The 63,005-nt window shown below is 38.6% G+C and overlaps 1 protein-coding gene across 1 annotated transcript; it reads left to right on the forward strand.

The window, feature by feature from the left end:
* Window positions 1–3,759: 3,759 nt before the first annotated feature.
* Window positions 3,760–59,314, forward strand: LOC133298922 (DExH-box ATP-dependent RNA helicase DExH3). The gene is made up of 19 exons (XM_061498315.1): window positions 3,760–4,066; window positions 4,711–4,865; window positions 5,306–5,393; window positions 5,493–5,729; window positions 6,830–6,925; window positions 7,739–7,927; window positions 8,124–8,283; window positions 8,381–8,511; window positions 10,381–10,551; window positions 22,079–22,351; window positions 23,428–23,622; window positions 34,791–34,994; window positions 35,798–35,867; window positions 35,988–36,136; window positions 50,432–50,740; window positions 50,841–50,900; window positions 57,848–58,000; window positions 58,110–58,220; window positions 58,406–59,314. Exons 1-19 carry the CDS (start codon window positions 3,821–3,823, stop codon window positions 58,874–58,876), a joined length of 3,468 nt encoding a protein of 1,155 aa, XP_061354299.1. The 5' UTR covers window positions 3,760–3,820; the 3' UTR covers window positions 58,877–59,314.
* The last annotated feature ends 3,691 nt before the right edge of the window (window positions 59,315–63,005 follow it).

Genomic DNA, 63,005 nt, shown 5'->3' on the forward strand with positions numbered 1-63,005 from the left:
CATCAACAATTTTGGGCCTTTTAATAGTTTATTCCATAATTTAAGATTTTTTCAATAACTGTTAATTAATTTCCTTTTTGTTATTCTTAGATTATTTTAGAGTGTGTGTTAATTGTACGTTATCTCCTTTGATTGAATGTGATTATAGTTATTTATAATTTTTGTTATTTTGTTTTACCTATTTAAGGTTTGGAGAACCTATTGTTATTCGGTTGGTTTTTGGTTAATAAAAATTCAGAAAAAAGAAATAGTGTTTTCTCGCAATTCTTGTGTTCATTATTCTTCTGTTTAATCAATGAGGTACTGCTTCGACATTATTTGGTAATCAGAGCTCTGGTTGCCACATAAATGGCTGAACAGAACAATAGCTGAGACGATGACGTTGCCCTAACACAATTGGACTAGTGAGATGAAGGAAGAGAGTCTGAAAGATCATCTCATGTAGAGGAAAGGAGCGAAAACTCATTATGGATCCAGGAGCAACAAGGACGAAGTCAACCTGGCGATAAATCTCTTTTTGCTAATATTAGGGTAAAGATTGAGATTCTGAATTTCGAAGGCACTACTCATCGACATAAAAGAAAAATAATAAGTATCCATTCTATGATGAGATTTATTCCACTTTTTTCTTTATTTTTTTCATTTCGATTCATTGACCACTTATCCTAATTATTATTATTATTTTAAAATTTTCCAGGGGTGTTCTCACCTATTCGGCTGAGATTAATCCCTTGCATGGCATAGAACATGAATGTTTTTACTACTAACCCTAGGGCGTTTGGTACAGGAGATAAATTTTATTATCAGGTAAATATAATTAGTGGGGAAATGGTTGAAAAGTTAAATTAGTGAGGAAATTTAAAAAAAGTTATTTGGTAGACCAGAATATTACTAGGAAAATTAACAAAATTTTACTAAAATTATATTTGGTTGAAAGTAAAAGATTGATGGGGAAAAATGTCAAAAAATCGATAATACCCCTTACATTTTTCGACTTTCTTTATTCAATATATCCGATGCAGTATCGTTCGATCAAAAGGGCAACCAACGTTCGTCTTCCACACCATTTCTCTGTTTCTCTTTGTCGCTCCTCTAGAAGGAAGGACCACATTTGCATGGAGTACACTATAACAGTTCCTCAAAAATTGCCATATGATAACAGTTCTGGCATGATTTAAACAACATCAGAATATCTTTTAAAAAATGGTAATACATGAATGAAGTTCAATTGTCATTGCTTCATAATAATACAGTAATGCAATTCTAGACCATAAAGGTGAGTCTACCATGCTCCACTCATGCAACAAGCACGTTGAGATCTTTCTCAAGTAAGATAATATCTGCCAAGTCTTTGGCAATGGCTACCCATAATCATTCCACTGAAATGCAACAGCATCCAGAGACAGTGAATCATTTACTCTATCTCCCAAAAACCCAACAATGTGGATTACTCCTTTTGTCCCCAACGATTGCACCACTGGCAGTTTATGAGTTGGGGTGAGACCGTTGGAAATCGACAACACACAAATCGAAAACGGAAAAGAAAAAGAGAGAGAATAGACACATCGATTTACCCTGGTTAACCCAATTTAGGCTACGTCCAGCTTGTCTGTATTATATTCACCTCACCGCCACTCGTTACAAGTTTCTCGGTTTACAAGGCAAATATATAAGATTACAAAACCCTAACAACAGCTATTCATGGGTCCAAACCCAAACTGCTAAGAAAATTACAATAAAACAGAAGCCCACAACAGTATTGCCTTTCTGCTGACCCCGACAACTAGGGTCATCATCAGCATGCAAAGTATGAGCCATATACCCAACAGAGACGAGCTAGCACCGTAGCTCTTTTAACAGCGTCATGGAAAGTGTCTTGGTGAAGTTGCTCTAGCTCAGGCCCCGTTATTACATGAAGTCTGTTTCAAAACACCCGTTAAGTCTCTTGCTTCCATTACTTGTTTCACATGTTTTCTACTGCAATATGACAGGGGCTATTCCGTAACAAAAAATGCGCTAATATTTTCAGTTCCCTAGTTCTTTCCAAATACCACCTCCAAGGTGGCCATTGTAAACAATGATTTCAACACAAAATTACACAAAGCGCACCAATAGATTGGGAAAGAGAATGCATGGTTTTTTTTGTCAAACTCTTCTACCAAACAAGGCTGGCTTAATTGAATAACCACTCTCATTTACCATCAATCCCCTTAAAAAACCACCTACCAAACACACCTTAAGGTGTTTCATTTAGGAATCGAACCACAATCTTTCAGCCATAATAAACACAATCAATTTATCAATTGTGCCATCCTTTGGGATTATTTAGTCCGCCTTTTGGACATAACTCGCTTACCAAATGTACCACCCTAATAGGTTATCTCAATTATAGTTCGAGATAATAAAAAAAACAAATAACCCTTACCCATCTATATCAATAATATTGTGCACAGGATAATAAATAACACAATTTGTATTACAATAAATTTTGTTTTATTGTATCAATGTATATCACAAATTTTTTGTTCCGATGCATTATTCATCAAAAATCAACGACACAAAATATTATCTAATAACTCAACTACTTAAGCTGGAGTATTACGTTTGTGTCGTGCTTCATGCAACCACAACATGTTACATTAAAAGATAATACTATGAAAATATGTTAAAATAAGAAATAAATAAATAAATTAATATATAATTTAAAAAGGAAAAATGTTTATGTTTTTACTATAGAAAAATACTTTTTTACCATAATCACATAAAACTGAGTGAGTTACATTATAAAAAAATAGAGAGAGAAAATATGAATGAGACCAATTCTTTTTTATATAAGTACGATAGAGAAATTTTGTTTACAGTAAAAAAAAGAAAAAAAACAAAACTATTAAGCTCAAATCAAAGTTGTTATTAATTTAATAAAATTTATATTTACAACCTCTTATAATATTTTTATTATGTTAGGATCAAAATTAAATCAATATTATTTTAACATCAAGTAAAAGCAATTAATTTAATTATAATTCGATAATAATAAAGTGATTGTAAATAAAAAGTGGTAAAAAAGAATTCACAATGCAAAAAAATAAACCTTAGTAGATTACGGTTACAAAACCTACAACAAACGCTTTGATTAGAGTTCACAAATTCGGACAACAAACAAATACAAAAATTCCTAAACCTAAAACACAATGCAAGTTAAGAAACCTTACCTATCCTTCAGATTTCACGATTTGGACCAAATTTGGGGGCAATCCACACGCCTAAAGGAAGGGTTTGGGGCGTTCTTCAGCTGCTCCTGCGGATTTGGGGTTTGGGCCGCCTCCTTAGTCGATTAGGTCATCCTACTCCCCCTCTGCCGAATGGGGGGTTTTTAAAAAACAAATCCGTCGATATTTAGTCGACTAAATATCGATACTTAGTCGACTAAATATCCCAAAAATGTAGTCGATTAAGATGATTTTTTAGTCGACTAAATTTGCGGTAGTCCACTTTCTGAAGATTGACCATTTGCTCGACTAAAACAGCAAGGTAGTCGACTAAACGGGGGCAGGTTGGTGGATAGTTCTTGATCAGGGGCAAATTGGTTATTAATTAATTAACGAGGGGCAAAAGGGTCAAAAAGCCAAGTAAAAAGTGGTAAATATAACTTGAATATTAATGGGTCGGGTCGACCTAAATCCGACTTATTCTGACTCTCCTCTGTTGTTATTTCAACAGTGATGCTCCATTTTCATAATCGTCACACTCTAAGGTGGAGTTGCCCAAAGCAAAAGCATAGCTACACCGCCATGCCTCAACCTCACTTCTTCAAACAACAATGCATAATCCAAAGTATGCAGCGTCTTTTCTCATAGCACGTGCCAAGTCACTGCAGCTTCAGCACAAGCATCACCGTGTCCCTTCAACTTCGAGTTCAACTTCAAGGGCACTCTTCAAATTTCAACCTTGGCTTTCTTCCTTGTGTAATGCCAAATCCCTAATCCCCAAGCGCTTCTTCTCTGATTACTACGCCCTCGAGCAGTTCTCTGACGATGAATATGACTGTGATTTCGAGAACCACCAGGTTTTTATATTTTGTTCTTTTAATTTGAATATATATAGATAGATATTGGGTTTTGGTTGAAATGTTTTTCGTTTGGATATTTTAAGTGGGGTTTGTGATTATTTATTTATTTATTTATTTTTGGATTGCTTGAAACAAACTGAAATGTAATTCACTAGAATTTTGTTGATTACTGAAATTTTCTTGGCAATCCAACAAGTTATGCGTATATTTTTTGCAATCACTATTGTGTAAGAATTAGGAAAAAAAATTGTTTAGTACCTATGTCGAAATTATGGATTATCATGAATGTTTGCTTTCCAGAGCCTGCAAATTTTTTATAATAATAATTTTTGGAAGTATTTGTTTTTCGGTATGGCTGGAATTTTTTTTTAAATGATTTATGTTAGGGTATTTTAAGTGGGGTTTGTGATTTTTGTCGTGTACTTTTTTTAATTGCTTAAATTAAACTGAATTCAATTGACTACATACAGATAACACAAATTTTCTTTGCTTAAATTTTCTTTGAATCAAATATGGAGTTAGATTTATTCTTCTATCACTCCATTCTATATTCAGTAGCTTCTGAGAACCATGATCAGCTCTGTGATAAGGCTACTATTTGTGATTTCAGTAGTTCTAAGAAAATGTGATGGTTATTGTAGGCATCATCTACTGTGGCCAATGTGGACGAGTGGAAATGGAAGCTCAGCATGCTGTTACGCAGTGAAAAGGACCAGGAGATTGTATCTAGAGATAAAAAAGACAGGAGAGACTATGAACAGATAGCTAACCTTGCCAAAAGAATGGGACTTTACAGGTTAAAAGATACATATATACATATGCCATAGGGAATAAGAAAAAAGAAAGACTCATTGCTTGAAGTATCTTCACTGCTAAAATATCTGACAAATATCTCATGATATCTTGATAGTATCTTAGTATAATTTAGAGTATCCTTTAATGATTTCGTAGTTTAAATTTCATGATTTGTTTCTATAATTAATTAGGATTTTGAGTCTAGTATTATTATAAATAAGGATTAGTGCTTTATGTTTTGTATTACATCATAACACATCGTTCACAACAATATCAATATAATTTTATTATTCCGAGTATTCCTTTTCCTCCCTCTATACCTAAACCCTATAATTTCAACATCCCCTTTGATTGACTTTTAATTATTACTTCAAACTTTTAAATGAATATGTGTCCTTTGTTTTCAATCATTGATTGGTATTGACATTTTTCATAATGCAGTGAGATATTTGGAAAAGTGGTTGTTGCAAGCAAAGTGCCTCTTCCTAACTACCGGCCAGATTTGGATGACAAACGTCCACAAAGAGAGGTAATAACTTAGGTTGGACCAGTGGTGTAGGGCACTTCAACTTATACTAAGATTGATGTCATTGTAGAAAAATAATTCTCATACATTCCATTGTCACAGGTGGTGATTCCACTAAGCTTGCAAAGGAGGGTTGAGGGTTTGTTGCAGGAATATCTTGATAGACTTCGGTTGAATTCTGAAAAGACAATTGACTATCTGGATGATGGGAAGTCCCCCAACCAGGTTAAAGATATGGACGTGGCTGAAAATGCCGATTCTTTTGTGGATGAATCCGTTATGGAAAAGGTTCTGCAGAAGAGGAGTTTGAGGATGCGTAATATGCAAAGAGCTTGGCAGGTTTTATTTGTTTTTGGTTGATTTTATTGATTTTTGTTGTTGGATGTTGCATTTGGTATCACACTTGAATGAGTAAGTAACGATCAAGAGTGTGTGACTGTTGCATTTATTCTTTTAATTGTTAATTTTCGTTTCCTTTCCAATTTCATATTCGAGTTATTAATTATAGTGGGTAGTTTATTCTAAGTTATAATGAAACTATACTTTTTTCCATGGTTAAAGATTATATCTTACTTATATATATAACACTTTAAGATTAAATGCTACAAGAAGGAGCCGTAGTTCCAATATTTTTAGGTTGGCCAATTCCAGTTCGTTTTGTAGCCTTTTGTTATTTGTTGGCATTACTTTTATTGTGTAAGAAAAATGACAATATTCCTTTTCTTTTGTCATAATAAAATTGGTTACTTGGTCATAAATGAGTATTGCTTCTATCTTTCCCGGCAGAGAGCACTTTTTGCTAGCTTGTGTGAAGGAAAATGAAGGAATTTAGTAACTTGCTAATAAATTTGTTCACCCCATATTATACCCATGATTTATCTGACAATTGGCACTGGAAAGCTTACCGATTCTTATATTTGCATGTCTGTGTTAAAAGTTTGTAAAGAAGGGTGGATTTGGTGATATGCAGGTTTTCTTTTGGATAGATAATAACAATCTTACAGTTTCAAAAAATGGCCAAATTCAATTCTTTGAACAAAACATATATGCATATCATTAAACATTAAAATCCTAGAAACAGATAGTTCAAAAAGGTTGGTTTCTGATGCACACACAGAGTCATGGAACATGGCAAAAACTTGTGTACCTATCAAGTAGCAACTCTGATTCTAGGTATATGATTATAATTGACTTGGTTTCTGTATATTCCATTAAGTTTGCTTTATGTGCGTCTTTGTATATCTGTGTGTTTTATACCGACTAACATTTTGGAGTGAATTGATATTCTCATATGATATTTTAAAACAATACCAACTAACTATTTTACTGGGGAGATGCCTTTGTAATTCTATTTCATGAAGTAAAAAGTTCTTGAAATAATTTGCACATTTTCTGGCTTCAATATATATATATATATATAATATACTTTCTATATATAGGAATCACCTGAAGGCAGGAATATGCTGGAATTCCGGAAGTCTCTGCCATCATTCAAAGAGAAGGAATGTTTACTTCAAGCTATAGCACGTAATCAGGTATGCTTTCTAATTTTATTTCATTAGATGTCTGCCAGTTTAGCTATCAGTATGTCTTTAGTAGTTTGGAAATTGAAAACCAAACACTCTATGAACTCTATCTCTAAGCCTACAAGGTTTTAGAACTTTTGATATAAATTCTAAACAAATAAGAATGGAATACTGAAATAGGACTTGGTAAGAATAAATGTTGTAAAACCTAAGACCAATTACAATTCTTTGTCATTGTCTACCAAACTAGCAAGGCAACCCTGCAACTTAGAAATTAGGTAAAATTAAGCAGAACTGGACTGAACTAACACTTAGAATAAACTAATAGGTCCTTGAAATTATTACTACACGATGTGGAAAAGTTATGATGAAAGGCCATATTTTCAATTTTTGTTCATTATCTGAGCTTGTTTTATTGGTCTTCTCATGTACCGTGTCAAATATTTTTAAAAAATGCTTCATAAGTCCTTTTTTCCCTCCTTCTTGAAAGGCCAATTTAGTATTCTCATGTGACTTAAAATTCATAGGTGCTATGTGCTTAATATAATTTTTCACTCTGATAAGAAGCCTTGTGATGAGCGGCAGGTTGCTTTTAATAGTTTAACACCCTCAACATCAACATTAACAACACTTTTAACTCCCTCTTACAATTATATCATTTTATTGAATCTTACCTTCAATTAATGAGCTTCCAACTCCCCTAATTCAAACCTTGCCTAGTGATCCGTGGGTCTAATATGCTATCTCTGTGGGTTTCCGATAGGAAGGAACTCACTTGGGGTTATGTATTCATAATTGATACCTTTATGAATAATTATCTAGGTGATAGTTATATCTGGAGAAACTGGCTGTGGTAAAACAACTCAACTTCCTCAATATGTTTTGGAGTCAGAGATAGAGTCTGGTCGTGGAGCATTTTGCAGCATTATTTGCACACAGCCTCGAAGGATATCTGCTATGGCAGTTGCTGAAAGAGTGTCAGCAGAGAGAGGAGAGCCTCTCGGTGAAACAGTAAGGCCTGCTTTTCTGGAAATGGACCAAAAGATAAATGCATATAATTGTACAGGAAACATGAATTCAATTCAAATATTATAATTCATGAAGAAAATAAAAGATTCATAAACTATTTTTTTGCTTTTGAATGAAATTTTAAAATTGGGAATATCTTTGTTCTTTCTGCTATACCACAACAGAGGTTTTTTGATAGGTTGGTTTCAAAGTTCGATTAGAAGGAATGAGAGGAAAAAACACCCATCTGCTATTTTGTACCAGTGGTATATTACTTCGAAGGTTGCTTAGTGATCGTAACCTGAATGGTATTACCCATGTTTTTGTGGATGAAATTCACGAGCGAGGCATGAATGAAGGTAGTCCCTACTAACATCAGCTAATGTCTTCTATATTGTTAAAAACCTAACCAAGCATATACTTATGGTTTCCTTTGTTGGTTTTTATTCTTGTTAGACTTCTTACTAATTGTGTTAAAGGATCTTCTTCCACGTCGTCGTGATTTAAGGTTGGTTTTGATGAGTGCCACCTTGAATGCTGAGCTTTTTTCAAATTATTTTGGAGGTGCACCTACATTTCATATTCCGGTAAGATGGTCCTCTAGTTTTTAATTGAGCATTTGTTTGTGTTGATAGCTGAACTTTCAATTATTCTTATTGTTAGATGCGGAAATGCAATTGGATGTTCATTGGTATTGAAATTCAAATTGTGTAGGGTGTACCAACTGAAATTGTTGTTTGGATTATTAGAATCAGTATATATATTCTGTTGCTGGCATAATTAATTAGATTATTGAATTGGATTTTGTCATCTCTCTCTTTATTATCCTTTCTGTTAATAGAGGGAAAAGAGAAGAATATGTCAAAATTTGTCTCAACTACACCATGGACTTGGTATTAGTATAATGAATGTAATATTTATAAAGATGCAATTATTTTAATTGGTATATTTACACGATACACTGAACCTAAATATAATAATACACATTTTTAACACTTCTCCTTAAGATGGGACATTTATGCCATATGCGCTAAGCTTGTTAAAAAGATAACTTATTGGAGAACCACTTAAACATATGGTAAAACAGACAAAACTAGTGGTGATGTCTCCAAATTAGATATTTTCTCTGATAAAGTGGCAATCTACCTCAAAATGTTTGGTTCTCTCATGAGAAACAAGTTTGGAGTCAATATGAATGCAACTTGGTTATCACAAGCAAGTGTCCTCTGCATGATCTCCCCGAACTAAAGCTCCTTAAGAAGTTGTTTTAGTCAAATGAGTTATGCCATCACTTGGTATCCCGCTTCAATACTTGATCTTGCGACTGCATTTTGTTTCTTACTTTTCCAAGATTACCCTCTTTGAGCACACAATACTCAGAGGTGGATTGTTTATTGGTAGGGTAACCTACCTAATAAGCATATGAATATTCGAGAATTTGAGTTTATCCTTGATCTTCATAAATGAAACTTTTATTGGAGCTCTTTTAATATGTTTTAGGATATAGATCAACGCATCCAATGGCTGTCACAGGCGAAATTTAAATATTGACTGACTACCCTCATTGCAAAAGAGATGTCTAGACGAGTGACTATGAGGCAGTTTAGTTTTCTAACTTGTCTTTTGTATCTTCTTGGATCTGAGAGTGGCTCTCTTTTATCTGGTAGAAGTTTGACATTAGGATTTGTATGACTATCAATAGGCTTTGCATTCACAAACTTGTAAATATACCATCCTTGGATTGGCCACTTCAAATCCCAAGAGATGTCACCGGATGTGCCCTCACACAGAAGGGAGCGTGACAAGAAGAGGCAGGTGGCACATGGAGCCACTGATGGTGGAGATTATTCAGGGCTATGCTGATTTGTTGACATTGGAGACAATGTTGGTGGCGGTTGGATGAGCTACACATGGACAATAGAGAAAATGACTCAGAGATACGTGATTGAGAGAGAAAATGGTTACCAGAAAAGGATCACGGAAGACTTGGCAGTCAACCAGAGCTGAAGCACGATTTGATGCAAAAAAAAAAAAAAAATTCACTAGAGGGTAGCATTTTTACCAGTTATGCATGGTGGTAGTTGTCTCTCTCTAGGCTTTGAATACCATGTTAAAAGAGAGGAAAGAGAAGCTTCACCGCGGGACTCCATTTTTATATATTGAGTGTAATAAATACTGTAAAGAACCAATTCAATCCAAAAGATTAAGTTAGTGGGTGAGGGATTTTTAATAGTTTATACTATTCTCTAACAAATACAAAGATACAATTTTTGTAATTACTAAATTTACATGATACACTGAACCTAGACATAAACACATAATAATAATGTTTCTAAGTTCTAACACTTTCTAAAACAACAATGTGACTAAATCTGTTAATGTACACTGCTTTGACTGTGTTTGCAACTCTTTATTCATGAATGAGGTGTTTTTAAATGCATTTGTTCATCACCCAGGGGTTCACCTATCCTGTGAAAGCTCACTTTTTAGAAGATGTTTTGGAAATTACTGGATATAAGTTGTCTTCTTTCAACCAAATTGACGATTATGGTCAAGAGAAAATGTGGAAAACACAAAAGCAACTATCACCGCGGAAGAGGAAAAATCAGATTACTGCTCTTGTTGAGGTATGTAGCTCCCTTAAAACTTTGACTTTAATATTTACGTGTAAGTTTAAATGATGTTGAAGAACTCTCTTTCTTCATGATTCTCGGTGTGTTTGTGCATTCTTGGATGCTACATATGTTAAGTCTGAAAATGCATTAAAAAAAATCTATTTTTAAAAAATCAATTCAACCCAAAAGCTTAAGCTGATGGGTGAGGCTATATTATTGATTTTATATATCTCTAACATGCCCCCTCACATAAGAGCTTGCTGGGCTTGAAGAATGGATAACGCACAGGCCCATCTACTTGTACTAAGAAAGACCATATGACTTAATTAATTATTAACTAAATGGGGGGCGGTGAGGATCGATTCCGTGACGCCATGGTTCTGATACCATGTAAAGAACCAATTCAACCCAAAAGCTTAAACTGTTGGGTGAGACTACATTAATGGCTTTATATTTCTCTACATTATTTATTATTGAAAGTGCTGCACAAGCTCCAAATATGCTTTAATACTGATATAATTGGACCAGAATAATTTATAAACAGGATAAAAATATAGCTATATTCACCACACTGAACCGATATCATCATGATATCAGGTTGAGAGGGGATGATGGATGAGAATCGTGATGGCTCATAAGATCCTGCTTAACACTCCATTGCTTATCATCTGCTTGTAGCTTACCCTCCAAGCTATCTAAATTAGCAAAAGCTTCGGTAGAAATTGCAAAAGTTTCGAAGTCCATCATTGCTACTCTTCTCCCAGCAGCCTTTGTTCTGTTAGAAATCTCAGACTTCTCTTATCTGTATGCACAGTAAATAGAGATGTACTGTTACTGTGGTTGTTTGGTGCATTTGGTTGGAATTGGCATGTTATGATTTGATCTACAAGGAGGGATTGGTTTCGCTTATACTGTTATTGTTGTTTCTGTGGCTTCACTTTGATGCTTATCCCAAGGGTAGTTATAGGTGATTTCTTTGTTAGACATGCTGAGCATCACAAGGAATGTTTATTGTTTACTAGTTTAGCTGTCGTGTTTTGCTCACTCCATTTCTTTCTAAGTAATAAATTTTCTTATTTTGATAAAAGTAAAACTATTGAATCTTAAATCAATTGCAGAAAGAAAGTTAATTCATTTTTACATTTTACTTATTAGAGTGATAGCAAAATCGAATCATTCTCTTCATTGTGGTTGGGTTTCTTCATCTATATTTTGGTGTGCTGGGCCAAGGGAACGAAAGGAGAGATGAAGAAAATTGAATAAAGATTCTGTTACGGATAGGAATTATGAATCAGGAGATAAAAGGGTTTAGAAAGTATATTCTCAAAGAAATAAGAACCAGAGTTAGTTAATAGTTAGTGTTGGATTAGAGTAGTTAATTGAGTGTTGGTTATATGCTTGTATAAATATAAATTGGGGAGTGTAGGGAGGTTTTTTGTGTTTTGAGTAATATTGTTTGAATCCAGTAGGTCGGACCACTGTTACGTAATTCAGAAGGCAGCTACTCTAATTCAAATAGATGTGAAATTGTGCGGTTGCATGGTATTCCTATCTCTATTGTTAGTGATAGAGACCCCACTTTTATTAGTAGTTTTTGGCAGGAGCTGTTCCGTTTACAAGGTACTGAATTGAAGCCGTTTTTGTTATGAGCAATCAAGGGAGTGGGGGAATTTTCTGGCTTGGGCTGAATTCTGGCATAATACCAACTTTCATTCATCAGCCCAAACCACCCCTTTCGAGATTGTTTATGGGAGGCCTCCCCCTTCTCTGTCCAAATTTAATACCCGGGGAAACTGTGGTGGAATCAGTGGCACAGTACCTCATAAGCAGGGATGAAGCTCTTAAACAAATGAAATTTCATTTGCAGAGAGCTCAAGATCATATGACAAGAAAAGCTAATGTTCATTGTACTATTTCTCCTGTTGCAGTAGGTGATTGGGTCTATTTGAAATGGAGGCCTCATGCTCAGGTTTCTCTTGGCTTGCATCTGAACCCCAAACTGGCTGAACGATTTTATGGACCTTTTTTGGTGATTAAACATATTGGAGCAGTGGCATTTCAGGTCCAATTACCTCTAGAAGCTAGGGTGTATCCCATCTTCCATGTTTCTCAGCTGAAACATGCTGTTGGGAAGCATGGGGCAGAACCAGCACTCCTTGTGGAACTTCTGGTGGAATCAGCTAAATATGAACCACAGGCAGTTTTAGGTAGCAGATCAGTAGTTCAGCAAGGAGAAAATATTACACAGGTGCTCATCCAATGGAATCAGCGCCCTGTTGATGAAGCATCTTGGGAAGATTATGACACTATTCAGCAACAATTCCCTCATTTCAACCTTGGGGACAATGTTGATCTTCAGGGAGGGGGTATTGTTACGGATAGGAATTATGACTCAGGAGATAAAAGGGATTGGAAAGTATGTTCTCGAAGAAATAAGAACACTTGAATATAAAATAATAGAAGAATAATATGTTATGTATTGATCTGTGTCAGAGAGTTACAATATATAGAGACCCTAATGGGCTTAAGTGAAAGGCCCAAACCTAATCCTAATACAGTCAGAATATTCACGGATAAGACGGAATCCAATCATATCTAATCATATCTAATCATATCATATCTAATATTCTAACACTCCCCCTCAAGCTGGTGCGTATATATTATGAGCACCAAGCTTGTTACAAATGTATTCAACCCGAGGACCTCTAAGAGCTTTAGTGAAAACATCCGCTAGTTGATCAGAGGAGTTGACGAAAGCAGTCTTGATTTCTCCTGACTGAATCTTTTCTCGAATGAAGTGACAATCAATCTCTATATGTTTGGTCCTCTCATGAAAGACAGGATTAGAGGATATATGTAGCGCAGCTTGATTATCACAGATGAGTGTCATGGGTTGTTTCTGTTCACAAAGATGAAGCTCCTGAATCAACTGCTTTAACCAGACTAACTCACAGGTAGCATTTGCCATTGCACAATACTCAGCTTCTGCACTAGATCGAGCAACAACAGGTTGTTTCTTGCTCTTCCACGAAATTAAGTTTCCTCCAAAGAAGACACAATAGCCAGAAGTAGAGCGCCTGTCCGAGGGTGATCCTGCCCAATCAACATCTGAATAACCACAAATTTCTGTATTTCCCTGATCTGAATACAACAAACCTTTTCCTGGTGCTCCTTTGATGTATCAGAGGATCCTCACAGCAGCATCCCAATGTGAATCACAAGGGGAATCAAGAAACTGACTAGCCGTACTAACAGCGAAAGAAATATCTGGCCTAGTCACAGTAAGATAGTTGAGCTTCCCAATTAGCCTCCGATAACGTCCAGGATCAGATAACGGCTCCCCCTGTCCGGGCAATAACTTGACATTAGGATCCATAGGTGTATCAACTGGTTTACTCCCCAACATACCAGTTTCTTCTAGGATATCCAGGGCATATTTCCTTTGACAGATAGAAATGCCCTGTCTGGATTGCGCCACCTCAATTCCCAAGAAGTAACGCAACTTCCCAAGGTCCTTTGTTTGAAATGTACTAAACAAATGCTGTTTTAACTGACGAATTCCGTCTTGATCACTTCCGGTGAGAATGATGTCGTCAACATAGACTAACAAATAGATACACTTATCAGGAGATGTAATCCTATAAAACACAGAATGGTCAACTTTACTGCGGATTAAGCCAAACGCCTGAACAACAGAACTGAAGCGACTGAACCATGCTCGAGGAGACTGCTTGAGACTATATAAGGATTTCCGAAGACGACACACCTTTCCAGACTCCCTCTGAGCAACAAAACCAGGTGGTTGCTCCATGTAAACTTCTTGTAAATCACCATGAAGAAAGGCATTTTTGATGTCAAGTTGAAGGAGTGGCCAGTGACGAACAGCAGCAAGGGCAAGAAAGAGGCGGACTGACGCCATCTTAGCGACCGGAGAAAATGTATCGCTATAATCAAGGCCAAAGATTTGAGTAAAACCCTTGGCAACTAAACGTGCCTTGAGACGATCAATATGGCCATCAGGTCCAACTCTCACAGTAAAAACCCAGCGACAACCAACTATAGACTTCTCTGGAGGAGCAGAAACAAGGTCCCAAGTGCCATTGGAATGAAGTGCAGTCATCTCATCAAGCATTGCTTGGCGCCACCCTGGATGGGAAAGTGCTTCACCTGTGGTCTTAGGAATAGAAATAGAAGAAAGACTAGAAACAAAGGTGAAATGAGGTGAAGAAAGACGGTCATAACTCAAAAAGGTATAAAGAGGATAAGGGTTACGAGTAGTACGTGTACCTTTTCTTTGAGCAATGGGAAGAGTCTCTGATGAAGGATCCGGAGGGGAAGAAGCAACAACAGTGGGCGATGAGTCAGCAAGAGTCGAGTCGACAGGAGGCACAGTTTTGCGACGCTGATAGGTGAGAAGTGGACGGTCCTCAGGTATAGAAGCAATAGGTTGCTCATCTGGAATAGAAGCACCTGCAGCTGGCAAAGACAAGTCAAGAAAAGGGACAGGAAGTACATGATCAACCTGTGACATCTGAGATGGGATAGAATTAAAGGGTTGTTGATCAAGAAAAGTGACATCAGCGGAAACTAAGTAACGCTTAAGGTCGGGAGAATAACAACGATAACCCTTTTGAAGACGAGAATAACCAAGAAAGATACACTGAAAGGCTTTGGATGTTAACTTATCCTTCCCAGGAGTGAGATCATGAACAAAACAAGTACAACCAAAGACATGTGGAGTTAGAGGATAAAGAGGAACATCTGGAAGCAATAGATTATGAGGAATGTCATTGTGGAGCACAGATGAAGGCATGCGATTGATGAGAAAACAAGAGATGAGTACAACATCTGCCCAGAAGTGAAGGGGAACCTGCATATGAATAAGAAGGGTACGGGCAATTTCAATGAGATGTCTGTTTTTACGTTTAGCCACCCCATTTTGTTGTGGAGTGTGAGGACAAGTAGTTTGATGTAAAGTACCTTGTGTGGCCAAGAAATTAGAAAAATCAATAGAAACATATTCCTTAGCATTATCACTACGTAGAATACGAATAGAGACACCAAATTGAGTATGGATCTCAGTAGAAAACTTTTTATAAATGGAAAATAGCTGGGAACGATTTTTCATTAAATAGGTCCAAGTGCAACGGGAAAAATCATCAATAAAGGTAACGAAATACCGAAAACCTAAGACAGACAAGGTACGACTTGGACCCCAGATATCTGAATGAACAAGAGAGAAAGGGGCATCAGCTCGTTTATTGACTCGACTGGCAAAAGAGGAGCGTGTATGCTTCCCTTGTTGACATGACACACAATCTAAAGACTGAAGACCGGACAAAAGAGGAACCATTTTCTGCAACTTTGAAAGACTTGGATGACCAAGGCGACTGTGGATAAGTTGTGGAGATTCTGTGAGAGAGCATGCTACTGAAGGACGAGGCACATCCAGATAATAAAGCCCTCGTGACTCACGACCCACTCCAATCATTTTCCCCGTACCCGGATCCTGCACAGAAACAGAATGGTTAGAGAAAGTAATGGTGCAAGTGAGGGAGTGGATCAACTTACTAATAGAAATTAAGTTATAAGGGATGCCAGGAATGTAATAGACAGATGTCAGGGCCAAGGTAGAGGTCAGACGAGCTTGTCCAATCCCACGAACTGGGGCTTTGGTTCCATCCGCAAGGGTAAAAGACGGTAAATGATCAGAGTAAGTAAGAGATGTAAAGAGTTCCTTATTACCACAGAGATGATCGGTAGCACCAGAGTCAAATATCCAAGTGCCAAGTGATGTAGAATGAGAAACACAAGCAACAGGATTACCAGTATAAGGCTGAGACTGAGGAGAAGCCTTCCTAAGAGGGGTTTGGAGTGCAGCATAGTCCGAACCTGAACCAAATGATGCATTATCTGACTGAGCTATATTTGCAACAATAGAAGGAGAGTTAACCTCCGAGAGATCAGGAGATGCTGCTGCCATTTAAAGATAAAATATAAAAGCCGTAAACGAAGGCAAACGATATCCAATCAAGAAGAACCACGCGTCTAAGGTCAGACCCACAGAGAAACAATCACAGATCCAGAAAGGGGAGGAGAAGGCGAGCTTCTCTATCCAAGACCGGCCGGAAAAAGCAGCCGGAATAGTGCTCACGCGCCGGCAGAAGGTGGCGCGTGAAGCCCACGCGCAGAGAAGACAGGTGGCGCGTGACGGAGCGTGGGAGATGCGTTGCTGACCGGACCACCACAGACCTGGTCGCCGGGAAGAGAGGGTCCTGATCGCGTGAAGTTTGGTCGGAAAAGTCGCCGGAAAAAGTCTCTGGTTGCCTGAACAGTGATTCTGACGGCGGGCGGTGGTTCCGGTGGCCGTCGGAGGTGCTGACGCGTTTGGAAAAATCACTCAGAGGCTGTTTACAGCCCTAGAAGGTTTGCCGGAAGGACGCACGGCAAGAAAGAGGACTCCTAAGCAGTGGGCTTAGGTGTTAAAGCAAAAAACAAGGTTTCTAAGCGGAAGCGAGGGTTCCCAGAACGAAAGAGCTCTGATACCAACTTGAATATAAAATAATAGAAGAATAATATGTTGTGTATTGATCTGTGTCAGAGAGTTACAATATATAGAGACCCTAATGGGCTTAAGTGAAAGGCCCAAACCTAATCCTAATACAGTCAGAATATTTACGGATAAGACGGAATCCAATCATATCTAATCATATCTAATCATATCATATCTAATATTCTAACAAGAACCAAAGTTAGTTAGTAGTTAGTGTTGGGTCAGAATAGTTAATTGCGTGTTGGTTATATGCTTGTATAAATATATAGATTGGGGAGTGTAAGGGAGGTTTTTTGTGTTTTGAGTAATACTGTTTTACTGTGAAGGGAAGAGCTCCCTTGGAGGTTACTTGTAAACCTTGTATTGATACAATAAATATCCTTTTTACTTTCTTCTCCTTTCCTCTTTTCTGAGTTAAATCTATTTGAATTAGAGTAGCTGCCTTCTGAATTACATAACAGATTCAGGAAAGTAGTTTGTCTTTAACATCACATCAATGCTTGCTTTTGTCCTTTCCTCTCATTTCTTATGCATTTTTTTTTACTTTTATTTATTTATTTATTGCCTCATTTCCATGCATCAACTATGACATATTTGGTGCCAAAACAAATTATTCATCATCTCAATTTTGGCGACCAATATTTTTGCTTACAACAGTGACGGGTTTAAAGTGTGTTTGTTGTTTAGCTACTAGTAAGTTTAACTTCCGGTGTTGCCCAAAAGAATTTAGATTTTCTTGTATTGTAAATATTAGAATTATTTTATTATTATTTTGTAATAGTTAGAATACTCTATAAGTGTATTTGGGCTTAGCCCATTAGGATTTTTTAGTCTCTTTAAATAGAGAACTCTTGTACAAATATTATACAATTCAATAATATACAAATTTTCTTTTCAAGTTGGTATTAGAGCTCTTGATTTCAGGGCTCTGTTTCCGCAAATCATCGCCTCTAAAAACCAAACCCTATTTGCCTCTCGTCGCCACAAAGCCGCCGTTGAATTTTTTTTTCCAGGGACCTTTTGGACCCTGAAGACTCCTGTTTCACTTCGTTTTCTCAGATCTATCATTTTACGGAGGTTTCTTTTTCATCAGACGACCGAAACAACTAAAAAAAAAAAAAACACACTGTTCACGCGTATTGTTCACCAGCACTCTTCACGCATACTATTCATAAAAAAAGAAGAGAAATTTATTTTATTTTACTATTCTGATCGACTATGTTTGGCAAGATCACACTCCCTACATCTCTTACATCTTGCATTGATTTCAAAAATTCATAGATTATGGATTCTGGTGCAACTGATCATATGACCTGTCTAGCTGATTTTTTTCTTTCATATCACCCTACTAGTGGTATCCGTACTATAGCTGTAGCTGATGGATCGCACAAATCAGTTGTGTGTTCTGGTAACATTCAAATTCAACCTTCCTTATTTTTAAAAAATGTTCTTTATGTTCCTTAGCTCTCTACCAATCTTATCTCCACTTATAAGCTTACAACTGACATGAATTGTGCTGTCACCTTTTTCCCTACCCATTGTGTTATTCAGGATATCACCACGGGGAGGACGGTTGGAGTTGCTAAGGAGCAGAGTGGGTTGTACTATCTCATTCCAGAGCATGCTACAAGGGATACCGGGAATCAATTATTGATGAGTCATCACCCATCTACTTCATTCTCACAGATTTGGCTTCATCACAAACGTCTGGGGCACCCGTCATTTGGCTTATTGAAGTCAATGTTTCCTTCTTTTTTTAAGGATCAGTCAATTGACTCCTTCCATTGTGATGTTTGTGAGCTTGCGAAACACCATCGTGTGCCCTTTCCTTCAATTTCAATAAAGAGTATTGAGCCCTTTACTCTTATCCATTCGGATGTTTAGGGCCCTTCTAAAGTACATAATATTTCAGGTGCTAGGTGGTTTGTTTCTTTTATTGATGATTGCACTTGGGTGACATGGATATTCTTGATGAAAGACAAATCAGAAGTACCAGAATTGTTTATTCGATTTTATCAAATGATCGAGACACAGTTTGGTAAAAGTATTAAGCGATTAAGATCTGAGAATGATACGGAGTATGTCAACCAGCGTCTGTCACAATTCGTTTCAAACAAGGGTATGATTCATGAGCTCACATGCGTGGATACCCCTTAGCAGAATGGGGTTGCTGAAAGAAAAAATCGACATTTGCTTGAAGTCACCAGAGTATTTTTGTTTCAGACATCTGTACCCAACTCTTACTGGGGAGAAGCCTTATTAATTGCAGCCTATTTGATCAACCGTCTGCCTTCCATAGTCCTTGGCCATGTAAGTCCTGTTGATCTCATTACCTCTTTGTTCCCTTCTGTTCCAATTATGCAAAGTCTCCAGTCTCGTATCTTTGGATGTGTTGCCTTCGTCCATATCCATAAACAACATCGGAGTAAATTAGAGCCTAGAGCCCTTAAGTGTGTCTTCCTTGGTTATGGTCCCAACAAAAAAGGATACAAATGTTACCACCCTCCAAGTCGTAAATTCTCTGTCTCTATAGATGTTAGCTTCCATGAATCCGAGTCTTACTTTCTACACCCTCAGCTTCAGGGGGAGAATAGTATAGAAGCTTTATCCATTTTCTTCGAGTCTGAGTCTCCCTTTCTGTTACCTACATCTTCTACTCCAGTAGTTACACTACATGACAATTTGAAGGAAGACTTAGTTGCTGAGGTTGAAAATTCATCTGATTTCTCATTTGACATGCCTCCTATTGATAGACAGAAAATACGCAAAGCCTGGGACACTCGAACTATTGTACCAAAGAAAGAAACAACCAACACTGCTCCATCAGCAACTGCAATCGCCTGAATCGGTGGTAAGTACTGAACACACTACTTTTTTTATTCCTGAGCCTGATATTAATTCTGATGACTTACCCATTGTAGTAAGGAAAGGGAAAAGGTCTTGTACCCATCACCCTATTTCTCATTTTGTCTCCTCTAAGAACCTCTCTATGCAACATAGAAGTTTTATTACAGCACTTGACTCCATTTCAATCTCGAAATCAGTACATGAAGCATTAAAGGATGATAATTGGGTTCAAGCCATGCATGAGGAGATGAATGCATTAGAGAAGAATAATACATGGGAAGTTGTTGGCAAGCCAAATGGAAAAAGGACAGCAGGGTGCAGATGAGTGTATACTCCGAAGTATAATTCTAATGGGACTTTTGAGAGATATAAAGCTCGATTGGTAGCCAAGGGATACACACAGACCTATGACATTGATTACGAAGAAACATTTGCTCTGGTGGCCAAAATGAATACTGTAAGGGTTCTATTGTCCTTCGCTGCTTATTTTAGCTAGTATTTGAATCAATTTGATGTGAAAAATGCCTTTCTCAATGGTGAATTAGAAGAGGAGGTTTACATGGAGATTCCACCAGGATTTAACTCTACAAATGGAGATAATAGAGTTTGCAGGTTAAAGAAGGCGTTGTATGGCTTGAAGCAATCCCCGCGTGCTTGGTTTGGAAGATTTACCAAAGTTATGCTTTCATTGGGATACAAGCAAAGCCAAGGAGATCATACACTTTTCTTTAAACATTCTCAGGAAGGTAAGACCACTATCCTTCTAGTTTATGTTGATGACATTATTATAATAGGGGATGATATAGGTGAGAAATGTGCCCTGAAAAAAAGACTGACTGCTGAATTTGAAGTTAAAGATTTTGGAAAACTGAGATATTTTCTTGGGATAGAAGTTGTTCATTCAAAGCAAGAGATATTTATTTGTCAAAGGAAGTATGTTCTTGACCTCCTTAAAGAAGCAGAAAAACTTGGGTGTAAACCTTTCAGTACTTCGATTGAGCAGAATCACAGACTAGGAAGTGAAAATGAGAGCTCTTCAGTTGACAAATGACAATATCAACGAATAGTGGGAAGATTGATATATCTAGCTCATACTAGACCTGATCTATCTTATGCAGTTAGTGTTGTTAGTCAATTTATGCATGATTCGAGGGAGAAACACTTGCGAGCTGTGGACAGGATTCTCCAATATTTGAAAGGCACACCAGGTAGAGGATTATTGTTCTAGAGAGGAGGAAACTTATCCTTAGAAGTTTATACAGACGCCGATTATGCTGGATCCGTGACTGACTGACGGTCTACTTCAGGCTGTTGTATGTTTCTCTTTGGAAATCTTATAACATGGAGAAGTAAAAAGCAAAATGTGGTTGCTAGATCAAGTGCAGAAGCAGAATTTCGAGCTATAACTCAAGGTATCTGTGTGTTATTATGGCTGAAAATCATTCTCGATGATCTCAAGGTGAGATATGAAGGATATATGAAGTTACTTTGTGATAACAAGTCAGCTATCTGTATAGCTCACAATCCAGTTTAACACGATCGAACCAAACATATTGAGATTGATCGCCACTTCATTAAAGAGAAATTAGACAGTGGACTGATCACTACTCTATATATTCCTTCTGGTCGTCAATTGGCTGATGTCTTAACTAAGGGTCTTCCTAATGATAGATTTCAAGAACTTACTATTAAGATGGGAATGACAAATATCCATTCCTCAGCTTGAGGGGGAGTATTGTAAATATTAGAATTATTTTATTATTATTTTGTAATAGTTAGACTACTCTACAAGTGTATTTGGGCTTAGCCCATTAGATTTTTTAGTCTCTTTAAATAGAGAACTCTTGTACAAATATTATACAATTCAATAATATACAAATCTTCTTTTCAAGTTCTTGTTTGGCCTGAGGTCATCTTTCACATGTATATGCTGATACCTTGATGTTGTGCCTTGCTGCATGCGTATTCATAACTGTTTGATACCAGGGATGTATACTTCTCTTAGACTTGATAGTACTTGTGTGCCTTGTCTGAAATTATCTCTAGATATTCCATGTTTGCCTTAGAAACTAAAACTGAATTCTGTTAAAATGCATTATGTTGGAGAAATGAATTTGTTACTTTTATACTGTTGAACAGGATGCTCTTTCTAAATCAAGCTTTGAGAACTACAGTTCCAAAGCGCGTGATTCACTAGCATCTTGGGCACCTGACTGCATTGGATTTAATCTCATTGAGGCTGTTCTATGCCATATATGTCGGAAGGAACGACCAGGTGCTGTCTTAGTATTTATGACAGGGTGGGAGGATATAAGCTGTTTAAGAGATCAGCTTAAAGCACATCCTCTTTTAGGAGATCCGAATAGGATTCTGCTTCTAACATGTCATGGTTCAATGGCAACTTCTGAACAGGTTAGTTATTTCCCTTGTTGATTCTTTTGGGTGTCATTTCATTGTCTTCTACTCCTAAACCTTTATTATTTCTCCTTGTGATTTGTATTTCTGATAAGCCTCTGTCTTTTTGTTGGCAACAAATTGAAGTCATTTAATTATATTATTTTATCTTTTTTCGTTGAAATTGAATTATATAAATAATAATCAATATGATTGTTGCTTTGAAATGCTTTTCTTTTATGTAGTAATAAATAATCTGTTGTTGTAGTTTAAGAGAGACTTATTTATAACCTTTTCTTTTCGTGATGGTCATAAGTTTTTCATGGTTGCAAGTTTCCTTTTCTTGGTGTTCTCTGTGGATAACCTAAGGTCCATTCATTGCTTTCTTTAAGAAACTACAAGATAGATGTATGACAATCATCATATGAAATGAAGGAACTTGATATTTTTGCAGGAAAAATAAAAGTAAACCCTAGAGAATTTGAATTGCTTAAAATTTAGTTGTAATGCAAGTTTTTATGACCTATGTCTTTATGTTTCTGAGATGTTATTTTTAATGTGTCATAATTTTGACAGATAATGGGATGCAACTGGATTTAATGGTATCCCATTGTCATATTTTTTTGATAGAAAAAGATATTTTATTGGAGAGAAAGGAGAGATTACCTTTTGTGGGAGGATGAGGTGCGAAGAAAAGAGCAACGATAAACAAATTATGTATCCCATTTTTTATCTTGACATATAATTTACGTATCAGAAGATTAGAAATTCTTGGTTCAAAGCAAGTCTTGCTATAGATTTATGGGGATGCTTTATCCTCTGTGATTGTTCATTCTCTTGCTCTCATATTAAAAAATTCTCTCTTTTCATAAACTTATTATTATTAAAAAAAAAAGTAATTGATGGTAGACCATACCATGCTTAAATGTTTACTTTAAACTAATACTGGATTACTCATTATAGAACCTTATTTTCATGATCTAGTTCTAAGAACATATTAGTGATAATTGATTATCTCTTCTTCATGCTACTTAATTTTAATCTATCTTACTGGATTCAGATAATTATTTATTCTTTTGCTTTATATTTTTTAGAAACTCATATTTGAGAAACCACCTCCAAATGTAAGGAAAGTAATACTTGCTACAAATATGGCAGAGGCAAGTATTACAATCAACGACATAGTTTTTGTAATTGACTGCGGAAAAGCAAAAGAGACCACTTATGATGCTTTGAATAACACGCCATGTCTACTACCTTCTTGGATATCACAAGCATCTGCACGGCAGGCAAGTATCCGTGTCTCCTAAGCTTCTTTTACTATATTTGCTTTTAACTTTTGTAGTGTTCACATGGCTACTGATGCTCCATCCCCTATTGGATATTCTTTAGTGGTACCCTTAACATTCTCATATTTTCCTTTCTTTCTGATAGATATAGACATGTGATTGAAGTAAAAAGTAACATAGCCTTTGGTTGCATCTTTATCTTCTACAACCCTTTTGGGTTAGACACTTCTTCACTTCAATATATATCAAACCTGTGCATGTTGACTATCTTTGTTAATGAGTTAGTGGTTGTAATGGTTTTTGTGATTATCAGATCTGGAAATGCTTAGGCAGGTATGAATTTTTTTACTTAAAATGAAGTTGTGGAAGGGAGACCTTTTATCCTGAAACTGAAAATGTTGTCAAAGAAATTACTTGTGGCTCTATTTCTTTGTCTTTCCTTTTGTTTTAATAAGTAAAAAAAGAGATAAAAAAAATGTAGGTGGAAGAGTCAGTAGGCCCTCACCAAAATATTTGTGGGGGTGGGGTTTGTGCAAGGAATATCCTTCGATGAGCTGCATCTCTTGGATAAGGTAGGCATTTGACTTCCACTTGGCGTAAAGCTCATGGTCTATTTAAAGGTTTCTTTACATATATGTTGAGGGATTGAGAAGCTTTATTTAATTGATGATGTTTTCTTTTTTCTTTTTAAGGAGGATCTCTGGTCCTCCTAACTCTTTGTGTCATCTTCTCTTTATCTTAATAGATTTCTTATTTCATTGGAAAAAGGAGAAGACATCAAATTCAATGATTTCTATTGGAAAATATTGTAAATAGTTAAAGGTAGTTGAACCACCACCAATAACTCTTGACTAATGTACTAGCATTAGTCTATATATATTGTAGGGGTGTCAAAAATGAGCCAACTCGTTGGGTTGGCTTGTAACCCGCAAAAAACGAGCCGGGTTGGGTTGGCAAAAATGAGCTGCCAACCCGATCCGAACTCAAACGATTCAACCCGCAGGTTAAACGGGCCAGTTCGCGGGTTACTTTTTTTTTTAATTAAAAAAATAAAAAATAACAAATAGAGTCGGACAGAATCGACAGATAACACATCACAGACTCATCCCAGCCCTAGGTCCCCCACCCTGCCACCCACACCCACGGCGCCGATTTCCTTCCACCGTCAGTTCTCTACTTCTCTCTTCCACCAATTTCCTTCCTCTTCCAGTCTTCCACAACACACACCGTCAGTTCTCTCTTCCTCCAGGCGACGACTTTAAGGTTTTTTTTTTTCCTTTCTTCTTCTTTTCTGACCAGGCGATACCATTTACTTACTCTTTCTGGCTCGACTCAAACGTGCAGGGGCTGTTGCATGTTTGTCTTTCAGAATCGGAAATTGGTTTGCCATTTATTTTTATGGTTTTGGAAGAAGGGGTTGGCTTATAAACACGGTGTGCTAATAATACAATTTAGAAAACATGGAATATTATGATATATGATTGAAGGTTGTATCTAAACTGTGAAATGATGCTGTCCATCTAATATTATTTGTTAACACAAATTACAATTTTTATTTTTATTTTAATTTATGTGAAGTGTGTTGTTCTGGACACAATGATAAGCACCAGAACGAGTCGGTATTTATTGTCCTGGTTTGCCACTTTGATTCTGTTAGAAATAATATTAATTTATTATTATTAGAATAGTCTAGAATAGTCTAGATTGTGGGCTTGGCCCATTAGGTCATTCCGTTAGGTCTTTTAGTCTCTATAAATAGAGAGCCTCCTTGTACAGACTTACACACTTGAATATACAATATATTTCAGATTCAATTTGGTATCAGAGCTCTCGATCTGAGGGCTCTGCTTCCGCATATATATCTTTTCCTTTCTTTTTACTGCCGTGCATCATACCGGCAACCATCCTTTCACACCTAACCCTTATTTAGTCACAAATTTTTTGTCCTCAACCTCGTATCATCAGGAAAAAGATCGTCAACCTCCGTTCATCGCCGGAAACCGCCAGAAAACCACCGTCCGCCACTGTTCACCGCCGTCAGACTGCTTTTCCGGCGACTTTTCCGACCAACCACCACGCGATCAGGAGCGGCTCAGGGAGGCGACCCTGTCTGTCCAAGCCGCGTGTTGATCGGAGCATCCACGCGCCGCCACGCGCCGGTGGAAGTCTCCCGCGGCCGAACCACTGTTCCGGCGCGTGAGCCACCGTCCGGCCACCGTTCCAGGCCGGACCACCACCATCTTGCTCGCCTCCTCACCCTCTTTCCAGATCTAGTCTCCGTTCGTTGTGGGTCCCATCCGTTTGAAAGATATCAGTGAAAAACCCGCTGTTTGGACACTTTTGTGCAACGTTTTTGCGCGATTTCTTGCTTTCTTGTAGTTCTTTTCTATTTTCTGGTCATCTCCTTTTATTTTGTGATGGAGGGCTCAAATAATGCGTCCAAAAACACGACTGGCATCATCTCCGGTACTACCCCATCTCCATTCTTTTCTCGGGCCCGTGATTCCAATTGGAACAGTGGACGCGGTCGCAGACGTGGCCGCAGACAAAGGCCTCGTTGCAATTATTGCCAGAATCTTGGGCATTTTGAAGAACGCTGCTATAGGGAGTACCCTCATTTGAAGCCACCGACTGCCAACTTTGCTCAAACTGATGTTACGCCACCTTCAACTGGATTAGTAACTCTTTCAAGTGCCGACTATGAGGCACTTCTCAAGAAGGTTTCTTCTCAGCATCCTACTCAAGACACTGGTAATCATGTTGCTTGTTTTTATCAATCATCTCTTGGACCCTGGATAATAGACTCAGGTGCTACTCATCATATTTGTGGTAATAAAGATCTCTTCACTTCACTTTCTTATTCTAATAACCTACCCCCTGTCACTCTTGCTGATGGCACTAAGGCTCCTGCTCGTGGAATTGGGGAAGCCAAACCAACTCCTCTTTTAACTTTGAGTTCAGTTTATTATATACCTGGCATTCCTTTTAATTTAATCTCTGTTAGCCAGTTGATTCATTCTCTTTCATGTACTATTACCTTCTCTAAACAATCCTTTTCTATGCAGGATTCGGGTACGGGGAAGACGATTGGAGCAGGCGTTGAGTCACGAGGTCTCTACTATCTGATTGCACCACCTTCTCCAGTAGCTTGTTCTCTCACAGAGTCTCCTGAACTAATTCACAGTCGTCTGGGTCATCCAAACCTCTCCAAGCTTCAGCATATGGTTCCCTTTTTATCCAATCTTAAGTCTTTAAACTGTCATTCTTGTCAGCAAGGAAAACACACTCGCTCCTCCTTTGCTAATAGAGTCAATAAAAGAGCTGATGCTCCTTTTTCTATTGTTCATTCTGATATTTGGGGTCCGAGTCGAACAACGTCTGTTTTGGGTTTTCAGTATTTTGTCACCTTTATTGATGATTTCTCCCGTTGCACTTGGGTTTATTTAATGAAAAATCGTTCTGAGTTATTTTCAATTTATCAAAAGTTTTGTGCAGAAATAATAACTCAATTTGGTGCTTCTATTCAAATCTTGCGCAGTGATAATGCAAAAGAGTATGTGTCTCTTGAATTTTCTAAATTTCTGGATACACAAGGGACGATACACCAGACTATCTGTCCCCACACTCCACAACAAAATGGAGTCGCTGAACGTAAAAATAGACATCTAGTTGAAACTGCACGTACCCTTCTCATTCATATGAACGTCCCACTCCGTTTTTGGGCAGATGCTATTATCACCTCATGTTTCCTTATCAACCGCATGCCCTCTTCTGTGCTAAATAATGATGTTCCCCACAGTATTTTGTTTTCCGGAGCACCTTCTTATCCTCTGCCTTTACATATTTTTGGTTGTACTTGTTTTGTTCATGATCTTACTCCAGGTAAAGACAAGTTGACATCCAAGGCCTTCAAGTGTATTTTCCTTGGGTATACACGTTTTCAAAAAGGGTATCGTTGCTATTCTCCTGATCTCAAGCGTTATATCGTTTCTGCTGATGTCACTTTCCTTGATCAGCAGCCTTTTCACTCTACTCCGTCTCCAGTGTCCCAAGTTGATCAGGTCCTCCCTGTTCCTTTTCTTGACTTGTCTTTACCAGCTGCAGGTGACCCTATTCCAGAGGAGCAACCAATTACCTCCATACCTGCAGATCGTCCTCTCCTCACATACCAGCGTCGTCAGCCTGCACCTCCTCCGACTTTGCCTCTTGATGGCTCATCGCCCTTTCCCGTCGGCTCTTCTCCTCCGGATCCTCCATCAGAGACTCCTCCCATTGCCCTTCGGAAAGGTATTCGATCCACTCGAAATCCTCATCCCCTTTATTCTTTCTTGAGTTATGACAGACTTTCTTCACAACATTTTACTTTTGTTTCTAGTCTCTCTTCTGTTTCCATCCTTAAAACCACAGGTGAAGCACTATCTCATCCAGGGTGGCGCCAGGCGATGCTTGATGAAATGCAGGCACTTCACTCCAATGGCACTTGGGATCTTGTTCGTGCTCCTCCCGGGAAGTCTGTTGTTGGTTGTCGATGGGTGTTCACAGTTAAAGTTGGTCCTAATGGCACTGTTGATCGCCTTAAAACTAGCTTAGTGGCCAAGGGATACACACAGATCTTTGGTCTTGATTATGGGGATACCTTTTCTCCTGTTGCTAAGATGGCTTCTGTTCGCCTGTTTCTTGCCTTTGCCGCCATTCATCACTGGCCCCTTCTCCAACTTGATATTAAGAATGCTTTTCTACATGGTGACTCGCAGGAGGAAGTTTATATGGAGCAACCACCAGGTTTTGTTGCTCAGGGGGAGAGTTCTGGAATGATATGTAAACTTCGAAAATCTTTATATGGCCTGAAGCAATCTCCTCGGGCCTGGTTTAGCCGCTTTAGTTCAGTTGTTGAATCCTTTGGCTTAATCAGAAGCAAAGCCGATCATTCTGTCTTTTACCGGCATAGCTCTTCTGGCCAGTGTGTTTATCTCCTGGTCTATGTTGATGACATTATCATTACAGGCAGTGATCAGACCGGGATTGATCAGTTGAAAGAGCATTTATTCAATCAATTTCAGACCAAAGATCTTGGCAGACTTCGATATTTCTTGGGGATCGAAGTTGCACAGTCTAGGCGGGGCATTTCCATCTGTCAGAGGAAGTATGCACTGGATATCCTAGATGAGACTGGCATGTTAGGCTGTAAACCCATTGATACACCTATGGACCCCAATGTTAAGTTATTACCAGGACAGGGGGAGCCACTGCCAGATCCTAGTGCTACCGCCGATTAGTTGGAAAATTGAATTATCTTACTGTGACAAGGCTAGATATCTCCTTCGCAGTGAGTGTTGCAAGTCAATTTCTTGATTCTCCCTGTGACTCCCATTGGGATGCAGTTATTAGAATTCTCCGATATATTAAAAAGGCGCTAGGAAGAGGTTTATTATATACAAATAAAGGGAGTTCAGAGATCTCTAGTTATTCAGATGCTGACTGGGCAGGTTCTCCTTCAGATAGACGATCCACCTCAGGGTATTGTGTTCTCTTCGGAGGAAATTTGATCTCTTGGAAGAGTAAGAAGCAAACTGTGGTCGCCAGATCCAGTGCGGAGGCAGAATATCGGGCAATGGCAAATGCAACCTGTGAGCTCATCTGGCTGAGTCAATTGCTGAAGGAACTCCATCTCTGTGAACAAAGGCCTATGAAGCTCATTTGTGACAACCAAGCCGCTTTGCATATATCCTCTAACCCAGTCTTTCATGAGAGGACCACACATATAGAAATTGACTGTCATTTTGTTAGAGAAAAGATCCAGTCAAGGGAGATCGAGACAACATTTGTCAATTCCAATGATCAACTTGCGGATGTATTCACTAAAGCTCTTAGAGGTCCTCGAATAGATCATATTTGTAACAAGCTGGGAGCTTTTGATATATACGCACCAGCTTGAGGGGGAGTGTTAGAAATAATATTAATTTATAATATTAATTTATTATTATTAGAATAGTCTAGAATAGTCTAGATTGTGGGCTTGGCCCATTAGGTCATTCCGTTAGGTCTTTTAGTCTCTATAAATAGAGAGCCTCCTTGTACAGACTTACACACTTGAATATACAATATATTTCAGATTCAATTGATTCAAAGAATCAAAAGGCAGCAAATTATTCCTTCTTGCTATACTTAAATGCCTATCAAGTTGGTTGGCTAGCCTATAATTGCTTTGCTTAATTGATCTTCAAAAATTGAAAGATTAGTAATCAGAACCAGCTTAGTTTGTTTATGTTGATTGTAATTTAACCAAACCTGTTTTGTGTTATTAACAGCATCCTGGACTATGAATAGCTCAACCTGGAAGTGCCTACACTACCTATTGTTGGATCACTAAAAAAGCTGGAGTTCGGGTCTTAATTTATAGGTAACTAGAACCAAAACTCTTTCTTAACTCGCGAGCTAACCCACGAGCCAACCCGCGAGTCAAAAACGAGCCAACCCGCAAGCATTTTTTCGAGCTAACCCGCGATCCAATCTTTCGAGCCAGCTCGCGAGTTTTTTTTCGAGTCAACCCGCGACCCAACCCTAACCCGGCTAGGGTCGGGTTGGGTTGGGTTTTCTGGCTCGTTTTTTTTTCGAGCCAACCCTAACCCGGCTCGATTTTTTCGGGCCAAATTCGGGTTGGGCCGGTTCTAGCCGGGTTGGCCCGTTTTGCCAACCCTACTATATCGTATTATATATGAATTAAAGGCAACACACGAAATATGATCAACCCGATTTTCTCGTTAGATTTTCTCTTTGATATTCAAGTTAGTGATGAGGACCATAAAGAATTCTGTTGCTTGTGCTCAAATTGATCCTTAGTGTGGGGCATCATGCAACAAATTTTTGCATCAAGGATTGAGCTTTCGCAGGGAAGTTTCTAATTGACTGTCCTGTTATTTTACTACTCCATCATACTGGAGACAATGGAGTGGAGTCATTGTATATCATTTGTGTAGCAAATCCGAAGGTGTGTGGGAGTGTGTGGAGCAGCAAAGTCTGTTGCAAAGTCAGTTGGAAATTTTTTCAATTGCCAGAAAATTGAATGGTGGCAGAGCCAGGCTCAAAAGAGGTGTGATAGAGAGGCTTTCTTGCATTAAGGCGTGAAGAGGTGGAGACTGCAGGGACCTGGTCGGAAAGATTTCCAATTGCAAGAAATGTCAATAGAATGCAAAGGCTTGCTGGAAGGAAGTGCAGCAGGACAAGCTCGCTGGTATTGAGGCGAGGCTTGGAGAAAATGACCGCTTAATGGTAGGCACGAAGGGTGTGGAGATATTTACCACTAGACAGTGGGTCTAGGTTTACATTAGGAGTGACAGGTCAAAAGTCGTTCTATTGCCAACTTGGATTTTAGAGAGAAAATCTGATTGAGTGAACATTTTGTGTTGCCTTTCATTTGTGTACAATACAAAATATACAGACTAATGTTAGTACATGAGTCAAAGAGTTGTTGGTTCTGACTCAACTGCTAGTGCCGACTTTGCGTTAGATAATGAAACTAATATGTAATAATTAGGCCACACTACACATATCCTCAAATCCTGTCTTTAATAAAAGGACCAAGCACATTGATGTTGATTGTCACTTTGTTTGAGAGAAAATTCAGTATCGGGAAATAAAAACTGCTTTTGTTAACTCCATTGACCAACTTGTGGATATTTTCACTAAGGCTCGCAAAGGTTATTGAATCTATTATATACGTGACAAACTTAGCTTGTATATATCACCAACTTGAGAGGTACTCTTAGAATATGATGGAACCCAGAAAAATACATTCACTGATTTCATTAACAATGGAGGTATCTCAACTCCCCCTCAAACCAAATACCTAGGCTCAAGAGTTCTTTAGAGATCTCTCAATTTCCCCACTAAACCAATATTGAATACATGCCTCCCTCACACTCCCACACTCCCCTCCTTATATCTTATTATTTGAGAATATTCTAGAATAGTTTCCATAACAAACTACCTAATTCCTTAACTTTCAGGCCCATGGCCCATCAATACTTCCCCTTTTAAAACTCACCTAGTCCTCAAGGCGAAGAAAGGGGATAGATAATGTAGGATAACTTCCACCTGGGTTCCATTGCTTGAAACATCTTGACCATGTCCCCTCAATGACTTGTTGCCACACCCCAAGTGAATTTAGAAGTCTGTTGGGACTGTTCTTCCTTTTTCCTCTCGTTTCCATTGCTCATTGTTTCCCTTTGTGTTGACCATTGTCTTTCACTTGGGTCACTCATCACCAGCCCCTGCCCATGAAGTAAATCATTGGGCCTTGTTATGAAAGAATTGGGCCCATTTTCTTTATTGTTAGACCCATCGTTTGTATGCCATTGTTGAAACGAATTGGGTCCAATTTGAGTGCTCAAGCCCACTCCTCCATTATTACATTTCTAGTTTATAGAATCATTGGGCCTATGGGTATTTGGATTGAAGCCCATCCTATTATTTCCCCCTAGCCCAGATCGAAACTCAAGCCATCTTGACCCATTTTTGCTCTAGCCCGTTCCACCACCCCACCTCCTCATCGTCACTTCACGTTCTTCCACCCCTTGTGCCCACCTCTTCATTCTTCCCAAATCGGCCACTTTGCATCTCTCCTCCCTTAGACCGTTCAAGAAAGATGCCGCCATCACCTCGTCATCTGCATGTCTCAACAGAGTAGATAGCACCTCAAAGTTTTCCCTGACTTCTGCCTCAACCACCTCATCTCCCTCTTGATATTCTTCGTCTTCTTGCGCTTCTACATCTACTTTGATTTTTTTGTCAATTTTTCGGATCTGTCTTCTTCTTCTGTCACTGTTCCTTTTTGTTCTGCATGTTCATTTTCGTCTCTTCTTTCTTTTCCGTCTTCTTTGTCTTTTTCTTCTTCTTTTTTTGCATCTCTGTTTTTTCTCTTTCCTGCAGCAACATATTCTTCATTTTTTTCTGCATCTATGTTTTTTTTCTTTTCTGCAGCAACATCGTCGTCCTCCTCTTCTTTGGTTTTCGGATCTACTTCTCCCTCGTCAACAACTGCTTCCTCTTTTTCTTCTTTTTCTTTTTCCTTTGTTTCTTTTCTGTCGACCTTATTCACCTTGTCCGTTGCAATTTCAGCCTCTTCTTCGATTATTTCTGCTCCTTGTTTTTCTGTTTCATCGATTTCTTCTTCTTCAACTTCTTCACCCCCTGTTCTTCTTTCGTCGTGCATTCCATTCAGATTTCTACTGTCATAACACTGCTCTATTACTTCCTTGAGTCTCCGAATTGTTCCTTGCAATTGACGGATAACGTCTTCCACCCCTCCCAATCTTTCTTCCCTCACGCGATCCATGCTTTCTTCCACTTTCGTGATTCTGTTTTTGTTTTTCTTTGTTTTTTTTTTTGTAGATATGGACCAGAAGCACTCCCTAGATCGGAAATGCTCTGATACCAAATTGATAGAACCCAGAAAAATGCATCACTGATTTCATTAACAATGGAGGCATAGCCTCTTTTTACAGACACTAATACAACATAAAATGTAGAAAATAAATCCCAAGAAACCTCGACTCCCCCTCAAACCAAATACCTAGGCTCAAGAGTTCCCTAGAGATCTCTCAATTTCCCCACTAAACCAATATTGAATACATGCCTCCCTCACACTCCCACACTCCCCTCCTTATATCCTATTATTTGAGAATATTCTTGAATAGTTTCCATAACAAACTACCTAATTCCTTAACTTTCAGGCCCATGGCCCTTCAGAATATCTTGACAAAATATGTAATGCGTTAGAATGTTGTAGATTATAGTAGGATATCATGCATTTACTATAGAATCAATTAACATTTGTATATCAATTGTTGAGTCATTGTAATTTATACCCGCACTAATGTATATAAAGAACTATGTGTGGTCTGTTATGGACACACAATATTCACCCAATCACATTTCCTCTTTGAAATTCAAGTGATCAGTTTCAGTTCACTCATCCACCCTGTTCTTGAGGGGTAGCTGTTAGAGAATGTCACATAAGTGTATATTCTGTGCCTAGCTTCTGTTTCAGATCTGTTGTAACTGACCTATCTACTGTATTCAGTTAAGACAGTTGTCTCCAACCATTCTTGACTGATTATATGAACTCAGGCTTGAGTTCATTCTGAGAAATAGAAAATTCACAGATTCCAGGAAATTCTCTTTGGCTTCCTCTCTATTCAAATGTATACATAAATACTGTGGGGAGCAGTTAGAGAATGTCACACGTGTGTATATTAGTTCTGTGCCTAGCTTCTGTTTCTATGAAAACACAGTAAGTTTAGACTTGTTTCAGATCTGTTGTAACTGACCTATCTATCTCCTGTATTCAGTTAAGACAGTTGTCTCCAACCGTTCTTGACTGATTATATGAACTCAGGCTTGAGTTCATTCTGACAAATAGAAAATTCAAAGATTTCAGAAATTTCTCCCTGGCTTCCTCTCTATTCTACCGTAGTTTCTTTCACTTTCTTGCCCAAACACTAAAGTGACTAGAAGATCCCTGCCAGCCCTAGGAACTTCTAGTCACTTCTCACTCACTGGTTTCACAGGTTTTCCAAAAGTGAGGAAGGTAAAGCTCCGAGGTATCTTGTGTTGTTATTATTCTTTTGCATCCTTGGATTGAAAGGAATGCAAATAGTTTTATGAACCGCAGTCTAGCTTCTCTCTTGTAGTATAATAATCAACCCTCTCCTTCCCTTTTAGCCTGCAAGCTTCCTATAAATTTGGATATTTTTTTCCCTTTCTTCCAGGAACCTTGATGACGAGTCTTCAGGGGTAATTTATTTGCTAGGCTGACTTGATTGTTTGAGAGCCGAATTCAAGGGTTTTGACCAAAAGTTCTTTCTTTTTCAAAATCAAGGGATTGGCTTGAAGTGGAAACAATAAATTTTATCTTTCTCAAGTCTCTCTAGGTCTTTAAGATTTTACTTTAGTTAGATTTCCGCTATTAGTATTCCTCCTATTTCTTGTCATTTTTTTTCTAATATTCTAGAATTGGTAGATGCTGAAATTGTTTAATTTGAAAATTTTAGGATGCCTTCAATAGCTCTTGTTGCTATTTTATGCTTCATGTTCATACAACATTCTTGTTTTTGCTATACATCCAAACCCGCAACTAATTGTCTTATTTTGTGTTGGCTTCATTGCAGAGAAGGGGTAGGGCTGGTCGTGTGCAGCCAGGAGAATGCTACCATCTTTACCCGAAATGTGTTTATGAATCTTTTTCTGAATATCAACTTCCTGAACTACTGAGAACGCCCTTGAACTCTCTGTGCTTACAAATAAAAAGTTTGCAGGTTGAGAGCATAGGAGAATTCTTATCAGCAGCTTTGCAGGCACCAGAGCCAAGGACTGTAAGTACCATTGCTCTTTAATTGTATATTTGTATTTTGATGATGATATTAGTTACTCTAAGAGCATTGCACGGAAGTAGAAGTTTCGATATAGTAATCTGCAATTGCCAATATTGTATAATATCTTTGATTATATCTTGAAATAGTTTAAAATGTCCTAAATGATCTCTTAAGAATGGTTTCCCTATTTCCTTATATTTCATGATTTGTTTCCTTGTTTTATGAGTTCCCTGTTTAGTACAAATAGGGTTTGCTTTTCTCTTTTTAATCACATCCTTCACAAAAGTATCAATATAATTTTATTATTCTAGAGTATTCGCTTCTCTCCCTCTATGACTAAATCTCTAATTTCTATAAAAGAACAATATCAACCTAAAAGCTGAAGGCTATGTTAATGATTTTATATTATATTTCTCTAACACGCCCCTCACACAAGAGCACATTGTGTTTGAAGGGTAAATAACGAATGGGCTTACTTACCTAGTGCTAACTATAATATTTAATTATTTATTAATCGACGGGGGAGATGAGGATCGAACTCGTGACATTGGTTTTTGTGAACTAGTAACCACCTACCATCTCTAATAATGATAGGAACTTCGTTATTTGTGAATAGCTAGACTTTGCTTGTATTGACCATTGTTTTCCCCTTTTTTATGATATTGGTTTGGAGCTAGGTGCTTCGTTGATATAATTCTAAAAAGTGTTTAAGGTATTAAGGATTTGAACATTTAGTATGTCGAGCTATATGATCCTATCGATAACCTAAGTCAGGTCAAAGTTTTCACAATTTCATGGATCAGGTCCAAAATGCTATTGATTTTCTCAAGATGATTGGAGCATTAGATGAAAAAGAAAATCTTACCAATCTTGGTCAGTCATTTTTTTTTTTTAAAAAAAAAAATGTCCTATTTGGGATATTGCTTATGTGTCTATGGCTATTTTCTTGGTTATAAATAATTCCTTTCTTTGTTTCCTTTTTCTTTCAATCAGGAAAGTTTCTCTCTATGCTTCCAGTAGATCCCAAGCTAGGGAAAATGTTAATAATGGGAGCTTTATTTCGTTGCTTTGATCCTGTTCTTACAATAGTTGCTGGCCTTAGCGTCAGGGATCCTTTCCTTTTGCCCCAAGACAAGAGAGATGTAAGTAAGCTAATTACCTTCTGGTGCACAGTTGAATCTAATCTTTCTATATATGAATTTGGCTACATAGCAAGCAATGCATACAAACTTATGCTTCAATAATTTTTTAAGATATTTTTTTGGTAAATATTTTATATGATATTGTAAATGAGAATACTCTGAATGTGATTAAAAAACCTTTTGATGGGGAATGGCTATTCTCATCTTCAACATGTTGGTGATCAAGCTAGTTCGTTCATTATATCTGTGAAAACAGTATTGACGTGATGTGAATTTTTAAAGATTTGTTAATAAAAAAAAATGACTGGCTTGAGATGAATCTCTTAGGCCTTTTTATCGAAAAATCTTTCATTTCATACAATGATAAGAAACTGTTACCAGAATCCTGTTTCATTTAAAAAAATACTCACGGAATTCCTACTTTGACTACTTATATTTGTGTAATATCATTATAAGATAAAGAATAGTAAAAATAATTGTAGAAAATCAGAATCCAAACATGTTTCTGTTTTTATTTCCTATTAATTAGGATTGATTATGATTGATTAGGATTGATTGTGATTGATTAGAATTGATTGTGATTAGGATTGATTAGTCATCGCTTAGTCATTCTTAGCGATTTTTTCTTGTATAAATACTCACTCATGTAAATTATTCAAAATCAATATATAGAAACTTCTTTTCAATATGGTATCAAGAGCGGGTTCGATCCTACCCTAATTCAAATCTGAAATAACCATCCAAACACTTCCATCACGGTCAAACACCTCCTAAACACCTCCTTGAATCTGTCCAACACAGAAACCTAGTCTACTGACCTCCGATCAAGAAAGTGAGGTGACCATTCGACTCAGAAGGATCCGACGAGTAGACCGCCGCTGGACCCATCGCCTTCAACCGCCGCACGCGCCGCCACGCGCCGTCACACGCGCGGCCAGTTTCCGGCGCGTGAGCTCCACGCGCCGCCTTCCCAACGTCTTTTTCCGCCGCGACTTGCACAGACCTTCTCGCCGGCTTCTCCCCTTCCTGTTCCAGAGGTCAGATCAAAAATTTACAAAACTTGATTTTCCATCAACGGTCAACCCTTCTCTTTCTATTCATGGCTTCCTCAAAACACTCTTCCTCTTACTCTGATGGTGTCTTTCTTAGCAAGACTAAGTTTGAACAACTTCAGAGACTTTTGACTCAACCTCCTAAGGCCACTAGTCATGTGGTCCAGCAAGGTACAACTTTCCATGTTGATACTCAAAATCATTGGATCCTTGATTCTGGAGCCTCTGATCATATGACAGGTAATCTTGGCTTGTTTTGTTCATACACTCCATATTCTGAACCTTCTCGGGTCAAGATCGCCGATGGCAGTTTTTCCCAGATTGCGGGACACGGAACCATTAAACTTTCTGAGCTGATTACTTTGACATCAGTTCTTTATGTTCCTTCTCTAACTTGTAATCTCATTTCTATTAGCAAGCTCACCTCTGAGTTGCATTGCTTTGCTAAATTCTTTCCACATGGTTGTGTTTTTCAGGAACAGGACTCGGAGAGGATGATTGACAGTGCTAGAGAGGATGGTGGACTTTACTACTTTGAGGAGGATGTGACTCATGAAGCTGTTTTCGTAGAAAAAAACTCTATGTTTCCTTTTGATTCATGTAATGATGTTATGATGTGGCATCGTAGGCTAGGCCATCCAAATTTTATTTATCTTCAGAAGTTGTTGCCAAACTTATTTATTCATAAAAGTCCAAGTTTGTTTTCTTGTGATATTTGTCAACTTGCCAAGCATACTCGTGCTCATTATCCTTCTAAAGTTCACCATGACTCTTCCCCATTTTCCTTAATTCATAGTGACATATGGGGTCCAGCCCGTGTTAAAAATATTTCAGGTACTCGATGGTTCATTACCTTCATTGATGACCATTCTCGAGTCTGTTGGGTGTATCTTCTAAAGGATAAGTCCGATGCTGCATCCGTGTTTAAAAAATTTCATGCCATGGTTCAAACCCAATTCCAAGTTGCTATACAAATTCTTCGTACAGATAATGGCAAAGAGTATTTTAACTCTATTCTTGGAGAATATCTTTCCCAACATGGCATCCTTCACCAAAGCTCGTGTCCTGACACACCCCAACAAAACGGAGTTGCGGAAAGAAAAAACCGACATCTCCTTGAAGTTGCTCGGGCTCTTATGTTTACCACGAGTGTTCCTAAATATCTTTGGGGAGAGGCAGTTCTCACTGCCTCGTATCTGATAAATCGAATGCCATCTCGCATTCTGAAATTTCAGTCTCCTCTTTGTAGTCTTGTTCGTATCTTCCCTTCCTTCCGAGGTGTCTCCTCCTTACCTCTCAAGTTATTTGGTTGCGTTGCATTTGTCCATATTCCCTCCCATCAACGGTCTAAGCTTGATCCTAAGTCTCTCCAGTGTGTCTTTATTGGTTATTCTCCTACTCAACGTGGCTATAAATGTTATTCACCCTCTCTTCGTAAGGTCTTTGTCTCTATGGATGTCACTTTTTCTGAAAATGACCATTTCTTCCCCTCGACTTCTCTTCAGGGGGAGATAGGAGTAGATGAAGATCAGTCATGGGAACCTACTGATGCCACGGTATTACCTCTAATTTTGGAGACAGGGGGAGCTACAGAATCCTCACCATCAGGAGCCTCCTCAAAATGGGGACAAGTTTATAGCAGGCGAAAGCCTCCTCAAAGTGTGAATAACCCAGAGCCTCTATACTGCCAGGATTCTGAACCATGTTCTAGTTCCAGCACCCCAATACTTGAGTGTCATGGTGAAAATGATCTACACTTGCCCATTGCTCTCAGAAAAGGTACTCGATCTTGAACTATGTTGGATAGTACAAAGATACCGAGAAATATACATGAGGCTCTCAATGATCAAAAATGGAGGGATGCTGTCTTTGAAGAAATGAATGCTTTAAAAAGAAATGGAACTTGGGAGATAGTGACCCTACCCAAAGGAAAACAGGCAGTAGGATGCAAATGGGTGTTTACAATAAAATTCAATGCAGATAATAGCATCAACAGATACAAGGAAAGATTGGTTGCAAAGGGTTTCACTCAGACTCATGGGATAGATTATCATGAGACTTTTGCTCCGGTTGCTAAAGTCAATACCATCCGGGTGCTCTTATCTCTTGCTGCCAATCTAGATTGGCCTCTGCAACAGTTAGATGTGAAGAATGCATTCCTAAATGGTGACTTACATGAAGAAGTCTATATGGATCCTCCACCTGGTTTTGAAAAGGGAAATGGATCAGTGTGTAAACTAAAAAAGTCTCTATATGGATTGAAACAGTCTCCCAGAGAATGGTTCGACAAATTCACACAAGCAGTCAAAAGAAGAGGCTTCATTCAAGCACAGACTGATCATACTCTCTTCCACAAACACTCTAAGGATGGTAAAATTGCTATTCTTATTGTATACGTAGATGATATAATTCTTACAGGTGATGATATTGAGGAATTGAACACCTTGAAGAAATTTCTAGCAGCTCAATTTGAACTCAAAGACCTTGGCACTCTCAAATATTTCCTTGGTATGGAAGTTGCTAGGAGCAAAACAGGCATCACTCTAACAAAAAAAAAATATGTTCTAGATCTTTTGTTGGAAACAGGAATGTTAGGGTGTAAACCTGCTGAGACACCTGTGGAACCTAATACCAAGTTAGGTATTGAAGATGGGAATGAGGTGGATAAAGAACAATATCAGCGATTGGTTGGTAAACTAATCTACTTATCTCATACGCGTCCTGACATTGCCTTTGCGGTGAGTATGATTAGTCAATTCATGCATTCACCCAAGGAGAAGCATCTTAGTGCAGTCTATAGGGTGCTTAGATACCTCAAGAATACTCCAGGAAGAGGATTATTCTTTAAAAAGGGGTATAAAAGGACAATTGAAATCTACACTGATGCAGATTGGGCAGGCTCATCAGTAGACAAGAGATCTACCTCAGGCTATTGCACCTATGTGTGGGGAAATCTTGTTACTTGGAGAAGCAAAAAGCAAACAGTGGTTGCAAGAAGTAGTGCTGAAGCAGAATTTCGAGCTTTATCTCATGGAGTTTGTGAAGGAATCTGGTTGAGAAGACTTCTTCAAGAGTTGAAGATTTCATATTCCCTACCAATAAAACTATATTGTGACAACAAGGCAGCTGTTAGCATTGCTCAAAATCCTGTGCATCATGATCGAACAAAGCACGTGGAAGTTGATCGTCACTTCATCAAAGAAAAATTAGATGATGGAAGTGTGCGTTTGATATATGTTCCAACCAAAGAGCAAACGGCAGATATCCTTACCAAGGGCCTACACCGTCCAGCATTCGAAGACTTGATTGGCAAGTTGGGAATGATCAATATTTACCTCCCAACTTGAGGGGGAGTGTAGAAAATCAGAATCCAAACATGTTTCTGTTTTTATTTCCTATTAATTAGGATTGATTATGATTGATTAGGATTGATTGTGATTGATTAGAATTGATTGTGATTAGGATTGATTAGTCATCGCTTAGTCATTCTTAGCGATTTTTTCTTGTATAAATACTCACTCATGTAAATTATTCAAAATCAATATGTTGTAAATATTAGGCCTTTTATTATTATTATTATTTGTTGTATTGGGCCAAGCCCATTAGGTCAAGAATTAGGGTTTTTGGTCTCTATAAATAGAGACCTCTTTGTATCATATTAATACACAATTCTATAATATATTAGAATACCCTTTTTCAAGTTGGTATCAGAGCTCTCGATCCAGAGGGCTCTGCTTCCGCGCCTACGAAACCTTTCTATTCTTTTTTACGTCTCTCGCTGCCATCAGCCGCCACCGGAATTTTTTTTTCGGGGACCTCTTGGACCGAGAAGACCATTGCTTCACTGTTCCTCTTTCTTTTTCTTGTCTATTACACAACCAGAAACAAACGTTCACAGAATCAACGTACAGAACCACCGTACAGAACCTGTTCATCGTGATTGGAACCTTTTTCCGGTGGATTCTTCACTCCGAACAGCCACAGAAACCATCGCGCTCGCCGGACGACCTTCGCCTGAAAAACCCAGCACCATCGGAGGTCAGACGCGCCTCCACGCGCCGCCCTTGTCTCTGCGCGTGAATCCCACGCGCCGCCAGCTTCACCGGCGCGTGACGGTGGTTCTCGGCCGCGGACCACCACGGTTCTTATCGTCTCTCCAAGCCGGTTCTGGATCTGTGCTCTCTACTTTGATCGGACATCGTTCGGTATTTTTATTCAGAATTTCTTGGCTTCTAGGAGTTTGTTCTTTCACCAATTTCTTGCCTCCGACCAGATCTGACGTTGTTTGGTATTTGTTCCGGTCACTGTGTTACTGTTTCGGCCGCTGTGTTACTGTTCCGGTCAGATCTGACGTTGTTTAGTATTTGTTTGTGATTTTGTGGCTTCTTGGAGCTTTTCTTTGACCATTTGCTGTGCAGTATGGCCTCTTCTCAAAGGAGTTCTTTTTCAAAATTTTATTATGGTACCTCTTCTAGACCTAAGAGAAATGATCGATGGTGTTCTTCTTGTAAAAGAACAGGTCATATCAAGGATTTATGCTTTCGCCTCTATGGAAAGCAAACTGTCTTAGAAAAGATGGCAAGGATGCGTGGTCAAGCGCATTTTACTTCTTCTGAAATAACCCCTGCACCTAATGAGACCCAATCTGCATTTCGTCCAGATGAGTTGGAAAGACTCCGAACCATTCTTGATTATCTGAGTAAGCCATCTGATACTAGTGCTTTGGCTATGACTGGTATGAGCTCCAAAACTCATTCTTTCATTTCTTCATGTAATGATTTTAAACATTCTTGGGTTGTTGATTCTGGTGCTACTGATCATATGGCTTGTTGTGCTGACTCCTTTATTTCTTATCATCCTACCATTGGAACTCATACAATATCCATAGCTGATGGCTCACATACATCAGTTGCGGGTTCTGGTGACATAAACTTACAGCAGTCCTTACATCTTAAGGATGTTCTTCATGTTCCTAAACTCTCCACAAATCTTCTTTCTATTCACAAAATTACAAAAGATTTGAATTGTACTGTAACCTTCTTCCCTACCCATTGTGTTTTTCAGGATCTCGCCACAGGGAAGACGATTGGTAGTGCTAAAGAGCAAGGTAGGCTGTACTATCTGGTGTCACAATCTCCCGCAAATAAAGTAATAGATCACACATTCATGTCTCATGGTCAATCAACTGCTGATTCTTTAATTTGGCTGCATCATAAGCGTTTGGGTCATCCTCCATTTAGTTTACTCAAATCTTTATTCCCGTCATTGTTTTTGTCTAAGTCTGTTGAGTCTTTTCATTGTGATGTTTGTGAATTTGCTAAGCATCATCGTGTGTCTTTTCCTTCTAGTATTACTAAGAGTGTTGAACCTTTTGATCTTATTCATTCTGATGTTTGGGGTCCTTCTAAGGTCCCTCATTCTTCTGGAAATAAATGGTTTGTTTCTTTTATTGATGATTACACTCGTGTCACTTGGGTTTACTTAATGCGTGAAAAGTCTGAGGTACCACAACTGTTCTTTCAATTTTATAAAATGATTGAGACTCAATTTTGTAAAAATATCAAAAGACTAAGGACAGATAATGGTACTGAATATGTCAATCACTCTTTTTCCCAATTTATACAAAATCACGGTATGATTCATGAACTTACTTGTGTAGACACCCCTCAACAAAATGGGGTTGCTGAAAGGAAAAATCGTCACCTTCTTGAAGTTGCTCGTGCCTTACTGTTTCAAACACATGTACCCAAATGCTATTGGGGAGATGCCATTCTTACTGCAGCGTTCTTAATCAATCGTCTACCCACTCGGGTTCTCGATCATGTAAGTCCTATTCACTCCATGACTTCTTTTTTTCCTTCTGTTCCAACTTTGCAAAGTCTTCCTCCTCGAGTGTTTGGGTGTGTTGTCTTTGTTCATATTCATAAACAGCATCGCAGTAAGTTGGATCCTAGGGCTCTTAAATGTGTCTTCCTTGGTTATGCTCCTGATAAGAAGGGCTACAAGTGCTATCACCCTGGAAGTCGGAAATTTTTTGTTTCTATGGATGTTACATTTCAGGAATCTGAGTCCTTTTTCCAAGGTCCTCATCTTCAGGGGGAGAATAATTCACCAGAAGACTCATCACCTTCCTTCTTTGAATCTTCAGTGTCTACTTCTTCACCTGTGTCAGTGTCTCTTCCTCTTGTTCCTGTTCCTAATGTGTCTATGTCTGATCCTCCTGTGACTGATCCTCCTATGACTGATACATCAAATACACCAGAGATACGGAAGATTGTAACACCTGAATTGGTATATCAAAGAAGGAAACAGCCCACATTGCCTCAACAGCAACCTCAATCGTCTGAACCACTGGTAAGTCCTGAATCTCATATTTCTGATCATGATGTTAATTCGTCTGATGACTTACCCATTACTACTGTTTCTGATGACTTACCCATTACTACTGCTTCAGATGATTTACCCATTGCTTTAAGAAAAGGAAAAAGATCTTGTTCCAAGAAAACTTGTTCTTCCTGTCCCTCTTGTACTCAATACCCTATCTCCCATTTTGTTTCCTCTGCTAATCTTTCTGTGCAGCACAAAAGCTTTGTTTCAGCACTAGATTCTACTTCAATCCCAAAATCAGTACATGAAGCTTTGAAAGATGGGAATTGGGCTCAAGCCATGCAAGAGGAGATGAATGCGTTGGAGAAAAATAAAACATGGGACGTTATTGATAGACCCAACGGAAAGAAAGCAGTAGGGTGCAGATGGGTTTATGCCCTGAAATATAATTCTGATGGCACTCTTGAGAGATACAAGGCTCGATTAGTCGCCAAAGGTTACACTCAAACCTATGACATTGATTATGAAGAAACCTTTGCTCCAGTTGCAAAGATGAATACAGTGAGAATCTTGTTGTCCCTTGCTGCCCATTACAATTGGGATATAAATCAATTTGATGTGAAAAATGCTTTCCTCAATGGTGAGTTAGAAGAAGAAGTCTACATGGAAATCCCGCCTGGTTTTGATTCTGTGAAGGGGGAAAATAAAGTTTGTCGATTAAAAAAGGCCTTGTATGGATTGAAACAGTCACCTCGTGCTTGGTTTGGAAGGTTTACTAAGGTTATGATGACCTTAGGATATAGACAGAGTCAAGGAGATCACACTCTTTTCTTCAAGCACTCCCAAAATGGGAAGCTTACTGTGCTCCTTGTATATGTTGATGATATTATTATCACAGGTGATGATTTTGTGGAGAGACAGATTCTGCAGACACAACTTGCCTCTGAGTTCGAAGTCAAAGACCTTGGGAAACTAAGATATTTCCTAGGGATAGATTTAGCTCATTCAAGCAAAGGAATTTTTATCAGTCAGAGGAAATATGTTTTGGATCTTCTCAAAGAAGCAGGGAAGCTCGGGTGTAAGCCCTCTAATACTCCTATTGAGCAGAATCACAAGATAGGCTTTGAAGAGGAGAGTCCTCCAGTTGATAAAGGACAATATCAACGGCTAGTTGGAAAATTGATATATCTGGCCCATACTAGGCCAGACCTAGCTTATGCTGTTAGTGTTGTTAGTCAGTTTATGCACGATCCAAAGGAGAAACACATGCAGGCAGTAGAGAGAATTCTTCAGTATCTTAAAGCTACTCCTGGTAAAGGATTGTTATTCCGACGTGATGGTAATCTCTCTTTAGAAGTCTACACTGATGCTGATTATGCTGGATCCGTGACTGACCGTCGTTCTACCACTGGTTATTGCATGTTTCTTTGCGGTAACTTGGTGACATGGAGAAGTAAGAAACAAGATGTGGTTGCCAGATCAAGTGCAGAAGCTGAATTTCGAGCTATGGCTCAAGGCATTTGTGAGTTACTGTGGCTGAAAATTGTACTTGATGATCTCAAAATAAAATGTGAGGGACCTATGAAGCTGCTATGTGATAATAAGTCCGCTATTTGTATAGCTCATAATCCAGTTCAACATGATCGGACTAAACATATTGAGGTCGACCGCCATTTCATCAAAGAGAAACTTGATAGCGGGTTGATTACCACTCCATACATTCCCAGTGGGCGTCAATTAGCTGATCTATTGACAAAGGGACTTCCTTCAGATAGATTTCAAGAACTTACTAGCAAGCTGAGAATGATAAATATCTATTCCTCAGCTTGAGGGGGAGTGTTGTAAATATTAGGCCTTTTATTATTATTATTATTTGTTGTATTGGGCCAAGCCCATTAGGTCAAGAATTAGGGTTTTTGGTCTCTATAAATAGAGACCTCTTTGTATCATATTAATACACAATTCTATAATATATTAGAATACCCTTTTTCAAGTCAATATATAGAAACTTCTTTTCAATAATAATATAAAAAGAAACACTCACTGCAGAAAAGTGAAAATGTCAGAGACATTGCAGACTCTTCGAGGGGTCTGTTACCTCTTTTCCAATTCTCACCCACAGAACTTGCTCCCAGCCTCACCTGCCATGTGTGCAGGTCGTTACAATGCATTTCCCCAAATTGATTACCATTCACATTCCCCCATTGTTCAAATTAAGATGTATGAATATATTGTATTCAATTGTGTATAGAATTGTACAAGAGTCCTCTATTTAAAGAGGTTAGATGACCTAATGGGCCAAGCCCAAATAACCTTCTAGAATAACAGAATAATAATAATACAATACAATATTATTTCTAACACTCCCCCTCAAGCTAATGCGTATATATCATAAGATCCTAGCTTGTTACATATATGATTTATTCGGGGACCTCTAAGAGCCTTGGTGAAAACATCTGCAAGTTGATCACTGGAATTGACGAATGTTGTCTCGATCTCTCCGGACTGAATCTTTTCTTTAACAAAGTGACAGTCAATTTCTATATGTTTGGTCCTCTCATGAAAGACTGGGTTAGAGGATATGTGCAATGTTGCTTGATTGTCACAAATGAGTTTCATAGGCTATTGTTCATAAAGATGTAGTTCCTTAAGTAATTGTTTCAGCCAGATGAGCTCACAGGTTGCATTTTCCATTGCCCGATATTCTGCCTCTGCAGTTGACCTGGTGACCATAGTTTGCTTCTTACTCTATCAAGAGATCAAATTTCCTCCGAAGAGCACATAATACCCCGAGGTGGATCGTCTGTCCGAAGGAGAATTTGCCCTGTCAGCATCTGAATAACTAGACACCTCTGCATTTCCTTTATTTGTGTATAATAAACCTCTTCCTGGTGCTCTTTTGATATATTGAAGAATCCTCATAACTGCATCCCAATGAGAGTCACAAGGAGAGTCAAGAAATTGACTTACCACACTAACTGCAAAAGAGATGTTGGACCTTTTCACAGTAAGATAGTTCAACTTTCCAACTAGTCGGAGGTAACGACCAGGGTCTGCCGATGGTTCCCCCTGTCCGGGTAATACCTTAACATTAGGATACATCCCAACATTCCAGTCTCATCGAGGATATCCAATGCATACTTCCTTTGACAAATGGAAATGCCCTGCCTAGACTGTGTCACTTCGATTTCTAAGAAATATCGAAGTCTGCCAAGATCTTTAGTTTGAATCTGATTGAATAAGTATTTCTTTAACTGATCAATCTCAGCTTGATCGTTGCCAGTAATAATAATGTCGTCAACATAGATCAGGAGATAGATGCACTAGCCAGAAGAGCTATGCCGATAGAAGAAAGAATGATCGGCTTTACTTCGAGTTAAACCGAAGGATTGAACAGCGGAACTAAAACGACTAAACCAGGTCCGAGGAGACTGCTTCAGGTCATATAAAGATTTACGAAGCTTACATACCATTCCAGAACTCCCCCCTTGAGCAACAAAACCTGGTGGTTGCTCCATATATACTTCCTCTTGTAAGTCACCATGTAAGAATGGATTTTTGATATCAAGCTGAAGAAGGGGCCAGTGATGGATTGCAGCAAGTGCAAGAAACGGGCGAACAAAGACTATCTTGGCAACAGGAGAAAAAATATCCCTATAGTCAAGACCAAAAATTTGAGTGTATCTCTTGGCCACTAATCGAGCTTTGAGGCGATCAACAGATCAGGACCAACTTTGACTATGAATACCACATCAACAACCGATAACCGACTTCCCGGGAGGAGCACAAACAAGATCCCATGTGCCACTGAAATGAAGTGCTGTCATTTCATCAATCATCGCTTTACGCACTACTCAGATGAGATAGTGCTTCACCTGTGGTCTTAGGAATAGAAACGGAAGAAATACTAGAAACAAAAGTAAAATGCTATGAAGAAAGTTTATCATAACTCAAGAAACTGTAAAGTGGATGAGGGTTGCGAGTAGATCGAATACCTTTGCGAAGGGCAATAAGAGTAATCCCTGATACAGGATCCGGAGGGGAAGAGTCGACAGGAGAAGGCAATGACTCAGCAAGGATCAAGTCCATATGTGGTGCAATCTGACGACGCTGATAGGTGAGAAAAGGGCGGTTCTCAGGGATGGAGGCAAGGGGTCGCTCCTCTGGGATAGTGTCACCTGCAGTTGGTAAAGACAAGTCAAGAAAAGGAACAAGAAGAACTTGATTAACCTGTGTTATTTGAGACGGGATAGAATGAAAAAGTTGTTGATCAAGAAAAGTGACATTAGCGGAAATATTATAACGCTTGAGATCAGGAGAGTAGCAGTGGTACCCCTTTTGAAAACGAGTATATCCAAGGAAAATACACTTGAAGGCTTTGGATGTTAATTTGTCTTCCCTTGGAGTAAGATCATGAACAAAGCAGGTACATCCAGGTACAACCCACTCCAATCATCTTCATCGTACCCAGATCCTACAGAGAAAAAGATTGTTTAGAGAAGGTAACAGTACATGAAAGAGAATGAATCAACTGGCTAACAGAGATTAAATTGAAGGGAATGCCAGGTATATAATAAACAGAGTTCAAAGTAAAAAAGGGAGTTAGGTTGACTTGCCCAATTCCACGAGCAAAAGCCTTAGTGCTATCAGCAAGAGTTGCAGAAGATAGATTATTAGAATAAGAAAGTGAAGTGAAGAGATTCTTATTACCACAAAGGTGATTAGTAGCTCCTGAGTCTATTAGCCAGGGTTCAGGAGATGATTGAGAAAGACAAGCAACATGATTACCAGTATCTTGAGTAGGAGGCTGGAAAAAAACCTTCTTGAGAAGTGCCTTCTTGAGAATTGTCTTGAGTAGGAGGCTCGGAAGAAACCTTCTGGAGAAGTGCCTGATAGTTGACACTCGAAAGAGTTACTGATCCAGTAGAAAGTGGTGTAGCATCGGTCTGAGCAAAGTGTGCGGTTGGTGGCTTCAAGTGAGGGTACTTCCTATAGCAACGTTCCTCAAAATGTTCAAGATTTTGGCAATAATTGCAACGAGGCCTCTGTTCGCGGCCACCTTGTCCAAGACCACGTTTGCGATCGTGTCCACTGTTCCAATTGGAATCATTCGCACGAGAAATGAATGCAGTTGAATCGTTGGTTGGTACATGGTGGGTGCTGCTGATTTATCCTTAAGATTCTGAAGGCGCTGGAAAGTGTGTGATAGGCTAGGAGTCTCAGCACTGGTTAGAATATTCTCACGAACACTTTCTAACTCCACCTGGTTCTTGTACGCAGAGGCATTTGCAACATGAGGTAACATAGCTCAGAATTCCTGCATCAAAGAACGAATCTTACCAATAGAAGTCTCTATTCGAGTATCTGGTGGTTTGCGCAATTCCATTATCTGTGAAACAATGGAATAAAGCTACTGAATGTCATTGGTGTAGAGGTTTTTGGCTTCCTCCAATCCATCATAGCAGGTCTCATAGGGGATGAAAATGCCTATAACTGCCGAATCAATGGATTGCCAAAGTATACTTAGCAGTTGGGCATCAATATTTTTCAATTCAGATATCTGATCCTTTGGAATATCAGCAGACTTGGTCGTGAGATGTTTCCCGTGTTCCTTACTAGTAAACCAGATCTTAACGGAGGTAGACCAGGTCTTTCAAGTAGCAGATCTGGCCAGTTTCATTGTTGTAATGGATGGGGTAGTATTAGAGATGACTCCGGTAGTATTTTTGAGCGCATTACTTGAGCTCCCCATCGAAAAAATAAATGAGATGACTAGAAAATAGCAAGGAACTGCAAGGAAACAAGAAATTGCGCAAAAACGTTGTAAAACGATGTCCAAACAGTGGGTTTTTCGCCGATATCTTTGTAACGGAGGGGACCCACAACCAACAAAGACCAAACCTGGAAAGAAGACGAGAAGGCGAGCTGTTCTGTCTTGGAATGGCTGGAAAAGGACGCCGAAACAGTGCTCACATGCCGGTGGAAGGTGGCACGTGAGCACCACCCGCAGAGTGAACAGGCTGGGCGTGGAAGCACGTGAGAACTCTGACAGTGATGGGTCTTCCATAGAACAGGTCGTTGGAGAGAGGAGGTTCTGATCGTAGGTTTTTTGGTTGAAATCGTCTCCGGAAAAGTTCTCTGGTGACTGTGAATAGCGATGAACGGTGGTTCTGGCGGCGAACGGAGGCTGACAATGTTTTTTTTGGCTATCGGAGGTTGAGGACAAGTAATTGGTGACTAAAAAAAAAAAGGTTAGGGCTAAAAGAGGGTTGCCGGTATGATGCACGACAGGATAAGGTTTTTCTGCAAGCTCTGGTACCAAATTAAGATGTATGAATATATTGTATTCTATTGTGTGTAGAACTGTACAAGTGTCCTCTATTTAAAGAGGTTAAATGACCTAATGGGCAAGTCCAAATAACCTTATAGAATAACATAATAATAATAATAAAATACAATACTATTTCTAACAGTTCACATGAGCTTCCAATTCTCTACTATCATTCCCCTTCTTTTAGCTTTACACCATAGTGATCAGTGGCTGCCTTACGTAGTGGTAGTCAACTATGGGGTGGATTAGAAAGTATGCTTGTTAATGATGTTGAACTATATGTGGACCCTCAGTTTGGAATTTGTAGTTAATTTTCTTCTTTAGTTGGGTGTGCATATGCCAATTTGGTTCAGGTATGAACTCAACTCCTACATAAAATTTCCCCTTCATCTTGGTATTGATATTGTGATTCATGTGTTCTATAATGGCAATAATCTGATATGATGGTGGTCCAACCTTTTAACTTTGTGTGTTATATGCCATATTACTTTTCCTAATCTCACAAATTATTGCTGGACCAGGCACTAATAAAATATTAATTTTTCACTGTTAGATAAAACTAATTGTACTTTTGCCTGTGTTCAGTTAGCGGGGACTGCAAAGTCTAGGTTTTCTGCTAAAGATTACAGTGATCATATGGCTCTTGTTCGAGCATATGAAGGATGGAAAGATGCAGAAAGAGAAGGGTCGGCTTACGAATACTGCTGGAGAAATTTTCTCTCTGCCCAAACTCTTCAGGCTATCCATTCCCTTCGGAGGCAATTTAGCTTCATCTTGAAAGAAGCTGGCTTGGTAGATGCAGATGCCAGTGTTATCAACAAATTGAGTCACAATCAGTCTCTTGTGCGCGCAGTCATTTGTTCTGGACTCTTTCCTGGCATAGCATCAGTGGTGGTGAGCTATTTGTTTCTTATAAATTTTATTTCACCAACTTCGGTGTTCAGCTTACAAGATGAGCTTTTATTTTTATTTTTTTAATTCTTCTTATGTACAGCACAGGGAGACATCCATGTCATTTAAAACAATGGACGATGGCCAGGTTTTATTGTATGCAGTAAGTGCCAAACCATCTTATATTATATCACCTTCAATGAATGATTGATCTGTTATCTTGTGCTATAATATGGTCGGGTTTTATTGTATGCAGTAAGTGCAAAACCAATTCCTCTTTGTGTAATAACAATTATTGTTGAGCATCTAAATTTTAGTATGAATTATGGCTTTTATTAATTTGTAAGATATCTGTTAGAATATATTAAATATGTTTAGATATGATTAGTCTGTAAATTCTGATTGTATTAGGTTTGTATTAGGTCTGGACCTTTCACTTAAGCCCATTAGAGTCTCTATATATTGTAACCCTCTAAATTAGATCAATACACAACATATTATTTTACATTTAAGTTGGTACCAGAGCTCTTTCATTCTGGGGACCCTCGCTTCCGCTTAGAAACCTTGTTTTTGCTTTAAAACCTAAGCCCACTGCTTAGGAGTCCTCTTTCTTGCCGTGCGTCCTTCCGGCAAGCCTTCTAGGGCTGTAAACAGCCTCTGAGTGATTTTTCCAAACGCGTCAGCACCTCCGACGGCCACCGGAACCACCGCCCGCCGTCAGAATCATTGTTCAGGCCACCGGAGACATTTTCCGGCGACTTTTCGACCAAACTTCACGCGATCAGGACCCTCTCTTCCCGGCGACCAGGTCTGTGGTGGTCCGGTCAGCAACGCATCTCCCACGCGCCGTCACGCGCCACCTGTCTTCTCTGCGCGTGGGCTTCACGCGCCACCTTCTGCCGGCGCGTGAGCACTATTCCGGCGGCTTTTTCCGGCCGGTCTTGGACAGAGAAGCTCGCCTTCTCCTCCCCTTTCTGGATCTGTGATTGTTTCTCTGTGGGTCTGACCCTAGACGCGTGGTTCTCCTTGATTGGATATCGTTTGCCTTCGTTTACGGATCTTATATTTTATCTTTAAATGGCAGCAGCATCTCCTGATCTCTCGGAGGTTAACTCTCCTTCTATTGTTGCAAATATAGCTCAGTCAGATAATGCATCATTTGGTTCAGGTTCGGACTATGCTGCACTCCAAACCCCTCTCAGGAAGGCTTCTCCTCAGTCTCAGCCTTATACTGGTAATCCCGTTGCTTGTGTTTCTCATTCTACATCACTTGGCACTTGGATATTTGATTCCGGTGCTACCGATCATCTCTGTGGTAATAAGGAACTATTTACATCTCTTACTTATTCTGATCATTTACCGTCTTTTACCCTTGCGGATGGAACCAAAGCCCCAGTTCGTGGGATTGGACAAGCTCGTCTGACCTCTACCTTGGCCCTGACATCTGTCTATTACATTCCTGGCATCCCTTATAACTTAATTTCTATTAGTAAGTTGATCCACTCCCTCACTTGCACCATTACTTTCTCTAACCATTCTGTTTCTGTGCAGGATCCAGGTACGGAGAAAATGATTGGAGTGGGTCGTGAGTCACGAGGGCTTTATTATCTGGATGTGCCTCGTCCTTCAGTAGCATGCTCTCTCACAGAATCTTCACAACTTATCCACAGTCGCCTTGGTCATCCAAGTCTTTCAAAGTTGCAGAAAATGGTTCCTCTTTTGTCCGGTCTTCAGTCTTTAGATTGTGTGTCATGTCAACAAGGGAAGCATACATGCTCCTCTTTTGCCAGTCGAGTCAATAAACGAGCTGATGCCCCTTTCTCTCTTGTTCATTCAGATATCTGGGGTCCAAGTCGTACCTTGTCTGTCTTAGGTTTTCGGTATTTCGTTACCTTTATTGATGATTTTTCCCGTTGCACTTGGACCTATTTAATGAAAAATCGTTCTGAGTTATTTTCCATTTATAAAAAGTTTTCTACTGAGATCCATACTCAATTTGGTGTTTCTATTCGTATTCTACGTAGTGATAATGCTAAGGAATATGTTTCTATTGATTTTTCTAATTTCTTGGCCACACAAGGTACTTTACATCAAACTACTTGTCCTCACACTCCACAACAAAATGGGGTGGGTGAACGTAAAAACAGACATCTCATTGAAACTGCCCGTACCCTTCTTGTTCATATGCAGGTTCCCCTTCACTTCTGGGCAGATGCTGTACTCATCTCTTGTTTTCTCATCAATCGCATGCCTTCATCTGTGCTCCACAATGACATTCCTCATAATCTATTGCTTCCAGATGTTCCTCTTTATCCTCTAACTCCACATGTCTTTGGTTGTACTTGTTTTGTTCATAATCTCACTCCTGGCAAGGATAAGTTAACATCCAAAGCCTTTCAGTGTATCTTTCTTGGTTATTCTCGTCTTCAAAAGGGTTATCGTTGTTATTCTCCCGACCTTAAGCGTTACATAGTTTCCGCTGATGTCACTTTTCTTGATCAACAACCCTTTAATTCTATCCCATCTCAGATGTCACAGGTTGATCATGTACTTCCTGTCCCTTTTCTTGACTTGTCTTTGCCAGCTGCAGGTGCTTCTATTCCAGATGAGCAACCTATTGCTTCTATACCTGAGGACCGTCCACTTCTCACCTATCAGCGTCGCAAAACTGTGCCTCCTGTCGACTCGACTCTTGCTGACTCATCGCCCACTGCTGTTGCTTCTTCCCCTCCAGATCCTTCATCAGAGACTCTTCCCATTGCTCAAAGAAAAAGTACACGTACTACTCGTAACCCTTATCCTTTTTATACCTTTTTGAGTTATGACCGTCTTTCTTCACCTCATTTCACCTTTGTTTCTAGTCTTTCTTCTATTTCTATTCCTAAGACCACAGGTGAAGCACTTTCCCATCCAGGGTGGCGCCAAGCAATGCTTGATGAGATGACTGCACTTCATTCCAATGGCACTTGGGACTTTGTTTCTGCTCCTCCAGAGAAGTCTATAGTTGGTTGTCGCTGGGTTTTTACTGTGAAAGTTGGACCTGATGGCCATATTGATCGTCTCAAGGCACGTTTAGTTGCCAAGGGTTTTACTCAAATCTTTGGCCTTGATTATAGCGATACATTTTCTCCGGTCGCTAAGATGGCGTCAGTCCGCCTCTTTCTTGCCCTTGCTGCTGTTCGTCACTGGCCACTCCTTCAACTTGACATCAAAAATGCCTTTCTTCATGGTGATTTACAAGAAGTAGTTTACATGGAGCAACCACTTGGTTTTGTTGCTCAGGGGGAGTCTGGAAAGGTGTGTCGTCTTCGGAAATCCTTATATGGTCTCAAGCAGTCTCCTCGAGCATGGTTCAGTCGCTTCAGTTCTGCTGTTCAGGCGTTTGGCTTAATCCGCAGTAAAGTTGACCGTTCTGTGTTTTATAGGATTACATCTCCTGATAAGTGTATCTATTTGTTAGTCTATGTTGACGACATCATTCTCACCGGAAGTGATCAAGACGGAATTCGTCAGTTAAAACAGCATTTGTTTAGTACATTTCAAACAAAGGACCTTGGGAAGCTGCGTTACTTCTTGGGAATTGAGGTGGCGCAATCCAGACAGGGCATTTCTATCTGTCAAAGGAAACATGCCTTGGATATCCTAGAAGAAACTGGTATGTTGGGGAGTAAACCAGTTGATACACCTATGGATCCTAATGTCAAGTTATTGCCCGGACAGGGGGAGCCGTTATCTGATCCTGGACGTTATCGGAGGCTAATTGGGAAGCTCAACTATCTTACTGTGACTAGGCCAGATATTTCTTTTGCTGTTAGTACGGCTAGTCAGTTTCTTGATTCCCCTTGTGATTCACATTGGGATGCTGCTGTGAGGATCCTCCGATACATCAAAGGAGCACCAGGAAAAGGTTTGTTGTATTCAGATCAGGGAAATACAGAAATTTGTGGTTATTCAGATGCTGATTGGGCAGGATCACCCTCGGACAGGCGCTCTACTTCTGGCTATTGTGTCTTCTTTGGAGGAAACTTAATTTCGTGGAAGAGCAAGAAACAACCTGTTGTTGCTCGATCTAGTGCAGAAGCTGAGTATCGTGCAATGGCAAATGCTACCTGTGAGTTAGTCTAGTTAAAGCAGTTGATTCAGGAGCTTCATCTTTGTGAACAGAAACAACCCATGACACTCATCTGTGATAATCAAGCTGCGCTACATATATCCTCTAATCCTGTCTTTCATGAGAGGACCAAACATATAGAGATTGATTGTCACTTCATTCGAGAAAAGATTCAGTCAGGAGAAATCAAGACTGCTTTCGTCAACTCCTCTGATCAACTAGCGGATGTCTTCACTAAAGCTCTTAGAGGTCATCGGGTTCAATATATTTGTAACAAGCTTGGTGCTCACAATATATACGCACCAGCTTGAGGGGGAGTGTTAGAATATATTAAATATGTTTAGATATGATTAGTCTGTAATTAATTCTGATTGTATTAGGTGTGTATTAGGTCTGGGCCTTTCACTTAAGCCCATTAGAGTCTCTATATATTGTAACCCTCTAAATTAGATCAATACACAACATATTATTTTACATTTAAGTATATCTATGTAATGTGAGAGTTTGTCATGCCTCACTTTTGCATTATGAATCTGATTTCCATTGTTGTCCATCTCACATTCACGTTAAATATGAATTTTTTTTCCCATTCATTATTCATTTTGTGGTTTCTTTTTTTGTTATTGTACTATTTTCACAAGCATTAAGGCTGAAATTAATCATGCTGAGAATTTCTTCTGCTTTATATTTCATCGGGATTTGAAAGACGAAAAGAAAATCTTTAGGAATTAGGAGCTAATGCCCTAGGAATTTCTGTCAGAGATAAATTTAAGGGACTGAGTTATCCATATTTTGTTGATGACGAAATGAATTACTTTTATTTTGAATTTAGTATCTTATAGGATGAATGGGAACCTTGGCACAATGATTGATGTTGTCACAATGTAACCCAGAGGTCACAGGTTTGATTCATGTAATCAGCTTCTTGCAAATGCTAGTTAAGGCAGCACACTATAGATCCACACAATGGATGTGACCCTTTCCTTGATCCTGCGCATAGTGGGAGCTTTATAGCACTAGCCTGCCCTTGTTTTATCTGATAGGATACCAAAGATGAAAACACTAGAGAATTGGTTATTTGATATTAAAATGAGACACCTCTGCTACTGATATTTGATGGAAACCAATGCAGAATGAAGATGCCATGCCTTACACCCAGGAACATGAAAAAGAATAAGAAATGAGTATCGAACACAACAGAACGTTGGGGGTCTGCCTCCTCTCCATACCTTTCCTTATTGACAACATGCATACTGGCTCCTCTCTCAATTCCCCCTTTTAATCACCTCAATCTCTCTGTGTGTCTCATCAGCCATTCTGTTATTCTCCTCTCCCACAACATGTATATTTCCCACAATTCCCATATTATCCCTCTCACCCATGTGGGATACTCGTCGTTTCCTACCCCTCTCTCATAAACCTTAGCAATAGGAGGTATGTCAGTATCTTTGGCCATCGCTTGCCGAAATTATCAGAATTGTTTCACTTTTTATTTCACTATTGTTAGTTTATGGACACCGGATTCTAATGGGACAAAAATTCTAAAAGCTATGTCTCACTAGAAAAGAAGATTTGTATATTATTTAAATTGTATAATATTTGTACAAGAGTTCTCTATTTAAAGAGACTAAAAAACCTAATGGGCTAAGCCCTAATACACTTATAGAGTATTCTAGCTATCACAAAATAATAATAAAATAATTCTAATATTTACAATACTCCTCCTTAAGCTGAGGAATTGATATTTATTATTCCCAGCTTGGTAGTAAGTTCTTGAAATCTATCATTAGGAAGACCCTTAGTTAAGACATCAGCCAATTTACGAGCAGAAGAAATATATGGAGTAGTGATCAGTCCACTGTCTAATTTCTCTTTAACGAAGTGGCGATCAATCTCAATATGTTTGGTTTGATCGTGTTGAACTGGATTATGAGCTATACAGATAGTTGACTTGTTATCACACAGTAACTTCATAGATCCTGCATATCTCACTTTGAGATCATCAAGAATGATTTTCAGCCATAATAAATCACAGATACCTTGAGCCATAGCTCGAAATTCTGCTTCTGCACTTGATCTAGCAACCACATTTTGCTTTTTACTTCTCCATGTTATAAGATTTCCATAGAGAAACATACAACAGCCCGAAGTAGACCGTCGGTCAGTCACGGATCCAGCATAATCGGCGTCTGTATAAACTTCTAAGAATAGGTTTCCTCCTCTCTGGAACAATAATCCTCTACCTGGTGTGCCTTTCAGATATTGGAGAATCCTGTCCACAGCTCGCAAGTGTTTCTCCCTCGGATCATGCATAAATTGACTAACAACATTAACTGCATAAGATAGATCAGGTCTAGTATGAGCTAGATATATCAATCTTCCCACTAAAGACTGAGGATAAGATATCCTCAAGAGAAGGAAGGAAAAAGAGAGAGTTAAGACTGGATAAGGTGAAACTGGTTTTGATTTGATGTTATAATGTGATACAAACAACAAAGAAGCATAATATTAGACCCCAAATCCTAATTAAATAAGGAAATAAATCATAAAATATAAAAAATTAAGAAAACCATTCGATATTCTAAATTATTTTAAGATACAATCAAGATATTATAAGATATTTTTCATATATTCTAACATTTCCCCTCATGCCTTAAGCTTGTTATAAACGAAAATGAATCCTTCAAAAATGAAAAATAACCAAACAATATATTCTGGTTTTCACAAAAAAATGGGTGGAAAATTTCTATGATAATATAGTTGTCTAACAAAAATAATTTTAGTTCACGTATGTATTTTGTTCCTTTGCCAATTGTGTATGCATTTGTTTGAGCGCCAAAGCTGCAACAACTTGACAATTTTCTTTGTTAGCAAAGAGCATATAAATATTATGAGATAAATTCCACCAAACCCCCCCCCCCCCACAAAAAAAATAAAATAAAACCCATATATTATTATTATTCTACCTCCTATTCATTGGTTTCTATGATTTTGATCAGAATTCGGTGAACGCACGTTACCAGACTATTCCTTACCCATGGTTGGTTTTTGGGGAAAAAGTAAAGGTCAATGCTGTTTTCATCCGTGATTCAACTGGTGTATCTGATTCAATACTTATCCTTTTTGGTGGTGCTCTAAGCAATGGGATACAGGTGATTTGTTAGTTGATCCATATGTATCTTCCAGTAGAAATATAAGGCTCCATAGATTTCAATATAGTGACATGCCCCCACCTTTTTTTTTTCCCTCTGATCGGTTTAGGCTGGGCATCTGAAAATGTTGGATGGGTATGTTGACTTCTTCTTGGATCCTAATTTAGCTGAATGCTATTTGAAGCTTAAAGAAGAGCTGGATAAGCTTATCCAAAGGAAGGTTAGTAGATATTTGTTTCCTTGTAATAATATTCCTTGTTTACTTATCAATACAAGGCGTAACTGCATGATGTTAGCTTTAACTTTGTCTAGCCGAAGTGATTGTTTTATTGAATTAAATATCACGTTCGTGTGTTATGCTGGTTGGAGATAAATTAGTGTGATAAGAAGGTTGTACTAATGCAGCTTGAAGATCCTAACATTGACATTCACAAGGAAGGGAAGTACTTGATGCTAGCTGTTCAGGAACTGGTTTCAGGGGATCAATGTGAAGGAAGATTTGTCTTTGGCCGTGAAAGCCATAAGCCTAAGGCCTCTAATGATGAGAATAAGTTCACAAAAGATGGGACAAACCCCAAGAGCTTGCTGCAAACACTGTTGATGCGAGCAGGGCACTCCCCACCAAAATACAAAACGAAACATCTCAAGACAAATGAGTTTAGGGCACTGGTGGAGTTTAAAGGAATGCAATTTGTTGGCAAACCGAGGAGAAACAAGCAGCTTGCAGAAAGGGATGCTGCTATAGAGGCATTGGCTTGGTTGACTCACACCTCTGAAAATAATCAGCAAGGAGATGATAACTCTCCACCTGATGTGACTGACAACATGCTAAAACTCTTAGGGAAGCGTAGAAAGTCAAAGGGACGCTCTGGTTGACTTGTCATCCCTAGATGGTTTTGGGTGAGTCTATCCCATCCTTTAATCTTCTTGGATTAGTAACCCAACACAATACCATTTAATGCATGATGGTGAAAAAAAGGCATTTAGGAGATCCGGTATGAGATCCTGCTAAGCCTTTTTGAGTGGTACCTAATTTATGTGACATTAGGATTCTCTTTGCTTTCTCATTTTCTCCCTTTTCTTGAGGGGTTGAAAATGGTTCTGGAAAATATACTAGGTGCTCAATTTTGGCAGTTGTTTGCACTTAAGAAGTTGATTGAATATTTTAGCCGTCTACTTCAAGCCAAACTCAAATTTTTGCCACCAATCTCTACACCAGTATTTTTATGTATTTGTTTGTTGATATATCTTGGGTCCAAGATGCTTAAAAGGTGTAATAGTTATCAATTAGGAGTGACATGGCATGTAATTTCTTATAGCAACACAAAATGAAATAAATGTTTATATTTTGCTAGATGATTCGTTACTAGTATATATTTTGGGATATTCTCTCTGGTATTAAATTATCTGATTCGCATTTTCTGAAGCCCTTAGAAAGCCAGTGCTATTAAGATAGCTGATTCATGCCGCATGAAGGACTATTCCTAAGCGGGACTATTCTCTAGGGTGCTAAGAGGATTTGATACCTTTTTCACTTTCCCTAAAACTCTAATTTTTTGTTGTTGGTTTTAGGGTGCTAAGAGGAAGATTATCCATAAATGTATATAAGTTATCCAAGAGTCAATATACAAATTTAAATACTTCTCACAATCCTAATTAAGGCAACTCTTGATTGGTAGTGATTCTCTTTGTTGGAATCATTTTAAGTTCTTTCAAAAGAATGCATTCCCTGCTTTCAAATTTTTTTTTTTTTTTCCAAACACGCTACAAATATACCAAGTAAATGAAATATGGATGTTTCGTTTAACACAAAAGCTAGCCCTACACAGAACCTTACCATAAAAAAAAGTAAGTTATACAATTCTGTGAGGTGGTTTGAATTTTATAATATATATACATAATGTAAGTTTAAATTATTATTTTTTGAAGTTTTAACGGATATAATTCGTTAAAAGCCCAAGTATTATGAAGTAAATAAGTTGAACCAAACCAAGTACTTTATGTTTGATTTGTTAAAGAACATTACTCAAATTTTGTTAACTTGTTTAAATTTCGACCTTGTATAATTACATTAGTTTCTTTCTTTTTATTCAAATCTCTATTTGAAGTATTCTTTATATTGTTGTGCAGTATTTTTTACAATGAAGTAATAATAATAATAAAAATCTTTATTATTGATAATCCAATACTTAAAAATTCCTCTTTTTTTCAATGGCATAGATCAATTTATATCAGTGTAAATTAGTAATCATACAATCAATCTCACTTTTTGATTTGTTCATTTAACGGTTATAATTATTAAAAATTAATAATTAATTAATAAATATAATCGAATAAATAATAATCATCATATGCACACAGATCAATGGCTAAGATTGAGTGTTAGACTTTTTATTTTTATCTGGTATAAGAATATCTTGCCTTTTTTTTCATTTGATAAAGTAACACAAATCACACATGAAAGCCAAATTACTTTGTAAAATATAAATAATAAGGGGAGGGTTATATTTATAAACTTTTTATTTACAAGCTCTTACAAACTACACTATGTACCATCGGAAGAACACTAGTTATACTATGTTCTCCCGGGAGTACATAGTGTAATTTACAAAAATTTATAAACGGATCTTTCCCCAAATAATAATTTATGAATGGTTTAAGATATTTTTCAGCACCCCTATCCTATTTATCTAATATTTATAATCATTAATGATGGAAACAATAAATTACAACCCTTGATATTAGGAAACACACAAATCAAATCCTAATTAATTACAAATTAAATTATGGAACATAAGACTTCCCTTAAGTTGGGAGCGAGGAGATTCCAAGCATCCAACTTGGGGAAATATTTAACGTGCACCGGGACTATGATGGGCCTTCCATCAAAAGCATGACACCTGTATTAAAAAATAAAAATTTTCTTTTTCAGTACAGTTGGCACAGGAGATGCTGGCTTCTAATTGGTTTGCCTCACCGAACTTCTTGTGTACCGGGTGCAACTTGGATAGTAAGTAGTAGAAGTGATCGCTATTCAGTGCCTTTGTGAACGAGGTGGCAATCAATTTCAATATGACTAATCCATTCATGGTATATCGAATTAGCAGTGGTGTGGAAAACAACTTGATTGTCACAATGTCAAAAAATTGGCTAACGGAGTGGAAGACCAATGTCCTGAAGTAAAGATATCAATCATATGAGCTCACAAGTGACCACAATCATGGTATGGTAGGCATACTAAATGATGGTAGCTCAGTTCCTGTTAGAGAACTGAGCAGTTGAGGGGTGAGAGCATGTGTTCGATCCTCTCCAGTATCATCTATGGGAGGTGATGTTTAAAGTCTTAATCCTGGGACCTGCCCCAAATCAAACTAGTCGCGAAACGATGAACTGATTGGAATATCTCAACAAAAAAAGAAAAAGAAAAGAAAAGAAATGAGAGGGTTGTCGGTTGCGAAAAAATATATAGTGATTCCTTTTTCTCTCCTCTGTCTTCCTTTCTCTCTCCTTTCTCCTCCCTTTCCTCTCTAACCGGCGCATGTGATCCGGGATCACAAAAGAAACGCTCGTGGGTTGCATAGAGGAAGTGAAGTGGAAGCAGGGGCAGGTGAGGAGTGATGTATCGAGATAGAGGCAGCTGGGGATGGGATAGAACATGTGGGTTTGGTGTGTGGAAAATGTACGATGATGCATGAGAATGAGGTGTATATTGTTGGGCTTCCTCCTTCAATACTAAGCCCAAGCCCATTTGAGGGGTTTCCTAAAACACCCTAACCTTAATTTCCACCTCCTCTATATATACTCATTAGTTGTGGGTGGAGGCTAGGTCAGATTTGAGAGAACAAATTTGAGAGAAAAATTATTTGATTGTTTGAGTAAAGCTTTATGTTTTGCATTTGAGAGATCTCTAGAGAGAGTTTGAGTGAAACATCTCTAGGGTAGTTTGATTATCACCATTGTTGGAGAGGTTGAGTTAACCACCACATTGGTGTATTTGATTCATTGTAACCATTATTTTCATAGTAGATTTCTGATCTGGACTAGGTCCCGTGGATTTTTTACTTCTTCATAGGAGAAGGTTTTCCCTCTCTCTCTCCTGTTTTCGTTTTGATTTTTCGCTGCGCTACCCGACCTGGTGAAGTTCAGGCCGAGGTATTGCCAAGATTCGAGATCAGGATCTTGTTGATTGACTTCCGCACTAAGGCTGCTTAGCCGAGCTTGAGGGAATCGAGTTTTCCCAATAGTGGTATCAGAGCCAGAGTTCGACGGGTTCTGAGGGAGACGAGATGGAGACCAGTGGCATAACTCATGATGGAGATATGTTCAAGTTGACCGCAGACAATTTCACATATTGGAGACCGATGATGGAAGATCATCTCTACTGCAAAGATTTGCATGAGCCCATTATCCTTGATGAGAGACCAGCAGGCAAAACTGATAAGGAGTGGGAGATCCTGAGTCGGAAGGCGGTAGCCACGATTAGGAAATATATTGATAAAAGCCTCTTTGAGCACGTGTCCGAATTCACGAACGCGTATGAGTTGTGGACGAAATTAGAGTCCATGATTCAGAAGAAGAATCCCAGGAACAAAGCACACCTGGTTCGCCGACTTGTTAAGCTTGAATACAAGGACGGCATGAGCATGATTGAACACTTGAACACCTACAAAGGTATTGTGAATCAGCTGTCAAAGGCTGATATGAAAATTGATGAAGAATTGCAGGCATTGCTGCTGTTAAGCTCGCTGCCAGAAAGCTGGGATACTCTGGTGATGACCCTGAATAACTCGACTCCAGATGGAAAATTGAAGATGGATGTCGTGACAGACAGCCTCCTGGGCGAAGAATCCAGGAGAAGAGAACGAGGTACTTCGAGTACGTCTGAGGCCAATATTGCTGAGAACAAAGGGAAATCTGACTCCCGGGGTAGAAGTAAAAGCCGCGGTCGAGATCGAGATGCCGGATCAGATTATTCCCAGAAGGGAAGACCAAGAGCACCACTGCG

Source organism: Gastrolobium bilobum, unplaced genomic scaffold, assembly GCF_033153095.1.
Source record: "Gastrolobium bilobum isolate Gb01-03AN ecotype WA unplaced genomic scaffold, APGP_CSIRO_Gbil_v1 utg26386, whole genome shotgun sequence".
In the NCBI taxonomy this organism is placed as follows: Eukaryota; Viridiplantae; Streptophyta; class Magnoliopsida; order Fabales; family Fabaceae; genus Gastrolobium; species Gastrolobium bilobum.

What these genes read in the sequence shown, in the direction of transcription:
- LOC133298922 (XM_061498315.1), top strand. Translation starts at nt 3,821, where the DNA reads ATGCATAATCCAAAGTATGCAGCGTCTTTTCTCATAGCACGTGCCAAG. An exon ending in CACCTACATTTCATATTCCG is followed by an intron (nt 8,512 to 10,380) that starts GTAAGATGGTCC and finishes TTCATCACCCAG; the next exon opens with GGGTTCACCTATCCTGTGAA. An exon ending in CAATGGCAACTTCTGAACAG is followed by an intron (nt 22,352 to 23,427) that starts GTTAGTTATTTC and finishes TATATTTTTTAG; the next exon opens with AAACTCATATTTGAGAAACC.